The 72089-nt window shown below is 41.4% G+C and overlaps 2 long non-coding RNA genes across 5 annotated transcripts; one reads left to right on the top strand and one right to left on the bottom strand.

The window, feature by feature from the left end:
- Positions 1 to 12430: 12430 nt before the first annotated feature.
- Positions 12431 to 14478, bottom strand: LOC128792410 (uncharacterized). 2 transcript variants are annotated; one of them, XR_008432403.1, is made up of 3 exons: positions 14348 to 14478; positions 13868 to 14085; positions 12431 to 12771 (listed from the first exon to the last, which is right to left on the bottom strand). It is a non-coding gene; the product is annotated as an uncharacterized LOC128792410 (long non-coding RNA). The 2 variants fall into 2 exon arrangements; XR_008432402.1 differs by having other exon boundaries at positions 13868 to 14056.
- A 26484-nt stretch (positions 14479 to 40962) lies between these two features.
- On the top strand, positions 40963 to 63951 carry LOC128796161 (uncharacterized). Of its 3 annotated transcripts, XR_008433738.1 has the most exons (5): positions 40963 to 41112; positions 43627 to 43759; positions 52076 to 52267; positions 57095 to 57274; positions 61992 to 63951. It is a non-coding gene; the product is annotated as an uncharacterized LOC128796161 (long non-coding RNA). The 3 variants fall into 3 exon arrangements; XR_008433739.1 differs by lacking the exon at positions 43627 to 43759 and having other exon boundaries at positions 40966 to 41112; XR_008433740.1 differs by lacking the exons at positions 40963 to 41112; positions 43627 to 43759 and adding an exon at positions 47040 to 47806.
- Positions 63952 to 72089: the final 8138 nt, after the last annotated feature.

Below are 72089 nucleotides of genomic sequence, written 5' to 3'. Positions count from 1 at the left end.
AGTCAGATGGTGAACTCTTATAGTTGGAGTTTGGGCTACTGCTCAGTTTGACTGGATCCATGTACACTGCTCTCTTGGATAAACCATTCTGGGGTACATCTGCAGTAATTTTGTTCTATGAATATTTCGCTATGATACAAAAGGGTCAGAAACCTTGCTATATTTATATGTATGCTTGAGCTCTGAAATAAAGGGAAATGCACCAAACAGGAAGAAAGGTGAACATCAGTTTTCTCTTAAAAAGTAAAAAAGTTTCTTGATGAGGCCACAGGAATGTGTGTTTGTTTTCTAATCATCAAATCAGAGTTTAAAAGTAGAAGGGATGCATAAATTATCTATTCCCAGCCGTCTCCTCAGGCCATTACATTTATACAGCTCCCACTGCCTTTGGTCAAATTTTTCCTAGAGCCGTGATACAGTGACACTCTAAACCCCTGGCACTCAAGTCACACAGTGGATATAATATTTGGAACAGATAATAACAAGAAAGTTTAAAAAAATAAAACTGAATGTGGCTGGTGGAAGAGCAATTTTCTGTCCCTAGATTCAGACTAGGATAAAATCTCTCATCCAAAGAGGATCCTGAGGGTCTCATGAGCACCCAGAACCTGCTACACCTGCCCTTCTACCAGCACCTGTCAGAGCACTGTTCACCAGAAGAGTTCACAGATAAATAGATGCATTATGTGAAATGTGGGGGGAGAGGAGTGGCAGGGACGGGGATGTGTCTTGTCCAGAGACAGGCAGGAAGCCATTAGCAGAGATGGAAAAGGCCACAGATATCCCAGTTCCAAAGACTGTGCTTTAAATATTAAACTGCCCAATGTTTATCCCATTTGTTATCAATAGATCACAGCACATAGCTTAAATAATGCTTTACTCCTTGAAAATATCACTTCATAAATCTCCACGACAGGCACGTGCAGAGGGTGGGTACCAGTGTTATCCCACTTCTCCAAACTGGGACACTCACACATCACAGCAGAGAGATGCAAAACTACCAAAAGATCCTCCTGCAGCCACTGGGTTGGGGAGAGCCTGAAATGCCCACAGAACTCTCTCCAGGAGCCTTGCAAAGAGCAGAGCATTGTGATTTAAATCTAAAGCCTTGGCTGCTTGAGGATGATTTGCAGGAAGTGCAAGAGCGGCTCTGGCTGAGCAGACAATGCACAGGAATGGATGAGCTAAACGATCTCTGTCGGGAAGAGGGATGGGTCGGGAAAAGGAATGCCTGGATGCCGTGCCTGCCCCTGCCGAGCCCCCGACCAGTGCCAGCACTGCAGTTCTCACAAAAATTCAAGTTAGAAGGAGAAAAAGGAAGAGATTGGAAGTAATGGGGGACATATGAATCATATCTGCAAGACTTTCCCGTAATTTCGTTTTGAAATCTAAGATTTAAACTAATGTGTTCCTTGGCCAAAAGTTATTCTAGCTTCTCTGGGCAGGTAGTAATAGAAAGAAATATGATCTTTGTGATTAAGCCAGAACATTTACTGCCACTGGGAAGTGCTGCATGTAATGTACCATCGGGACACAGTGCTTTCTGCAACTCCTACTACAACTGCAATATCTGACAGAAAACCTTCAAAAATACAGTGTATAGGAAGTCTCAAATAATCCTCCTTAGCTGCATTTATACAATAGAACATCTATTAAGGTGTTAGAGGTGCTTCTAATAAAATAAATGAAGACTAAGTCCTGATTCTGCTTCCAAAAACCTGGTACAAATCTAGACAACTTGTCCTACTTCTGTAACATTATACCAGATTTGAATCTATTCAACAAGGCTCTTAAATTTATGCCTTACTTGGGAACTTGAGTATTTCTACCAGTGGCATCGGGGCTGCTCTCATAAGCTTTAAATCTTCAAAAATGTAAGCATGTGCCAGGGACTAAAAACTGACCTCTGAGGCTAAAAACAACAGATTGTCAGAAAACTGAAAGCTCATATAAAACCGTCAAGGAAAATCAAAAGGCACAAGAGCTTGAAGAGAAAAAAAAAAGAACTTACAATGTTGAGAAAAACAGTAAAATCCTAAAAGGAAAAAGGAGAGGTGAAGTCTGAGAACATGTACCTACATTTCAAATACTCCAGTATTTAGTCCTGCTTTAGGATCCCATCACAGATGTTTTCCACAGAAAGGCTGTGCCTCCCCAAAAGCTTACACCTGAGGTTTTCATACTTAATATTTCCATTTGTCTGTAGCTGATTAATCATTGTACAAGTTCCACCATTATCAGCAATTTACCTTCTGGGGAAGTAAGGTGCAGGAAAGAGAAAGGACTTACCTAAGGTGTTCTCACACAGTCACTTAGAAAAGAGACCTGAGCATCCATAAATATGGAAAAAAAATCTATATATGTTTGGCAATAAGTTTTTGGGGCATTTGCTTGCCATTTGGACTCAAGCAGGAAATGGAATTTTCCTGTTCTTGTCAACTTGAAATGCCTCCAAGGTCACAACTGCTCAGCTGGAAGATGGTAAATACCACAGTCTCATTTCCTTAATGCACACAAGAAACACATAAACTCAGCCTAACCTTTTCAGTTTACTTTACTAAGTTTACTCTGGGATCATCTTTTTGGCTCAGGTGACTCCCAGCTGAGCCAATGCAGGATGCTTAAGTGATACTGTAATATGAATAGTAAATCTTAACTTGGGGCCGAACAGGAAGCTCCTGTATGCTGACAAACAGTGCTGTAAAAAGTCACTCCAGAGGTCTGTGCAAGCACAGGGGAAAGCTCTGCCTGGCTGTGGGCATGTCAGGCTACCCAAAGAAGCACATGGATACTTGTCTTGCTGCCTGCAGGTAGGTCTTTGCCCATCTTCTCCCACACCACAGTTTGGACCACATACCCGACTGACACGTTGATTTCTTCCCTGAATAATCAACCCCTCAATTAAGCTGAATGCTGCTTAATTCCACCAGCTTGTAAATGCTGCATTCATTATCCAGAGATCTGAGGGAACTGAAGGGAAACAAAAACTCCTCACAGGATTTCACACCCAGTCCACTGATCTGCAGATATCTGAGGTGCAGAGTGAGCCCTCCTATCATTCTTCAAACAGATGTGGGAAGGGGCAGTGGCAGATCACCCACCAGGAGGATCAGGGGCTCTCCCTTTAGAGTGATTAAAGCCAAAGGACATTGGGACAATATTTGACTGGAACCAAGGAGAGAATAGGTACTGCCCTTCCAGGTGGGTGGTTTTGATCTCCCACCTCCTTCTCTGAAGCACAGCAGGTGCTGCCCGTGGAGCAGCTGCCACACCCAGGTGTGCTGCAGAGCTCCAGTGTGCCCGTAGTGCTTGTTTGTGTGTTGGAGCACAAGGCTCGGGCTCCTGGCTCCCACCTGGCCCACAGCTTGGAGAATTGGAAGGAAATATCCTCTCCCACTTGCTTGAGCAGCATCCAAGCCTTTTGTTCAGATTATCCCAGCCTGTAGGGGAGGATGGTGTCTGTTTGAGGCTCCCAAGTAAGTGGTAACTCGGCCATTTGGCTGGGCTACACACAGGGAATGTGTACCCTGCCTTGGCCATGGATTAGGGTGGGCGTCTCCACAGGGCTCCATCTTTATCTCCTTTGTCTTTTGAGGTTGCTGAAAAAAATACCAATAGGACAGTGACAAAACAGTACACAGAAACAGCCAGACATAACCACAGAATGGAGGGAGAGAGATCAGAAGCAGAAAAGACAAGTTTGAAGGTAGATGTGCATTTTCAGAGACAGTTCCAGTTTAATGCAAAAGCATTTAGAAATTTGAGTTCAATAGAGTGAGTCAAAGCAAGCCAAAACCTGAGCTAGTTTCACCTGGAGCAGTGGTATTTTATTTCAGCTTTCACAAGTATTTTGCCTTTCCCCACAATGGACCATGAAAAATCAGTGGAAGTTGCTGTGGGATCACTGATGCACTCCCCTCTCTCTGGCTGACCTCAGCCAGAACAGAGCTCTGCATCTCCATTTTCCCATTCCCAGAGGACTCCTCACACCTGGCTGCAGGCTCCTCTGGAGTGCAGCTCTCTGCATCTCAGTTCCTGACTTAGTACCACTGGGAGACAGCCAGGAGGAGAGATATTATCCAATGAGGAAACCACTCACCAAAGTGAACTAACTGTCATTATTTCCTCCATAATCCACATTTGGAGCTGGTTTTAAATTTCTCTGATCAAGTAGAGATCTGAAGGCAGCTGTCTCAGATCACCTCAAGTTTGGGCTATTTCTACCTCCTTGCTTTTACAGCTCTAGGTTTCTTTTTTTCTCAAAAAAAAAAAAAAAAAAAAAAAAAAAAAAAAAAGACTTCCAAGCAAAATGATCTCTTTCAGGTTGAACAAAACACCAATTTATATCTAAATTAAAGCTTTTGAAAACACAGAAAAAATATAACAGGTTGACCCAAAAAATATACTGCCTTATCAGATCATTCTTGACAAAGATCCTGTCAGAATTTTTCCCCACAATACCTATGCCCTGGCACCAGACAATATGATTTCTGGTTGTGCAGACATGCCTTCCCCCCATCTTCCTCAATTTTTCTTCAATTTTTTTTTCTCTACATAGACATTCATAAGGTGGGTTTTTTTAGGCTAATTACTCACTGAAAGTGTTTTTATTAAGTTCTTTTAAAAAAACATAATAAGTTAAATGTGCATGCATGAATTGTGAAAGCACATATGTTCAGACATAAAAATTTATGAACATAGTCACACTTATTAAAAACTTTCAGTGAGTAATCCCAAATTCAAGGCTGTTTGGGAACTGCTTATATTTGCTTTATTCATGACAGAGTTATTTTTTGCCGTACTCAGTCTGAGATTGGACTGCTGGAACATCTTTATTTATATGGAAAAAATAATAAATATTAAATGCCCCAAAATATAGGTATCACCATTCAGCCAACTACTCATGGATTATGTAAAGGTTTGGTTTTCATTAATGACTGGCCATAATTTGTATATTTGTAAAAAGATCTCATAAATAATATCAAATAGAATTTAGACTTCAGGGTCTGAAATTCAAAATTAGGCTTTCCAACAGTGTGACTCTCCTCGGCAGTTTGTCTTTGCCTGTTGACTAGCAGTGCTGAATAGGAGATAGGATAGTAGCAATGGGATTATCAGGCATCTTCTTCCTATTACTGACATGTGCAAAAATCCACATTATTTTATATGAGACTTATCAAATATAACATTGTGACTGTCAGCTTTGTTTCTCTTTTTTTTTAAAAAAAAGCCTATTGCAAAATGATGGCAGAGCTAAGCAAACCTCAGTTTACAAATTTGAAGAAATTTTCAGAGAATCTCAGGGATAACAGGAAAGGTCGTAGATTGATACTGCAGATAAAATATGTTGAAAACATAGTATAGAGAGATGAGCAATTTAGAGTAATAAGAGGAAATTAGACTGTAACGAGTGCTTAAATAGAGGGAAATAAACAGATACAATAGAAAATGGAGCTCTCAGCACAAACAGAAAAGCATGGAGAGATACAAAAGGTATCAGAGAGATACAAAAGGCACAGAAAGGCAGGAAAACCAACAGCAAGTGCAAAGAGACAGAGCCCTTCAGGCTACAAGACAAACTGTGAAAAAAAACACTGAGTCCCCATTTCAGAAGTACATAAGCTACTTCATCTGTGTCCTTTGCAACAGTGAAAGAAGCAGCTGTCAAGGTATGTGGAGGTGAAGAGGACAATAGGAAAGGACTGAAATAGTGCATGGAGCAGTGATGGAGGCACCTACATTCCCAAGAAATGATGGACCAACACTAATCATTTGTAATATCTGTGATGAATACCTTTTCTGCCTTCCAGCAGCACTGAAGTCTTATTTGTAGAAATATTAGATTTAGCCTTTTTGTTCTTAATTTCCAGAACTGGAAACATTGGGATTTTCTTGGGGTGAAACACACTCAAATGTCTTAGTGGGTGGAAGAAGATTTAGTGGCAATAACAGATGGGCAGGACTGGTGACAGCTGTCTCCCTCATAAGTGGCACAAGTTAGTTGTGCCCCCTGTCTCAGTCTTTGTGTTTTCACAGGGCTGCTACTTCTCAGTCCTACTGGGAACAGATAAATAGTGCAAGGAGGACACACAGGATGTTTTCCTTATTATGGAGCAGCAGAAGATGCTTTTTGCTCCAGCTACTGGAAGACTTCTGCACAGGCACTGTGCTCTGTGCACAAAGCATCTGGAGTACCTGTGTGATCAGGATCCCCTGGGTTTTCCTACAAATTATCCTCCTGCATTAATATCCAAGGAAGAAAAATGACAGAATGCAAATATTCAACTGCAAACATACAAACAACTGTTTCATTGACTTCTTTTTCAAGCTGGTTATCAAGTGCAGGACTGTGTAGTAAACTGGTTCTCACTTCATCCACAGCCCTCCAGGTCTATTCCACAAGGGCAGAGCCTGCAGGAGGAAGGGTGAGAGAGGCTGTCCCACTGCTGGACTCACCAGCCTTCAGTGCTGTGTCACACGAAGTGAATCAAATTGGTTCCAAGGGAAAGTTATTAAAGATGCCTGAAGTGCAACTTATCTGTTAAATTGTGAATTCTCTAGGGGTAAAAATGAAGAAAAATCATGTTTTTTCAGGGTTTGTTGTGTGGCAGGTGTTTCTGCAGATAAATGAGAGCCCTGTCAGTCTGAGTGACTTGCAGGTTCCTCCTGCCCAGGTGACACTTGAGCTACAGTGTTTAGCTGGAGTCCTGGGTCCCCATTACCCATCCCCAGACCCAGCTGCTCCCAAAGCTGCAAAACTGTGCAGAGAAAGGTTCCCTCACAGATTTTATCTCTGACTCAGATGGGATGGATGACTCCTGATTTGCTGACATAAAGGAACACACCTGACAGGCACTGAGACTCAGAATCAAGCAGGATTTCCAACACTGTGCAGTGGCTTTTTCCCAAAGAAAAGTTAAAGTTTGCACAGTTTGAAACAGCTCCTGGAGAAGATGGCAGCAGCTGAAGAAGTTTGGCTGGAAATCATGCTACCCCTTGATCCATCCGCAGTGCACAGCAGCTCTGTGAGCGACTCCTGGATCGTTTGAAGGCGCTTGGGATGGCTTCAGGCTTTTGGTTTTTTTATGCAAGCAGATTTTCATGCTTTGATATCTTCTCTGACATGACTTTTGATCCAGTGAAGGTGATGCTGACACATTTTTCACAGTGCTGCTGGAGCATTGCAGTTGCCTGAGTTATTTTGGAGGAACTCTTTTAAAAATATGCAGCCTAATAAATATGATGAAAAGTGAGAGCTCTGATAACTGCAGTCAGGGTGTCTGCCCTGGTCCAGACCAAGGCATTGCAGCTTGTCAGCATGCAGGCACCATCAAACACGATCCAGGAGAGTTGTGAGAGAAGGGGGGAGGGGGCACAGCACAGACTGGTCTGGGGCTCTGTGCAGTGAGAACAGCACTTTGGAATATCCAGATTATTTCCCCCCAAAAAAGCAGATGATGTTTCAAGCTGTCAGACTGGCAAGTTTTGGGAAAAGTGAAGAAACCCTGATGGAAAGTCTGCACTTTGCTGTTCCTGCCAGGGTAAAGCAGCACAGGGAATGAGGGTCACCAGCCAAGAAATGCTATGTGCCTCAGGGAACCCCCTGCTGAAGGACTTTCATCTAATTGAGAAAGTCAAACATCCATATTCCTGTTGAAAAGGAGGCTGCACTACCTTCATCGAGCATTTCAGCTACAAAGGGAATTGTTCATAAAGGCAGAAGGAATTAAAGGAGGGAATTAAAGGATGCAGTATTTAATGGGGCAGATTGATGTGCACACTGATGAGATATACTTCAAATTGATTAAATGTCTCTTTTGGCTGAAACTGCTTTTTTTTTTTTCCCCTTGGCCAATGCTATCTGTGATTTTTGTTGCTTGTAAGTCATGCCTCTTGCTGTGACCCAGCCAGAACTAAACCTGGCCAAATAAAAGGTGTGTTTAAAAAAGTAAAAAAAAAAAATTAAAAAAAAAAAAGTAAAAATCACAGCATGCCCTAATTTCTACCATTCCAAGGCCCATGAAAGGAAATGAGTTTTGTGCTAACATAGGTCTCAATGCAACAAAAAGAAATCCCAGCCTGCCTGGCTGCACTGTAAGGACTAGTTGGAGCACAAATCACACCAATGCAGCCAACCCTGTGATAACCCAGGAGGGGACATGGGGCTGTGTCCTGGCATCTTCTCTTTCCTAAACTGCTGAGGCAGCCTCATTTCCCTGTGTGTGTAATGGTATGGAAGCACAGTAGCTTGGACCTTGTAGGCATTAGAAGTAGCTAAGCTACCCTGGAATTATATTCATCCAACTTTTCCAGTTGATAGAGTTACCCAAGTGCAAGCCCCCGTAGTGGGACTTCCACCAGAGTCAGTCTTGCGTGGATTTACTTTCTGAGGGAAAATTACCCAACCAAGCTAAATAATTTCAGGCAGAGCAGTTGTAAGAGCTTGTTTACATGACTCTGCTCAGAAAAGTTGATCTGAATTTTTAAGTGGATTAGTTAAACTGCATTAATTAAAGCCCTTTGTGGGAACTGTCAGAATTAAAGTATCTTTGATTTGATTTGGTTTACTTCTCTTCCAAGGCTAAGTCATATTAAGGCCACTTTACTTGTGAAACGAGAGGTTTAATGCAATTTACTTAATTCACTTTAAACTCCTGCCTTTAGTTAATTTAAATCAACTTTCATGATTTTCCCTGTATAGACATGCCCAAGGAAAATGAAGACCACTGAAACAGAAACACCTAAGAGAAACTTCGAAGAAATCAAAATATTTCACTAGCCCCTCCAGGACGTTACTGTCCTTGTCACCAACAAGATTTGGGAAGTGCAGGTAACACTGTCAGGGTCCAAGGACTGAGGAATAGATCCTTGGTGCTAAGCTCATCAGAGACAGGATGGACAGTCATGCAAAAAAAAAACTTTACTCCAGCCTAAAATAAAAGATGAAAAGTTAAATAAATGCCTCCTAGCCCTCAAAATAAAACAGGGCTCAGGTTATGGTCTGTGGAGAGGGAAGAATAGAGTCTCCTCAATATATGAATGAAGGAAATTTTATTTAAAGCTCTGGTGACAGTATCTGCATCCTTCATCCCTCCTGAGCCAGAAGGCACAAACAATATTGGTAAAATGCTGTTGGAGGAGACCTGGTCTCCTTTTCCCTTGAAGTATCCTGCCTGTTTCAGGCACTGGTACAGGGAATACCATGCAGCAGCCTGAAGCTGGGAGATCTAGGGTGTGGAGGCAGACAGGTGACTTTGCATGGCATCAGCCCTGGCTCTGCAGAACCAGCTCTGAGCCAAGAGCCAATCTGCCTGACAATCCCAAAGTGCCACCTATGAAAACCAGAATTTAAGGCAAATCTTTGAAATCCATCTATTTCTTCATGTGCAATCTGCTTTCACAAGACATTTAAATGCCTGCAAAACCCCACACCCTCTGTGCATTGCATTTTCCCGGCTCTCAGACTGGCCCTGTGCAGCTGCACAGCAGCCAGCCCAGCCACAGCCAGCAGCAGGTGCAGTGACAGGGCCACTCTGCCCCAGATGAACGATCAGAGCAGGGACTGCCATGTTAAATGAGAGGGAGTACGAGACAGACTCCTTGTGCTGCCGAGATGCACTTTGGTATTGAATCATCCTCCACAAGGCAGCCTAAGTGAGAGCAGAGGTGGTGATTAGCAGCACTGTGTCTGTTTGGGGAGGCTTGCATGCATGACTGAGCATGAATGGCCTGATTATGAGTGGGTGGAACTCCACTCAAAGGGACTGAGCGGGCAGAGCTGAGGTAGCAGTGATTAGCTGCCATGCAAGGTGAGTTATTGTCCCCTGGGATGCTAAAGATATACTGTACTTAATAGTTCACTGGCCACATGCATTCCAAAGGTTGATATTGTCACAGCCGGAAACATTCGTTCACATAATTAGTTTACTTTTCCAGTTTAAGCCAAATGGAAAATCCCCCTGTGCAGCACTCTTAAGCTGGCTGTTGGGCAGTGTTGATCAGCAAAGTCCTTTTGACTTTGCAAAGTTGCCTGGGTTTCCCCAGAAGGACGTGAGGTCGTTTAATCACCTCCCTTATCGCAATGCCTTATCACAGCCATTATAGGGATGCTCTGGGATTTTCTCTGGATAATCTGACCCCAAAATTTGTACCAGCAGCCACTGAAATCAATGGAAAATGAGCCTTTGTGTGACAGGGTTGTCACCTGTCTGTGATCTTAATTCCAGGTGTGTGACAGGGATGACAGGAAATGACTCATCCCTTGCCAAAAATCCTCTGTGTCACAGATTTGCAGTTATACCTTCCTCCAGAGGAACTTCAGCTACTTACCCATAATAAATGATCTTCAGGTGACTCCCTCTCCCTTCTGTGGGAGTCATGAATATTTGACTTAACAAATTAATCTTTCCACTTCCTTTCATAGGAAGACAGATACCTTTATATATGGAGTGCCTGAAACAGACAATAAAAAAAGACCACAAAGGAAAGGAATCTGATTTTTGAGTAACTCTGTTCATTGCAAGGATTAGGCCAGACCCTCAACTGAACGAGAGCAGCACCATTTAAATTAAAAAATGCACTTCTCCATCTCTTTCTATCTTGCTGATCTGCCTTTGCAAACACCAACAGTGCCAGGGCTGGGAAGGATCCACCGAGGTCCTCAACACCAGCATAACCACAGCATCAAACTTTACATAATTTATCAATTTGTGAAGACTCAGAAGGGCCTTACTCTTCAGGCCCTCCCTACTCAGCAGGCCCAGCAAGGTCTGCTGTCTTCTAGTGACTCTATTTCACCAGGGCAGCGCTTGGATTTGGATTGGGTGCTCAGGAACGTGGCTTTGCGGGGAGAGGACCCTGATATGCACGCTTGGTGTGAATACTGTGCTCCATCACCTCCATGGCAAGGGATTGTATCAGCAGTCGGGGTGGTGCCAGCATTTTGTGCTGCTTTATTCTGTCTGTTCATTTGTTGGAGTCCTTTTTGTTAAGCCTCCAGCAAAAGGCTGGGCTCTGGAAAGGGCTGCTTGGATGCTCATAGTCCTCCTTGTGTGGCATTTCATCCTGTGAAGAGCCCAGGAAGCACAGGCAGTACTTAAATTTCCACACACCACTTCCAGTCACACCTAGAGGCTGATTCTGCTGTGATCCTCAGCAGGATATCTGTCTCAAGCCTTGCCCTTCTGTTTACTTGTGTTTGCTTCTGCATGCTTTGCTTCTCACCTATTCAATGCGTTATTGAGCCCTGCAATTATTTTTCCATTCATTTTCTCCTTTCCTGACTCATTAAGCAAGAAAATATTTCTTGACTTCTTGTGCATTGAGATGCACCGTCTAGCCCAGTGTGGTGAAAAGTGGGAATCTGCTGCCTTTGGAAACCCTGCAAGCTGGTAGCAGGGAACAGTTGTCCCCTGGATATGTTGCTCCAGTTCTATTCCAGGGCTTGCTCATGCAAGAAAGCAAATTTTGGCCTGCATTTGCACAAGAAGAGCAAAACAGCCGGCTCATTTTCTGTCTCTAGGCAGACTTCCCAAAGATGGGAAGAGGATGGGTCTAGGGGCTTTCTGGCCAGGAATACAACAGACCATGGGACAAACAAGCACGGTGGAACAGCCAGGTAGCTGTTGTGTCCAAAGCAGCCCAAAACTGCTGAGTGCCTCAGCCTACCTGCTCACTGATGGTCCTCCTGCACCAAACTGCCTCATGCCTGGGTCTAACCCCACAGTGCAAACCCAAGGGGCTGCTCTCCCTAGGGGTTTCACTGCTGCATTGCTTTTTCTCTGCATTTTCTATGAATTTTTGAGAAAATTACAGTAGTGAGATAGTTGTGCAAGCAGAAGTGCACTGCATGCCCTGAGTGCCTGGGATGAAACAGCATGCTCAAAGCCTCCATGATGAACTGCCAGTGTCCTCAAAAGCATATCTTATCCCCACTGGCTCTTTGGGATTTTAAGGTGGCTGTTCTCATCACAGGGAAACCAGCCTGTGTTTTTCCTCAGCATTTCTAGTGCAGAACATCATGTTCTCTTGTCCTTCTGCAGCTGAAGGGAAGGGAGTCAGGGGAGATGGAGCGATGTGGCTTCTGTGATGCTCTTTTGCCGTTCACTTTTGTGTCATGCTTTTTTGTTTACTTGGAAGGGCAGGGCAGGGATGCTGGCCTTATGTGATGAAAAGCAGTTTTGCTATGAGGTAACAAAAACTGCTTCCCAAAAGGAAGACTGGAAAAACAGTGAAAGACTGGAGTGTCATTTCCAAAAATTGAAAGGGGACAGTGCCAAGAGCTATCATAAATTGAGTCCTTGCTGTCAGAGAGGTGTTCTGTCTGGTAACACGTCAATCTTTTCCTAAGATATTGAGGTTCACTTGAGCAAAAGGAAGAGTCCTAAAATATTTCCCTAAAATGACAGCACAAACCAGAAGAAACAAGCAATGAATTCATCAGTCTCAACATTTATTTTGAGGTAAGTCTCACACAGAGATGGTGCATGGTGCAGAGCTCCCTTTCTCCATGGCTGTGGGAAGCTTGCATCGGCCTGTAGGATCCTGATGGGGTACAAGGATGGTGGGTAGTGTGGAGATCCCTTCATCCATGGCTGTGAAGAGCTTCCAGCTGCCTGTAGGACCATAACGGGCTACAGACCAGGGATAAGTGTGTTTCTTTACTTTTAGGTCAAGGTTCTTGTAGAAATTTCCCTGTAGAAAGTTTCCTACTCTCTGGGTGGTAAAGGAAGGAGAGGGAGGGTGTGTGCCACATGCCGGTCATGTTCCTGTCTGGGGATTTATCTGTCAAAGACAGTAGCATCAAAGAATGGAGCAGCCCCGCCTCCAGCAGCCCCTGCCTCCACGACTGAGGCTCTCCCAGCCTCAGGTTATGGCTGTCCAACCCACGCCTCCCTGATGGACAGGAAATGTCCAAGCCCAGCCATGTCACCAGCCCCACTGCAATGAAGGCCACCACCAAAGATGGCCACTGCCAGTGTTCTGCCTGCTGTGACACATCACCAGGGCTGGAGAAACAAGGTGTGTTTGCCATGACTGGAGGGGGCTCCCAGCTCCCTGTAAGACTGAAGGCAACTGTAAGACCAAAACAGGGTGTAAGTTGGGGGTCACCACCAACACACCTTGCCACTGCTGATGTTCTGTCTGCTGTGACACATCACCAATGCTGGTGCCTGGAATTAGGAGTGTATCATTGTGACATGGCTATTATCCTCCACCATTCAGCCGAGAAGAAACAATTAAATAATAAAAATACATAAATACATTAATTAAGATAGATAAACAACCTCTGGCAGTATTGTGGTGGAAAATTAGGCAGCTGTAGCAGCTATTTAAAGAACAGCACTTCAGAAAATGTTAAAAAAAATATTTTAAAGCAGCAAATCATACTCACTGCCCAAGTGTAAAGAATTGTGTGGTATTTGCTGCTGAGATTTGTGGGTTTGAAGACTAAATTCTTGAAAAATGCTTGTCAAGTTGACCGGAGGCAACATTTCACACTTTTAGAATTAAAGACATGTCCAGTGCAAAATTATGCATCCACAAGTGGCTGAGGGTGCTGAGCACAGATCAGAATGAACTGCAAGACTCAACTCTTTCTTTCCCTGAAACAAATTAAAGAATTTTTCCAGAGACTGTCCTGTGCTACACACTTCAGCTGGACACTAGAATAAAATTCAGTAATTGCTTCCCTTCTGCTTGGTTCACTACAGGCTGCTAGATACAGTCTTTTTAATTGACAGGACCAGAGGCACTGAGCACAAACTAAAATGCATCACGTTTCCTCTGAATATCAGAAAACAGTTTTTACTGAGACTGAGAACTGGCACTGTGTCCAGTTCTGGGCCCCTCAGTTTAGGAAGGATACTGAGATGCTTGAGCGCGTCCAGAGGAGGGCAACAAGGTTGGTGAGGGGCTTGGAACACAAGCCCTGTGAGGAATGTTTGAAGGAGCTGGGGTTGTTTAGCCTGGAGAAGAGGAGGCTTAGAGGCTCTCTACAACTTCCTGAAAGGTGGTTGTAGTCAGGTGGGGGTCGGTCTCTTCCACCAGGCAGCAACTGACAGAACGAGAGGACACAGTCTCAAGCTACATCAGAGGAGGTACAGGTTGGATATTAGGAATAAATTTTTCACTGAAAGAATAATAAAGTACTGGAATTGCCTTCCCAGGGAGGTGGTAGAATCACCATCTCTGGATGTGTTTAAAAAAAGACTGGACATGGCACTTGGTGCTATAGTCTAGTTGAGGTGTTAGGGCATAAGTTGGACTTGATGATCTTAGAGGTCTCTTCCAACCTCATTATTCTGTGATTCTGTGGGTTACCTAGGGAGGTTGTGGAATATCTAACCTTGGAGGTATTCAAAAGCCACCTGGACAGGGTCCTGGGCAAGTGGCTCTGGGTGGCCCTGCTTGAGCTCAGGAGCTGGACCAATAACCTCCAGAGGTCCTGTCCAGGCTCAGCCCTTCTGTGAGTCTGTGATTCAGGCACCAGCCACCCCGGTAATTGACTGACACAGTTTGTGTGATGCCACAGCTCACGGGCTCACAATGAGCAGTCAGGGATGACATCCTCTGTGTACAAACTGTGACCTTCCTTCAGAGACCGCCAGAAGAGCAGGTAATTTACAACTATCAGATCATCACACTACAGTTTTCCAGGCAGTGGACCTGTTACCTGTGCAGTCTTTGTCTGGGAGAAATTAAGATCCCAAAAGACTTACTAGTCCAATGTACTATGGACTTAACCCAAGGCAGTTGTCTCAGGCAGTTCATCTGCTGCCTTCAGCAGCCATATTGCCCCTGAGGAAAGTAAGTGTTTTCTAGACATCATAAAGCTTCTGGGATGAGAACCAGACTGAGCAGCTCTCAGTCTGCACCCATTCCTGTGTCCGTGTGCAAAAGAAGGTTCTTGATGTGCTGTAATCCTCCAGCATTTTGCAGCTTACTTGCTTTCAGTCCTTGCAGGGGTAAGTGGTTACACAGGGTGCAATGCAGTGATGACTCCAGCCTGCAGTGTTTCCACATGGGAAGAGCAGCACTGGCACTGGAGAGCCCTCCTGAGAGCTCCTGCCTGCTTTGAAGATGCTGTGACTTCATGGATGCCAGCTGAGCTCCAGATAAGCATGGGGACTTTGTGATGCTCTTCTGAACCCAGCACAAGTCCTGAACTATTTAAGGTTTTTGTTCACTTGTCATTTCTCATTTCCTCCTTTTAAAGAAATCTTCACTCATTTGTTAAGATACTGTTTAAATCTCTCAGCGTCTAAACCATGTATGAAAATGAGTGAGTGCACCTTGGCCAGGTTTGCATGCTGCAGGAGGTGTGGCAGTTTAGAGATGACAATTCAATAGTAAATAAATCCTGGCTGCATGTTTTTTCCACCTTTTTTCTCTATAAAGAATCCTTTGGAAATCCAGCACAGCTGGCACTTGAGTATTTGGGCTATTTGGCTCCCAGTTTAGCTGCTCCATCATGAAATGTAGTGACAGTCAGACGAGTAATTGCATAAAAATGGCACCTAGGTGCTAAAAGTAGGAGTTTTCTGTGGGCCTCCTGAGGCATGTGTGCTGAGTTTAAGGATCGATTGGGCTTTTTCTCCCTCTCTCATTCCTGTGGCTGGGATGTGCTAACCATGTTGTGCTCAGATGTCCTGCCTCTCCCACTGCAGTGCCAGCTAATGTCTGATTCCAGAAGCTTTGCAGTTGGCAATGTTTTAATAAGCAGAAAGAGCACAGCTTGATTCTCAGGTAACAGGCTGAGCTAGCTGTGCTGGCAGTCAGAGCAAAAAAAACATGGTATTGACTTGAAGACTGAGTGAATTTGGAATAGAAATTGTGGAGGAGGAATAAATATGGCATACCAGGATGTCACTTTTACACTTTCCAGATGATAACTGCACTCTAAAGTGGAGAATCTCTGACAGTGATGTCCTCTTTCAAGCATCCAACATCTTTGCCTGTATTTGGTCCTCCTGCAAACCCCCTCTTTTCCCTGCTTTGTCTGACTCACTGTGTATTCTTCACAAAACACACTGTCACAGGCTCTGTTTATGGGAGTTACTCAAGCTTGTTTCCAAGTTAGAATTAATGTTTTATGAGGAGGTGGATAGGTGAGGAAGGGAGAAGTTTCCACCTGGGCAAGGGCATTGGAAAGCCCTCACTGGGGATAAAAGTTGCAGGCTAAGTAGCACATCTCTGACTGTGTTGCATAAAAAAAGTGCCTGGAAACTCTTTTCTTGCCTCTCACTACATCTTTCACGCCATCCATGAAAATCAACATCCAAGACTAGTTTATTTCATCACTGTCTGCTACACCATTGACCAGGTTATTAATTCCTAGAGATTAGTACATTACCTGGAATTTCAATTCCCTCAGTTGGGATATTTGGGTGTCACCACATGATATCATAGAGGGAGCAGGTGCCTTCTGGAGGGCAAAGCCACATCTGGGTGTGTGTCCTGGTGCAGAAAGGAAGGGGACAAAGGCTAGAAGTAGATAGTGTCCTTCTGGTGGCAGGATCAGTGCTTGATGTAAGACCCTGTGGCAACTGAAATACCTAATTTATTCCTAGGAAAGGGTGAAAAAAGGATTAAAAGCAAGAAATCAGGCTCTTCATGTTTCTGGGAGAGAGAGGCAGTTTGATAATAAGCTGCTTTCCCAGCAGCAGCTCAGGGTGATGTACTTCCCAGAGCCAGGTCCCTTGGGACAACACCCTTGGCAAGTGTGGCTGACCCTCTAAAAATCCTGTAGAGTGTGTGAAAGCAAATGTCTGTGAGTGAATGATGCTAAAGCCTCCTTCAGAGGGCAGGGAGCTGGCCCTGCAGGGAGGGATGTTTCACAAACTGCCTTGCACCAGGATGCCTCCACCCTCAGGAGAAAGAAGCTCCACTGTGTCCATCTCACCTTCTCCCAGAGGCAGCTTCTCTCTTCCCCAAAGAACCCCAAAAATTGTCAAAACCTGTGTGTCTAGAAAACATCACATCCTAATTTTATAATTTTATCAGGTCACATTTGACACCAAGGATCATTATTGGGCCTATGTAAAAATCTTTAACAATATGAGGGAAAAGTCAAAAACATAGTGAGAGCAGTCATTTGTTTGCCTCTAAAAAGTATGTTTGCAGTCTGAATTTAATATTCCTGGAGAACCCAAATAAGGAAACTATATAGGAAAATTTACAGGAAATTATAAAGAAAGCTCAAAATATCACACTCCACTCTTCAGGCCTTGTGTAATATAAACTAAATAAAAATTCCTAATGGAAGGTAAATGAGTTATTTTTAAGTTTTATTTTAATGGTGACTGTGTTATTAATAATGTATTTAAAGAGTTATTTTCAGCTATGTCCCTAGATCCAGTGAAATAATTACATGCTCCAGGACAGGAGTAAAAGGATGAGGGACTACATATATCTTAGTGACCAGTTCTATAAATAAGCTGCTAAAAATTAGTAACCATTGTCATAGCTGGTTCAAGAGAGACTTGTTAACTAATTATAGATCAAGCTGTGCATTAAAATTAAAGCCATTTGCAAGATATTACAGTAAATGTAATGTTCCCAAGAGATGTTAGATTGAACAATCTTGGAATCTCAAGTGGCTGTGCAACCTCTGCAGCTTGAGCAGTGCAAAAAAACAAGTTTTCAAACATGATTTGAATGTCATGGAGGGACTAGATAGAAATGCTACCTAGGACGGGTCATTCATTGAATTTCTTGACCTGAAGACCCTATAGCAGATGTACTGACAACAACACAAATTGCCTGGGTAGGCTACTTAGATATTGACAGGTTTTTGGCCATTGCTGTCTGGTTCTGTGTTTTACAGTTGTGCATGATGGGATCTCAGTCCATGATTAGCAGCCTTGCCATGATATAAAACATACAGAATAATAGCACAGGCATTCTGGTCCTCAAAGCACTATTTCAGGAATGTGAAATTTGATGCTGCCACAGTCAAGCAGATTTGGTGCATTACATAGGCCTGATAAGAAGATTTCATGAGTATTTTAAAATTGTGGGTAACCTGGGAAAGAGAAGAAAGCATATTGGCAAATAAAACATACTTTAATGTAAATCACAGATAGAATTTCCAGGAATTTATCCTGGGACAGAATCTGAGGGCTGAGTAGCTGACAAAGGTTGCAGTCCAGTGAGTGCACACAGGGAATCTTTATCACTTTGAGCTGCAGCTTGATCACCAAAAATAAAAATAAAAAATAGGAAAAAAAATGCAATACACAGTGCAACCTTGAACATCAAAAGGACCAAGCAGGCTGCCAGAGAGGAGTGGGATACTTCCACCTGCTTGATTCCATTGCTCTGACTGAAATATTATTAATATTTTAGTATATTGACTGCTGCTTACTTTTCTGGAGCAGCACCTTTAAAAATCAAGCTGTGCAATACAGAGATGAACCTGGATGATGGCTAGTTGAGATCAACTGCAGGAGACAGCACTGTAAAAACAAAAGACAAAAATCTGGATTGAAGCTAAGCCTTACATTTTTTTTTTCTTAATTTGGATTAAATTTTCCATTTGCCAATATAGAACAGAGCATCTGGTTGCAAAGAAGATGGTAGCTGGACTGCAGCATTCAATTACAACTAATCTGCATCACTAGATATTTCTAATATGCCTGGAAACTATTTTGATCCAAGGCTAATTGGTTTATTGTACACATTTACAGGTACAAAAGAAAACAAAAATTGTGACTGAGCTAAAATTAAGCTCATTATTTGCTATTGTGGCATTAATTATTGACCAGATTCTTCAGTTACTGAACAATTTAAATCTGCCATGAGCAGTAGTCATTCTTCTGAACAAAGTGTTGGAAGCTAATCTATGAGAGATGAAACCTTAAAATGTAGAGTAATAGCACAGCCCAGTGGCTTGTCAAAGAATAAACCACCACTTAGGGATCCACTGATCTGGGCAATTGAATGTATTCTATCAAAAAGTCTGGGAAAAGTGAAAATGGGAAATTATTCTAGGGTCAAGTAGAAGTGAATTCTTTTTTCTAATCCATTTTCTTTATCCAAAATCATTCTGAAAAACTGCTTTCAGCTTTGCTGGCTACAAAGCACATTGTCACACTCATGTCATTTTATATAGAATTCTTTAAGACTGTTATTTAAAACTATATTTGGAATAATAATGTCATTTGGAATAATTCATGCTCTAAATTATGTTATTGTTATAATTCTATTGTTGCAAAGAATTATTCTTAGTCTCATTATTCCCTTACATACTTGCTTGGATCTGCTTTTATTTGCACGTATGATTTGCATATATCCAAGGAGTCATCTGAAATCTATTGACACTGGCTTATGTGGACCCATTTATTCTAGAAAATAGTTGTTGTCTGACAAAAAATACACCCTCCCCAAATTAATCTTGAACTAGAGGAGAGGGGTGGGATGTTGTGGCTGCATGGGCACCAGCCAGGGTTTGGGCTATGGTAAGGGTTGTGCCAGGGCTGGGGAGGGACCTTGCAGCAGAATATTCAGCTGGGCAAGGCAGGAAGGGTAGTGGGCTGGGAGGATGCTGTGTGCCTGTTTCCCATCCCATTAGGAAGAGGGGATGTGTTTTTAAGGATGCCCTGGGACACAGGCCATGGAAGGGCTGTCTAGTTCTTCATAACCATTGCCTGTCTGGGCTGTGAGAGAAGGGTCCAAACAGGGCTGTTGGACACCTGAGAATGGAGCTCATGCATGTAAATATGTGGATAAGACAAATACCTGTCCAAGTCACCAGGAAATAGAAGGGAAAGTGCTGTGCCTTAGTATGCCTCCTCTAATTAAACAGAAATACCTTAATTTAGGAAGCATTGCTTTTTCTCCTGGGATATGTAATGACTCCATCCCTCCACAGGCAACAGAGTTGGTCACAAAACCTGCACAGAGTCCAGATCTGGGCTATGGATACTCCAGGTGGGAGGGACAGGATGGGAACCCCTCTGGTCAGGGAAAATTTTTGAAAGGAAAGAAGATCATGTAGTGCTCAAAGAAGACAAAAAAACTGACACAGGAGTGACAAATTAAAAACAAAGAACAAAGGCTTTGAGGGGTGCCACTTGAAGCAGAGTCAGGTCAGAGCCTGTGTTAGTAGTGTAGCAAGCATGGGTTCTCAGCAACACAGATTTCTCTCTATTGACTAGAGGAAAAAATCCACCCCTCCTAGATAATTCCCTAAATTAATTCTACCAGAAGATGCTACAGATATGAGGTGACCTTGCACACTGAGTCAGTTTGTTAAACAAGGTATAGCTGACATGGCCAAGTCCTGCACACCACAAGTCCCTGAATCTGAATTTTAGCAGTGTGTGTGGTTTAAATATATCAAATCAAGTTTCCACTGTTGCTAGTCCCATGGGTAGCAACGAATTGGATTAAATAATAATTACTAATGCAGCTATAAAGAACAAAAAAAAAAAAGACTCAAATTCTGAGCTGTATTTAGTACTTTTAAATTTCTGTACAGCCCCAGATGCAAATAAATGTAATATGCCAGCATTTTGACCAGCAAAAAACCAAAGGTGCCCTTCACTAACAAAGTCCCTGAGGATTTAAGGATTCATGGAGACAGACATAGGCAAAGGCAAAGCTCAGCACCACTCTGGGCTCTAGGTGTTGCAAGCAGTGCTGGTTTCACAAGATGTAGCCTGAACTCCACATGGCACAGTAACCCTGGAAGCATCACCTCTAGGCTGCAGTGTGGTGCCAGCACAGAGTCTCAGCTGGCCATTACACATGACAGTGACCCAGAAGCTGGAGAAATGAACAGTATGGTTCCCAGCAGCCCTGCTCAGTTACAACCAGGTGCCAAACATTACTAAATCTGGTGGGTAGGCCTTGTTGTTTGAATTTACCAAACTTCAGGAGGCTGCAGTGACACTACCATGCTGCCAAAAACTTCCCCAGAACCAGTATGGGTTAGCAGAGCATCCTTCCAAAAGGATGCATTCCTCTTTCACCTATTTTCTCTCAGACCGAATCCATTACATGTTGCCAGAAGATCTCTTGCCTTCATGTTCTCTGGGTGGCAAAGAGACCTCAAAAACAGGAGGAAGTCCACCCCTGTGGCACCCAGCTCCATCAAGATGCTCCCTGCAAGCCTGTGCTAAGCATTTGCTTGTTGAGCAGCTGTGAGCAAAAGCTGAGTAGGATAATTTTATGGTTCCCTCAGCAGCAGCAGCTCTCATTTCCTTCCTTCCTTCCTTCCTTCCTTCCTTCCTTCCTTCCTTCCTTCCTTCCTTCCTTCCTTCCTTCCTTCCTTCCTTCCTTCCTTCCTTCCTTCCTTCCTTCCTTCCTTCCTTCCTTCCTTCCTTCCTTCCTTCCTTCCTTCCTTCCTTCCTTCCTTCCTTCCTTCCTTCCTTCCTTCCTTCCTTCCTTCCTTCCTTCCTTCCTTCCTTCCTTCCTTCCTTCCTTCCTTCCTTCCTTCCTTCCTTCCTTCCTTCCTTCCTTCCTTCCTTCCTTCCTTCCTTCCTTCCTTCCTTCCTTCCTTCCTTCCTTCCTTCCTTCCTTCCTTCCTTCCTTCCTTCCTTCCTTCCTTCCTTCCTTCCTTCCTTCCTTCCTTCCTTCCTTCCTTCCTTCCTTCCTTCCTTCCCTTCCCTCCCTCCCTCCCTCCCTCCCTCCCTCTCCCTCCCTCTCCCCGCTTCCCTCTCCCTCACCTCCCCTCCCCTCTCCTCCCCTCCCCTCTTCCCTTCCCTCCCTCCCTCCCTCCCTCCCCTTCCTCCCCTCCCCTCCCCTTCCTCCCCTCCCTCCACTTCCTCCCAATCTAAGTCCCTCCCTCTCAATCTAGGTTTCAGTGTCTGATTAAAAATGATATTAATTTTTTTTTTTTTTTTTTTTTTTTACAGGGCACAGTGTGCTTCTTTGCTATTCAGTTGTCCTTCTTTCCAACATGTCAGGCACCAAACCTGTCTGTCTATCCCTGCTTTCCTGCTTAGGTCTGTCTGACTGTAGTTCAAGCTTGTGTAGTTTGTCCTCCACCAGGAACTCCCTCAAGAATCATGTCCACATCTCAAGCACCCAGACACAAATCACAGCCAAATGACAGGAAAACAAACATTTCCTTCCCCTTTCCAGGAGTTATGGATGTCCTTTCATCAACACCCCAAATCACCCTGATATTTTTTTCTGTTTATTGGCTGTGGGATATTGGCACACAGCTCTGCCATATTTAAACACTGGCTCCACTGGCATTATCTTCTCAATCCCCGTTGAATCTAATGTTTCTCAGAGGGTCTTGTACATGACACTCTCCCAGAAAAGGAAACATGTGAAGATCCTTTCATCCAAAATCTCAAGGGATTCCCCTAAGCATTCACATTCCAGCTCATAACCATTCTTGAGGAAATATAGAATAAAACACCAATTTTTTTTGTGTGTGTAGAAATACTATGGAACTGCTATAACACCGTCCCTTGTCAGAGACTTCATAGAAGAAATATGCAGAATATATTTTCTTATTGCTTATGCACTGTTCTGCTGCTGTAGGCTATTTCTATTCCCTTATTTATGACAAGTTCATTCCAAGTTGTCACTAAAGCATTGCCATATGTTGCCCTTTGTTTTGCAAGGACTGTTACCTGAAGGCCTTATTTTACAAATATTCAGTTACAAATTCAGTTTACAAAAAATATTTTACAAATATTCAGTTTTACAAATATTCAGTTCTGAGCTTTTCCTGCCTGGTATTAGCATTTTCCATAGTTTCTTGAAGAATGTCATGATTTCCAATGGTGAGAATGTGATACTGGAAGTTGCAGATCCCAGAAGTGTTTTCTACTCAGGAAAAAAGGCAGGATGTCCTTCAAAGTACAGTTCAGCTTTTCAGAGACCTAATTCAAATCCTTCCTTTTTTGTTCCTTTTCCCTTTACCCAGTCACTTATCACTGGAAGGAAGACTGTTTCATTCTACTCCTTGTCTCATCCCTCATGAACTTTGTCTTTTCCATGCGTATATTACCTTCGATTTTTGCCTTCCTCTCTCAGTATCTGAATTTATACAATTTAGGGATTGTAATGGTTTCAGGCAGATAAAACATGTCATTCAGGAATGGCTTGGACTGTGCTTGATGTGTTTACCTTCCTCACTCAGAAGGTGAAAAGTTTCAATAAAATGATGTCCTCTTTGTCTAATTTCCTGCTTTGACTTGGTCTTTTCACTCTCCTTGAAAGCAGAGTGAGTAAGTACTCGGGGACTATGTAATTCACTTATAATTGAAACAATAGACCATAAAGGCTCCTTGAGAGCAATTACATCTATCGAGCCAATGAGTCAGTTGTGCATTTGCACCAAGTCCAAGCAGTAAAATATATTTATGATTTTTTTTTAATGAAAGTTACTGCTCACTTAGTCTTTGGAGTCAGCACAATGCATCATGAGATAGGGAGGCTTAAATGTGAATCTTCATGAGCAGTGTGCATGACTTATAATGAAAAAGGATTGCAGTAGGCTTTGTCTGGGCATGCTGCACCCAGCCAAAGAATTAGTATGTATCTGATTAAATGTGGTCTGAAACATAATGGTTAATCTAGGAAAAGTGAAGTAAAAACTAAAGCAAATTTGAGAGCATGGTTCTTGAGACTAGATAGTGAGAAGGGGATAAACTGTATATTACTAAAATTAGAAGTGTCTCAATTCCTTTGTTTGCTTTTATCTTCAACCACAACCTAGGCTGACTCTGCTGACAAGCCTAGTTGAGGTCAGGAAAAAGCAATTACACTGCACTAAGCCACCTGTCCAAGGGGGATTCTGGGCAAATCAAATCCTGTGCAAGACACTGATTATAAATGAAGGAGTCTGGGACCAGCTACTGTGTCAGAAACATTGTTGTGTGTATGATGCTGGGATCCAGCTGTGTCTGTGCCCTGTAATGCTCTGTGATCCTGGGCATGTCACTCAATAGGGGACCAATACCCAAATGATAGTGTCCACAAAATGGAGAGCAAAGTGCTCTTTGCCTTTTCCTTCTGTCTTTTTTGGCTGATCAGTAGGGCACCTGCTCCTTCATTAGGCAGCACAGAGATGATAAAGTCCATGAGGCCTTTGCACAGGTCTAGCAGCCCAATCCAGCCACAATATGTAGGAATTCATAGAATCATTAAGGTTGGAAAAGATCTCTGAGATCATTGAGTCCATCCCTTAACACAGCATGACTGTGCTCACCCCTAAACCCCCAAGTGTCACATCCACATGACTTTCCAACATTTCCAGGGATGGTGATTCCACCACTTCCTTCTGTAGCCTGCTTCAGTGCCTGAACTACCCTTTCAATGAAGAAATGAAGAAATTTTTCCTAATGTCTAATCCAAACCACCTGTTATGATCTGATTATGAGAGATGTCTTTGCCTGAGTTAAGGTGCAAATAAGACCATATGCTGAGTCAATAATATGGATTTTATTTATCAGTAAATTTAAGGTAGAGAGATAGAAATAATAGGAAGGGGAGGTCAAGAGAAGGAGAGGGAGAGACAGAGAGGTTAAGCAAAAGATATGACCACCATGTGGATTCCTGCATTGTCCCACTGGTGCTTCTTCACCCTGGTCCTCGCTGGTGGAGGTCCCAGAGTCCTTCTGGAGGTACCACTTTTATACAGTCCAAGTCCTGGGTATTCAGGGAACACAGATGCCATTCCCATAACTTGAGATGGCATCTGCATAAGCACTTGCTTCCTTTCCCACAGTTTGCCATGCTGGGAATTTTTGTCTGGATGATAACCAAACCTCTACCTCCATTCGGCCTGGAATAAGCTCCTTCCTTCTGTGCCATCTGTGCTTATCTCAGGTTCCATTGTGGTGACTTATCTTATGAGGATGGTATTTTGAGACACGTAACTGCATTCTTTAAGTCCTCACACTACCCTGGCCACTTCCTCTAGTCCTTGTCACTGGGGACAAGAGACCTCCACATCTCCACAGCTTCCCCTCAGGTAGTTGTAGAGAGAGTAGTCCATCCTCTGTGTACGAGACAAAGAAAATAACACATTTAGCTGCCCCTCACTAAGTTGGGACAGCTCTGTGGTCTCACCAGTTTTCAGGTCCAATTAAACAATTAAATTAAACAAGGCGTTACCATGGAATACCTATGGATTAGCATGGAAAGCGCTTTGCCCCAGCATGGCCTCACTAATTCCAGCACCCAAGCCAAGAGCCAGGGTCTTCAGTGCCACATAAGCAGAGCAGCACATTCAGAGGCTGCTGAGATACCTCTGCTGCACCTCTAGAGCGTGGCTTTGCAAGAAATATGTGCTTTATGTGCTTTATGTGATGAGGCTTGTTCCCTGCTCTGCAGATATGCTCTTTTCCGTGGAGAGTGTTTCAGCTCCCTCTTAAAAGGGAGCGTGCATTAAAGTGCTTCTCACCTCAGAGATAATTGAGTGCATGTACAGCATCTATCACAATAAAAGCCAAACCTCAGACAGATACTAGGGCACTATCAAAGACAAAAAAACAATAAATAAGAATTCATAAGGCTTTCAGTCCAATGCTTTCTGCCACCACTCAATCCATTAAAAAAAAAAATCAAATGTACAGCACCTAATTCTTCACAGTATACAGGCACCACTGCAATACAAATACAACTTACACCTATTACTACTAAAAATAATTAATAAACCTATCATTTGTAGATTCTTCTCTCTTTTTTTAAAAACTGCCTCTCTTCTTTGTGTTTTGGAACCTTTCATATTTTTCTACTTGAAAAATTATCAAGTCATTAAAAAGAAAATTGAATTTTTTTATAACAGATATGAAGTAACAGTAAATGTTCACATCCAGGTTATAAAAATGAGGTTTATAATGGCAATACTTATAGATCATTCCAGTTACCACATCAGCAGGGCATCACTACAACATAGTGCTCCACAAAAATGACATATGGAGCAGCACTGAAAATAACAAGAAATTTCTTGGTATGTCTGATTTTTTTTTTATTGTTAATTCAATGAGCCACCAGCCCTGGTTTCCTCAGTTTGTGTTTTTCCTCTGATTAGATTGCTTGGGGATTTTTCAGAGATGCAGAGGTTACGAGAAAATGGGGTTCTTTTATATACACCATTTTAGTTTTGATATTTCCCCTGAATTGTGAGAGAGAAAATACTATTTAAATACCACTTTTATAATACTGATAAAAAAAGAGAAGAGAAACTATACCTTTTCTTTCATGTGGTCAGATAATCTTTAGGGAATACATGGGCTTTTTACAACCTTTTAGAGTTTCTTTTTACTTCTTCACAGAACAGCAGCAAATTCTTGAAAGGACAGACCACCTGCAACTTGGGCTTCATGGAAAAAGGGATGGAGGTTTTTAGCACTTCACTGGAGTCAAGCCAGGTTCTGTACTTACAGTGGCATTTATTTAAAACAGATTAATGGGTTTGTGCTGACAGAGCTAATGCTCAGGAAGAAAACCACCTGTCAGCAAGCTGGGCACCTCATCCAAACCTGCATGCCAGGTGTTCAAACTCATCAGCTTCTGAATCCTCCAGGACTTTGCTTCTATGAGCATTCCTGGCATGAGTATCCCCACTCCTCCAAGCTTCACCACCCCTTTCTGTACTGCCTGATCCTCTGCAGGCATTCCCAGAAAGTTTGTAAACTTTTTGGCTAAGACACAGATACGTTGACTTTTAAAAATAATTTTAAAAAATCATTAGAGTTTAAAATTTCCCAATTTGGAATTTGCAAAAGGGCCCCCTCCCTTAGTTTCTGAATTGAAAAAAGCTTAAGATATCTCATGGAGGTTTTGGATAATTGCCTCAAGGAGTGCAAATTCCTCCCTCTCTGCTCCTGGTGAGCTCCAGTCATTAATAAGATAAAATGTACAAAGCAGCTTGGCTGCAAGAGGAGAGCACAATGCAATACAATACAGCTCGTCCCCATCCACATGGGAAGGAAAACACAGGTGAAATAACAGTCAAAAAGTTTTTAGATGTGACAAACCTTGGGTGCATTGCCATGGGTAAGAGTTTTGTACTGGCTGAGCCGATGTTGACTTGCTTCTCAATCCCTGGCACAATGAAAATATCTCTGAAATCTGCCAGTGTGGTGCATCTGTGGCTGCCCGTGTGTGTCTCAGCACTCCTGGAGCAGCCCTGGCACACACACCCCACCACACACACCCAGAGAGCACAGCATGCTGTGACAGGACAAACTGGGATTGGGACAACCCATGCACAGCTTAAGGCCAACCGCAAGATGCCACAAATGACAAGAAAAGGTCACATTCCCTTCTCTTCAGGGCTAAACAAAGCTCATGTTGGGAAGGTGCCTGCTGAGCACGGCCCCAGGTCTACTCACCTGCGGGGCAAGGAGGAAACAAACATCGGAAGGTGCAAATTGAGGCAGTTCAGAAAATAGCAATGTTTGTTTTGACAACACCTGACTTCCTGGGCATGAGTTGGTAGGATTTTCTTTGGCTTTAAAACCATAGTTTCAACACTTACCATGCCCGAAGTATGACAGCAAATTAATGCAGTTTCAGGGGTGGGGGAGAACAGCTAATCAAAGTAGGAGGGTGGAGGAGCTGAGAGATCTTAAGAATGTTATGAGGGAAGAAATTGCTGCCCTCCCTTCTGTATATTGTTGTGACTGCTTTCTTGTTGTTCTCATGGGGCATTTTACATGGGCAGATAGTGATAGGATGAGGTGGATTTTTAATCTAAAAGAGAAGATATTTAGATTAAATGTCAGAAAGTAATTGTTTCCTGTGATGGTAGTGAGGCACTGGAACAGGTTGCTCTGAGAAACTTTGGATGCCCCATGCCTGCAAGCATTCAAGGCCAGGCTGGGTGAGGCTTTTAGCAATCTGGTCTAGTGGAAGGTGTCCCTGACCATGGTGGGGGGCTTGGAACTAGGTGTTTCTTAAGGTCCTTGCCTCAAGAACACAAGCTTTTCTGTGCTTCTACACTAGCTGTTCTGTGCTTCTACAATTCTCATATGTTTTTCACTTTCATTGATGAAAGATGTTCAAAAATATAACACAGAAATAGGCAAACCCTGAAAATATAATGTATCTACCACAGAAGGTCTATAATTAATGAGAGAGAGGCTGTGCATTTTCTTCTTACTGACTTTTCCTTAGGATGGGGAAATGGTGTGTGCTGCATCTGTCCTTCAGGTCTTCTCCTGCTTCTCCAGCACTGTCCTGACAAGCTGTTTTGGGATTGCGAGCCTTCCTCAGAGAAACTGCTACTGACCTGGCTGCTCCTGCCTGAGAGTGTAGGACTACAGAGAGAACACTGCTTTTCTGTTCTCTCACCCTGTCTGATCCCCTTGGCCAGAGGACGTGGATCTGGCCAGCTTCCAGAGAGTGAACGTGGTGATAAGGAAAAGCAGAGCTTTGGAAGACAAAGATATACTGTTACACTGGGCACCAGCAAGGAAGGCAATGTCATTACTGTGATGCTGGCATGCAATACTCAAGGGCAACATAGTGTAACCTCAACCATGAAGTCACAATTTTTCCCAACTCTTGGAAATTACTGAATATTCACTCAAAAAAAAAAAAAAAAAAAAAAAAAAAAAAAAAAAAAAAAAAAAGAAAAATAAGTCATTTGTAATAGTGTAATACTACCAAGTGAAAAAAAAAAAACATCAATTCTTACTTCAAAAACATTATCGATGTGAAATCGATGGAAAGTTTAAGAATATCTTAAGGGATAGGAACAGAGAACTGAGAACAAAAAAAGCAGTTTGCTGCCTTCTGCCCTGCTCTGGAGGAGAAAGAAAGCAGGGGAATAGGGAGGCTTCTTTCTCAGGAAGAACAGTGCAGGATGGAAACTCACGTCACACCATCTCACAGGTGACTGAAAGGTACTGACACCCTCCAAAGTTGCCTGCTGACCCCATCCTGGGCTGTCACAGCCTTCCCAGCAACATATCCCCACCTCCTCATTGCTAATTGTTTCCTAACATCCAAGCAAGGTTGCTCTTAGCATGCAACAAATGCCTCTTCAGTCTTGGTTTTGGGAACAAACAGTGATTATCCCCTTTGCAGCACTGCTCCCTGTTGGAAGCTTGTTTCCACATCCACATTTTTATGCTGTTTTTATTAAACCAGCAACCCTGCTTTGGTCACCCTTTCTCCATAGGGCCACACTGTACCAGTCTCTGAGTTCTGCTGAGCTCTGCCCTGTGCACTGAGATGTCTGTGTGCACATACACACCCCCTACTTCCTAAAGTATGTGTGCCCAAAATGGGACACACACTCCAGGAAAGGTCTTGCCCCTGCTAAACAGAGTGGAATAATGGCCTTTATCTCTTACATGTGACATACACGAGAACGGCTCAACAGCATCTTATCTGCTGGCTTATATTCAGGCCCTGGTCTAATACAACCCTGTATATTTATTTTTTTTTTAATATACTGGGGCATAGACTAATATTGACCATTTTGGATTTTTATTGATTGTGTTTTTCTTTCGAAGGCAAAACATTTTGCACTTGCTTTTATTGAATTTTTCTTTATCAGTTCTAGGCTATTTCTCAAAGTTATCATGATTATTTGAATTCTAACACTCTTCCAAACACTTGCATCTTTTCCCAGAACATTATCTTACGGAAATTGTATCTGAGTAAGCTCTGTATAACCAGGAAACTTGGCAATAAGAACATCCAACCAGTCTGGTGCTGGGGCAGACCTGTCAGCTCCAAATGACCTTGTTGGTGTAAAGTAAGTAATTTGTAATTTCTCCTTAAGCACGACTTTTTCAGGCAGTTACACTCTCCCCCTTACAGTGATTTCTTCTGGTGAAGGACATTCCTCCTTGCCAGACATTTTAGCTCTGCCTTCCTCCGTCCAGTTCCTCATGTCTCATCACAGAAAGTAGCCTTGGGGATCTGACATGTGCTCATGTGGGGTATCACCTGGGTTAAGCAGAGTCCATCTAGACTAGTTCCCTTTGCCTGTCAGAGAGGACATTTCCACAGGGCTGTGGCAAGGTTTTTTATAACAGCCAAGGCAAAACTGCTTTGCCTTTCCCCACTGGGCTAAAGAACTACACTGGATTAATGGGATATGCTTTATTCTTAACAACTCCATGTTGGCAGCTTCTCATAGGGATGGAGCAAATAATTAATTTCTTTACAAGTATCAGAACTGCAGTGTTTGATTTACAGTTGTGGATACTCCCCTCCCTTTTTTTTTTTTTTTTTGTAATACATAATTTATTTTAATATAAATTACCAGACCTGTCATGCAGGTTACACCCACACAAACAGATGGAAAAATGCAGGGAAAGTTTTTGGGCACTGGGACTGAATTCTCCCTATCTTACACTCTGAGAAGAGATGTTGTTATTTTAGCCAGTTAGTGTCTTCCCAAAGAATTTCTGCACACCATGCAAGAGCTGGTGCAGTCTGCATGAGCCCATCCTGTTTTGAATGGTAGAAATTTAAAAATATAGCTATAGCCAGCTATGCCTGTCAGCCCAGAGCAAGATAATGGCCCTACTGTTGCTTATTTTGTGGATTTTTCCAATTTTGTTTATTTTTGAAATTTTGTCTCTCTGATCAATGCAGAAAAAAAAGAATTTTCAGAATATTTTCAGATATCTGAAATAATTAACCAAGTAAGTAAATTAAGGAATATGATTCATTTTTTACAAAAGAAAAGGACTTTGTATAAACAGCTGATGCTGAAAACTTTTGTCTGTTTAAAATATCCCCATCAGCAGGTGTCTGACACTGTAAAAGAGAGGTCATCACCCTTCAGGACTGCACCTCAGTTGCTGGGCTGAATCACTCTTTCTGCTCTCCATCCAGTTTGTCCTTAGAATCTGAGGTTTTTAAGAAGAAATTTTGGATGGGGTAGAGCTTGCCATAGCCATTAATTCCCAGTCAGTCTCTAGAGCTACATTAAGCATGGTTTCCAATAATATTTCCAATTAATTTTTAGGTAATAGTGGTGCATGGCGTTTTGCAAGGAACGCTGAAGGTTGGTGGAGGTCCATTCATCAAAACCTGATGGGAACCGTGGCCTCCATGGTGTACACAGATGTTGTTTTGGTCTAGGGAAACACTGGAGAGAATAGTTAACACAGTAAGACAAAAGATCTATCACAGTAAAATATTTCTAGCCATATGATTAAAAAGAGAAGAGGGTAAAAGCATATCTATTCAGCAGAGAGAGTGGAGTAATAACTAAAGATAATCTAATTACAGTCTGAAGCAAGAAAGAACTTTTTCCCCACAGTTTTCAGTGAGATGGATTAGCCTCTGTTGTGGAGGGGACTCAGAAGTGAGCAGAGACTATAATGATCTCCAGCAAAGTCCTTCTGGTAGAACAGCCAAGGTGTGACAAGGACAAGATGTGATGACAGGTTTGACATGCTGGGATGGCACCAGAGTAGAGCCAAAGCCATAGAGCTGACCCACTTGTGAATGGTCCTCAGGGTGAGCATACCAGACCACAAAAAAAAAAAGAGCTGATGATGAAGGGTTTGTTTTTATTAGAAGACAAATTAGAACATTCAGTTTCTAAAATAGAGAAAATTGGATGTTCTGGGTGAGAGACTTCAGCATTAAAGTTTTTGTAAGGAAGTTTACCTCCATATGCCCTCCACTTATGAAAGTCCATGAAAACTTCTCAAGATCTTGCTCCAGCAACCTCAGAAACGGGCCAAGGGGCAACTCCAATGGGAGCTGGCCTCGTCAGCCTGGTGCTTTGGCAGGCTTTGGTTTGGTTTGGCCACACCCAGGGGCAGGCCATGGGGGCTGCAGGGTGGAGAGGCCAGGGCTCCCCTTGCTGGACACAGCTGATCCCAGTTGGCTCCAGTGGCCTCACCACAGGGGCATCTGAGTCCCTCGGGCAAGCAGGGGTGTCCAGATGATGCTCTTACTCATCAGATTCTGTGGTAGGATGTCCTGCAAGGAGCCGGGAGTTGGACTCCAAGATCCTTATGGGTCCTGTTCAACTTGAGATATTCTATGATTCTGTGGACATAACCCCCATTTCCACCCTAGGGTGGAAGGGTTCCCAGGGCAACCCAGTCTTTTCTCTGGCAGAGCAAAGTCTGGGACCATCTGACAGCTGTCTTCAGCTACAGCAAGATGAGAGCTGTAAAGACAGTGCAGACAAAGGCTCTCAGCCCTGGCAGACAGGATAAGAAGAGCAATGGCCACAAAAGGCACCATGGAAACTTCAGGCTGGACAAAATGACAATTTTTTTCATTTAGAGGGTGATGAAGTCCAGGCGTGGGTTTCCACAGAGAGGTTGTGGATTTGCTGTTTCTGGGAATTTTTAAAGGTCAAAGCCAAGGCTTATCCCAGCAGGTGCTAGTACAATACCTGCTTTGAGTGAGTGGTTGGACCAGAGACCTTCAGAAGTCTCTTCTGACCAGCACTTCAATGACTGTGATTATAACAGCTGTAAAACAAAAATGTGGTAGACTAGTTTTGAAAAGTAAGAAAAGTAATATAACTCAGGAAGAATATTTGCAGCCACTGCAAAAGAACTCCCATGCTTAGAATAAGGAGTCTGAAGGTTAAATACTCCTGAGGAAAAACAATAAAGATGTGGTATAAAGAAAGTTGGTGAGATCATAAAGATAGATGACCTTGGGGGGTAACACTTCCTTTATTTTCAACATTTACTTTACTTTGTTCTGATTTTTAGGAAAAAAAAAAAATGTGTTCTACTGTCTTTTCAAGGGAAGCATAGCAGGCAATGCTCCTTGCAGGAAAATATAGTTGGGCAACAATTGCTGTGTTCCTGCAATTGCTGGAGGGTTGGTGGGAGTGGGATCCCTGACAGAGCTGCATAAGTGCTGTGTGGCAGAACCTCTCCCCCATGTATTACATTCAGTCTTGGACACAAGTGGATCCAAAATTAAGCAGAAGATGAGAGCTGCCATCTCACATTCAGGTATGAATCAGGTCTCTCCTCTCAGGCAAAGGATTTCCACACTATTGGGAATGAGGAGAAGGGGTAATCACAGCCTTCCTGGAAGCAAGTTAACTCCAGCCAGAAGATCTGTGTGCTCCTGCCCTGCTGAGGGAAATGGCCAAGTCTGGAAGTCCATGGCCCCTCAAGTACTCCACTGGGAGGGGCAGAAATGGCCTGTAAGGGACCCTGACTGAGACATGCTACCGATCCTGTATGTGTGGAATAACTGGCAAAGCTGAAAATAGGACTTTGAAACCTCTGGAGTGCAGCTGTGGTCACAAGCAAACACTTCTGTCTGTCCAGCCTCTCTGAAAAACTGTGCCCACATCTGACTGAATGAGTTCAGAAAAGGCAGGTTCAGTGTGGACTAGGTGAAAGGAAGGGCTTTTTGAAGGACCATAGAAATGGAGGGCCTATTTTATAATGTCCTGTTTCATAAGAAGCCTTGTTTAGTCTGGCAGAAGAGTGGCTGCAAGGGAACTGCTTTCTAGAACTACAACAAGGAGGGAAGCACTGGGGAAAACTATTTAAGTGAAAAGCCAATTCTGATAGAGAAACAGGTGGTATAAATTGTCTCAGAAAAAAATTAGTGCAGATTTGTAACCAACTGAACAGGGAGGTCTAATTGCTGGAGTGTGTTGACAGTGAGGGGCATCCAAACTACTTTTGTGACAGAATTTGACAAGTTGAGCATGCTCATGAGGCTGTTTGTGATAGCAGACAGTGGGACTCACTGACTCAGGAGTTGTTCTGCCTGTGGCCCTGCGGGGCTGGTGTGTCAGAGGGAAGAGATGCTGTGACCCCCATGCTGTTCTGCCATCAGGGCAGAATTACACTGTTCTTTAAACTGCTTTGATAAACACAGCTTAAATGTTTTCCTTTGCTTTCACAGATTTCTTGTTAATCTCAACAGTTTGTCCTGCTGGTGTCCTGGGGTGATACCATAGTCCAGCCAAAGGACCAACGCCTTCTTCTACTCTTTATCTTCTGTTTTTTCCAGCATTGTCTGATACTGCCTCTCAAGTAGCATGCTATTCCCTCTTCTCCTTTATCTCCATGTTCTCCAATCCATCTGATTTGTCCTCCTTATTTATTTTCTTCTGCCCTGTGCTATATCTGCTTGATCTTCTGTATCATCCTGGATGTCTGATTTCAATTCCCTACTCTTCCACCGTTGTCACTGCTTGTCTCACACATCTTCCTGAAGAGGGGCTGATATTTGATACTTGTTACTTCCAACTGATAATACATGGAAATCTACACCCCACAGATTCCATGTGGAGTGTGTGCCTAAGAGGAGTATCATATGATGCAGAACAGAAATTAAACCAGAGCAGATGTACATTGACATAAACTGTGACTTGAAGGACTACAACTGCTCATTTCTATGAATGGACCATCCACTACTCCAGGAGATTGCAAGGCTTGTTTTGGGGAGCAGAGAAGCACCACAGCTGGGTTAGGGAGGATTTTGCTTGGGAATTTGCCTGCCTTTTTTAGGTGTTAGCCCTCTATCTGAAAAGAAAGTCCTGGATCCTCAATCCTTTGCTACTTAGCTCCTCCTACATGGCTCCTCCTCTGCTGTGCAGAGACTCTTTAAATTAGATTTCAGCACGTACACGAAAAGAGCAAAACACACTCTGCTCAAGAAAATGTGTCAACAGAATGTCCATCAGAAAAGCATGATGATCCCATTCCCCAACGTGGACACTTAAGGCCTGGTCAGCTGGATACTCTCTAGGCTCTGCTGGCTGGGTCTCTCTTGGCTCTGCTGGGAATACAGACATCCAGCTCAGAGGGAAATGCCTGCACACAGCCCAGTTACATTTAACCAATTGAAATGCATGTGCCAAGAGTCACTGGAGATGCCCCAGGGCATCTCAAATGCATTTATGGGACTGTCAGAAATTGCACAGGACCTACAGTGGACTTGTGACATTCCGAAGCAGGAGCTGTAGTTGTCTAGGACATCTTTAATGGCACAGAAGTTTTATGTGTGGGCAAGTGAATAAAGCTGTGTATTAATGTGGAGCTGGATTGTGACTGAAAAGCTAAAATAGAAATTTTCATGTGCATTTAAAGAAACCAAAAAACTGGTTTTGCAATCTCCAGAGCTTCAGTGCAGCACTTGCAACTTGACATCAATTATCCACTAAAACCAACACAGACCTAAATCAAAAGGAATCACTCAAATCTCCAAAGAGGAGCAAAAGCAAAGTCTGAGGGAAAGGCAGGTTAATTGAGTTATATCACAGGATACAGTGGCTGAAGACTTTGATACTGTAAATAAGAAAGTAGTGTTAGAAATGGCCTAAACTAAAATAAAACCGGCCTTGAATGAAAGCAGAGTGTTTGCTGGCTCAGAGATTTGAAATTAACTTGGCTGCTGATTCAATGGATCAAAAATTGCATTGATCTAATGCCTCTGACTTTCCACTTATGTCCAAAAAAATGTAACTTAAGTACAGCTCGACTGGAAGATTGCTGTCTGAACAATGCTTTCTTTCTCTTTTAATGGAAAATTTCAGCTCAATTTTTCCAGCAGTCCAAAACATCCTCTGCTTCCCACATTGTGAGATGACAACAATGCTCAGCTGTCTTTGGCCTGAGTTGTGGCGCCAGGCCAGAAAGTATCTCAAGTTGTGAAAAGTCTTAAATCAACACATTTTACCACTAAAGAGTGAGGAAAAAAAGTTTCTAAACTATATGAAATATTCATGTCTAGCATCTTGTGAGATACCATCTGGTTAGATCAAACCAAAGCAGAGCTGATAGTGACAGAGAAACACACTGGGCAGAAAGTGGGGAGTGTGACTTGAAGATTCATTGTTTCATGCCCTATAAAAGAGCACTACAAAAGCAGTGTCACTTCAGGAACAATTAACTTTTCCAACAAAAATAAAAATCTGTAATGAAAGTACTGATCTTTTGGGCCTGTTATTAGGAAAATAATAATGTACTTCAGATAATATCATGCTTCTCATAATGGCATTGATAATTAAATTGCAATTTAATATTTGCCTAAATATTAAAGTGTCTAAGAAAAAAGCCAAATCCCCAAGTTACCAAACAAGCACTTCTACAGCCAGCAAGAAGAATAAACAAAGAACAAATCCTGCTGCAGACATTATGATCTTCCAGCATTTTATATTTATATTCCCAGAAGTAAATATGTCCTTTTATCCCTAAAAGCTCTTGTTCATGGGGCATAGCACTTGGGAGACCTTATCTTTTTCCTGCAAGAGCTACCTTTCTGATATATTACCTTGAGACAAATAGTTTGCTCTGTTTCTTCTTCCTCTCCCACTTCCAGTCTCTTCCAAACAGCAACAGGTTTGCTGTGCCTTATACAATGGGGCCTTCACCTGCTACTGCAATGTAAATAGTGGCAATACAGGTGCAATTGTGAGTAGAATATGACTTTGTTTATTCAGTTACAAGGTCACCTTGGGTGAAAGGATTTCTGCGTAAAACATTGCTGAACCATCAGTCTGTGGCTGCCTCCTGGTTACATAATAACATTATTTCAAATGTACTGAAAGTGTTTAAAGCTTTCCCAAAATTGCTAAGTTTGTGGTGCAGAGGAACATCAGTGGTAAAACACAGGTGAGAATGAACACAGAGATGCTTACAGTGCTGGGGCTTTCCCCACTCTCTCCCTGTTGCTGGCACTTTACCCCTTCCTTTTCTCAAGGTTAATTAAGTTTCATGCCACTTTGGAGAATAAGGAACTATTGTACCCAGCTCCGTGGAGGGGGGAAGACAAAGAAGGTAAAAATTAAATGGCTGCTTTGGAACATAGAGCTGGAATCAGGACCAGGGTGCTCTCCTTTCCCTCTCTGCATACCTTGTGAGAAAACCAAAATGCTACGCCTTTAACAGCAGTGTCACTCACACGGTATGGGCTCTGAACAGCCTTTGAGAAGCAGGGAAGAGAGCATCAAATGTTCCAGCCCACTTAATTTGAAAGCTGCCTATAATAAACCTTTGGGAACATGTAAAACAGACAGGTCAAATTACATAGTTACATAAATATCACTGGATTTCTGGCGTTTAGGAATAAAAGGTTTTCATCTGTTCAGTTTAAAAGTGCCTAAAACATCCATGCACTATGTTAAAATCTAACATTAAGTGCTTTTCTTTTTGTACTTTCCAAATGCTTAGCTAGAGACAATTTGGACACAAACTTCTCCTTAATAACATAAATATCTATGCACAAGTAATTTGAGACTGCGCCATTGCAAAATATTTTATATTCACTAAAATGACAGTTCTTATCTAGTTCTTATCCACAGAAACCCTTGAAGAAATAATCCATTGCTCTTCAAAAGCCCCCTCAATTCCTCACTTCCCCATCCATCTTATTTATAGCTCTGTCTTTGTAAAGCGCTCCAGGATCTACGAATGAGAAGTGCTTAAAAACCTCTGTGAGAGCCTGAGAGCCGAGAGCCAGGATTTGAAATCAGCAGCACTTATGGATGCTATGCATATGAAGGGAAGGCCTGAGTGCAACACGCCTCAGCATTCAAAATCAGCCCCACATCAGTGTCCTCGTCAACAACTGTGCTTCAAACCAGCGCTCACTCTACATCTGTATAAATGCACCAAAATGCCTCTTAGCCCTTCTCCCACTTATTTTCGACAGGCGTTTCACTGTGTCTGTGAGCAGGGATCCTCCCTCCCTGTTTTCCCTCATTGCACAATTGGCTTTCCATGGGCCTCTTTGGCAGCTCCAGCTCCTTTGGAAAGCAGAGTTCATTCCTCCCCTCCTCTTTCAGCCTTGCATTGAGGAGGAGGTCTGTGGCAGGGACTCTTTGGCAGCAGAATGTCAATGCCAGAAGTGGCCTTTCTCATGGAAATCAGGTGCGGGAGCCTGGCATTTTCTGTGCAAGAATGAGAGACGTCGGTGGGTTGTTTTTCTTGCCCCCTCCCTTTCTGGAAGATTATATTTGAACCTATGAGCTCTGGCTCTCTCATGCCTTGTGGGTGCCAGATCTTTCCTCAGGACTGATTTCTCCACCTCCTCCCTCACCTACATTGTTGTGCCATCTCCTTTCGTCACGTCCAATTAGTCATTATGGGATTATCTTGGCTTTTTTTTAAGAATTCATGGATAAAAATGCCAAAGAAGTGTATTTGATTTGAATTTACTCATGCTGAGGACTGTATTTATGTCCCCCGCAAACACTGCTTGACTCCCAGGGAGAAAGGACTTTCCTTCCTGAACTGGGGAGCAACAGGAGATGTGCAGAAAGGAAACATTGAGGTCATACTGATATATCCCTGCTGGCACATTTATTTATGCCCTTCCTAAAAGTTTGCTTTTCAAAGTCTTCCTCCTGATTTGGGGGTTGGTAACATGGACACTGCACTTTTTCAACATTAAAAATATGAAGGTCCAAGTCCTGGTGTCTTGATACACAGTTTATCCTGGCTGACAGGCACATCCAGCCCAGATGGTTGTCTGGTACCTTAGAACAAGGTCACTCCTGGGTGCTCCTGACTGGCCAAACTCATCCCCTTCACAGCCCTGCAAGCTGGCCACAGTCAGGATCATGGCTTGGAGACTGGAATTAAAGGAACCCATGAAAAATCAAATCCCAGCAGAGCTGGCACCTACCAGAACCGCTGTGCAAATCCAGCAGATCCACCTATGGCCTCCCAGGACAGGCTGGTGTCACCCTCACTGCCCACCACGCAAGAGTCGCCTTCCACCCAAAGAGCCCTGCTCTGAATGGCAGCCAGTTGCAGTGTTTTCACAGAATGTTCTGAGTTGGAAAGGACCCACAAGGATCACTAAGCCCAGCTCTTAAGTGAATGGCCTGTACAGGTATCAAACTCACCATCACAACATTACCAGTCAGTTAATACAACACTAAATCTACTTGTGTTGATAAGAAATAAGCCATGTCACAAATTCAGTGATAGCTAAAAATGTCTCTTTAAAATTACTTCCTTCTTAAAACTCTGCCTTTAAATGAGCAAGACCCAGATCATGCATGAATTCACACCGCAGATCCTGGTCATGCCGTGATAGGATTTAAACTGGTTTTTTAATACTCTGGAAGAAAGACACTGCGCATTTCAAAGGCAGGAAAACTGCATCCATGCCTTTTTATCCACCTTCAGGAAAGGTTTGATGAATACCTCTCAGCTTGTATTTTTGATAAATATAGGACTGTATTTCTGAATGAATATTCTCATTAAAATCATTTGAAATTTGTCACAGCTCCAAAAATGACAGCAAGTGGCACACATAAAGTATACAGCATACTCTGCATGTCGGGCAGATGAAAGGCAGTGTAATTGCTAATTGATAGTGTATTTAAATATCATGCCTGCGTGCTTATCTTGACTTAAAGCCTGAAATATGTAACATGATGATAATGCACACACCTTTCATGAAACAAAGTACAAACCCAGAGTCAAATACTGACCTTACACACGTTGCAAGCTGCATGTGCTCACAGCTGACAAGTGTTTGAAGCAAAGCATTTACATATAAAACATTTATGCACACATTGTGCACTGAGGCATTGAAATATGCAGCCTTCCATATGTTACACATATTACATATATGATTTCCATGCCAAGTATTTTGGGAAAAGAAAAAGCAATTACCCATATGTTCTCTAAACAATGGGAACGTGCTGTAAGTTGTGGCACTGGAGAAGCAGCTTGATCCCCAGGGAATACTTAAGTGCCATGGGATGTGGAAGAACACTGGAGATGGAAAGGAGCAGGCAAACTTTGATGGCACAAGCTGGGTTCATGTAAATGTGTGCATAGAAAATGCAGCATTTAAATTCACAGAACAGAACCAGATAGAATCAAAGAGAACATCCTGAGTTGGAAGGGAACACCAAGGACCACTGAGCCCAACTTCTGGCCCTGCACACACAATCCCCAAGAGTCACACCATGTGCCTGAGAGCACGGCCCAAACTCTTCTTGAACTCTGTCAGGCTTGATCCTGTGACGACTTTCCTGGAGAGCCTGTTCCAGTGCCCAACCACCCTCTGGGTGAAGAACCTCTTCCTCATATCCAACCTAAACCTGCACTGACACGACTTCAGGCCATTTCCTTGGGTTCTGTCAGGGGTCACCTGAGAGAAGAGATTGATGCTGCTCCTTGTGAGGAAGCTGCACAATGCGGTCTCCTCTCAGTATCCTCCAGGCTGAACAGAGAAAATAACCTTGGCCACATCTCATATGGCTTCTCCTCCAGACCCTTCACCACCCTCATGGCTCTTCATTGGATACTTTCTAATGGCTTCATGTCTTTATATTGTGGCACCCAAGACTGCCTCCAGCAGCTGAGGTGAGGCCGCCCCAGTGCAGAGCAGGCACAATCCCCTTGCCTGGCTGGCCATGCTGTCCCTGGTACCCCAGGACATGGGTGTCCCTCCTGGCTGCCAGGACACTCATGCTCAACTTGCCATCGACCAGGACCCCGCATTCCCTCTCTCCCTGCAGAGAGGAGGGAAGCACTGACTCCATGAAGGACTGAGTGCTCACGCTCCCACATCTTGCACTCCCCGGGCACACCTGTGCACAGGGACACCAGACTGTCCCCGACATTCAAACCCTGCAGCCAACAGCAGCTCTGCTCCAGGGTTTGCTTAGAAAAAAAAAAAAAAAAAAAAAAAAATTACCACCAAGGGCCTTGTTCTGTAACTGTCTCAGAATCCTCCTTGTGCACTAGGCTGCTGTAGGGGGAAAAAATACACATATACATACACATACACATGTATATATACATACACACAGATATATGCACACACACACATATATACACCGATATTACATATAAATGTATATAATAACAATGTTATATATTTATTATCGGTTCTGTGCCCTGTGGGTGACTCCGGGGGGCGGGGCTAGGCCGCCCCCGGCGCGCGCTCATTGGCCGCGAGGGGCGCGCGGCCCCGCCCCTCCCGCCGGTGGCGCGTGCGCGCGCGCGCGCCCGCGGTTGGAGGGCGGGGCCAGAGGAGGGCGGGGATTGGTTGCCATGGCGGTGACGTCAGAGGGTGCCGGGGACGGGCGGCGGAGACACGGAAAGGTCAAACGGGAGGCGAGGGCAGCGAGCGCGGCGGGGCCGCGGCGGCGGCAGCGGGAGCGGGGCACGGCCGGGCACGGCCGCTCCGCGAAGCTCCGCGGGACCCGCCGGCCGGGCGGCGCAGCCCCTCGGTCCCCGCCGCCTCCCCGCACAGGTACGGCAGGAGCGGCGCTCCGGGGCCGAGCTTGGGGCAGGGGGCAGGCAGCGAGGAGGGTGTCGGGGCTGGGTCGGTGACCGCCTGTTGGAGGACGCCGGGGTGTGGGGTGCCGGCCGGCCGTCCCCGGTGGTGGGGGAGTTGGGAGAGGGCTCCCTGCGCTGTGCGGGGTCGGGCGGGAGCCCCGCGCCCTCCCGGTGTTCCTCCCGTGCCGGGGTTCTTCCCCCGCGGAGCCCCGGGGCTGTGACCCCGGCACTGTGGCCCCCGTGACCTGCCAACAGAAGTTGGGTTTTTTGGTTTTTGTTCGTTTTTTTTTTTTTTTTCCTCTCTGTGGGCCTTAGGGAGAGCTGCTCCCCGCCCCGGCCCCCAGCTTTGCATAACTTGTCTCCCAGTTGACTGTCCCTCCCTCCCTGCACTTTGCCCTTGCCCGGTGGTCTGTGGCGTGAGGGAGTAAAACTATTCAAGGACTGCGTTTTGTTTCTCTGGGGAAAGAGCTGGCTCACAAACGAGGCAAGCTATCTAATAATATATATATATAATATATATATATATATATATATATTCCTTTTTTCCTCCACAGCAGCCCAGTGTACAAGCAGGATTCTGTGACAGTACAGAACAAGGCCCTTGGGTGTGATTTTTTTTTTTTTTTAGCAAACCCTGGAGCAGAGCTGCTGTTAGCATGTAGAGTTTGAATGCCACAGGCAGTCTGTTGTTTTTTCCTGCTGAAAGAATAATTTAGAGGAGCAGCAATGACTCATTAATAGAAAGTATTAGTTGCAGGAAGGCAAAACCAGGTGAAGTTTCTTACTTTACCACAGACTTACTCTGTGACCTTGGTTCAGTCTTTCTGCACCAGTCAGTCCTCTCATTGCCTGTGAATTGGGAATAGCGGTGCCTTCCAAACACGTTCTGTGGATAAACATACTAATGACTGTGAAATGCTTATCTGCTGTAGTAATAAAGGGTAGATGGTGATGCCATTTCTATCACAGAAGCAGAAAGGCTCTAGGCAGGATGTGAACTGTAGTTGCCACACTTGGATGGAAATAAGAGCTTGCTTAAAAGACATTTAATAACCTGTGATATTGCATGACTTGCATGGTGGTCATCTTATGTTTCATATTTTGATGTAGTGTGTGCTTTCGAAGAGGTGCTATTTCACACTGCAAATACTTTAAGGATGGCTTTTTTTTCCACTTCTGTTTGGAACAAAGCTGTGTGGTGTCCTCTTCCACTGCTAAGGAAACCCTGTGAATTTCTAATGTAGCAGATTATCCCTGATAGTTGACATCTCTGAACTACATGGTGGTTTTGAAAGGAAATACTGAAGGGAGTGACAATAAGTTGATTATACCTGTAATAAAAGGCAATGTTACTTTAAGGAACAGTATTTTTCCCCTCACCTTATAGGATGCTCTCTGTGGAAAATCAGAATGCTTCCTGTATTTCATAGGTAAAAACCTAAATGCAGGACTTCTGAAGCTGAAGGACTTGACTGTCATGGTTCACACACTGCCTGAAGTGCAGCCACTGCAATAACAAATGGAAGCAGCCAAGCACAGAGCTGGGAGTTGCTGCTGCAAATCCTGACCTGAGTGAAATAAGTTTTCTCTCTTTGCAGTTTTGCTTAATACTGACTTGTGCAGCTAGATTACTCACCTTTTTTTTTTTTTTTTTATATATTGTATAAGGATACATCAGGAAGAAGCAATGCTTGCCTCATACATTGGGGATTTTTTGAAAGTAATTCAATATATAGTGTCTCACTTACCTACTCGATTTAAGATCAAACTTCCATAATCAGATTAACATTAAATAGGAAAGCTTTTGTGTTGAAGAGGAGGTAAGCACAACCCAGTTGGGTTTGGTTTGGATTTTGTGTTTTTTCTCTTTTTTTAATGAACCTGAAAGCTGCTCTGGTAGAATGGCAATTCATTGTTAATTCTTAATATGTAGGTGCCCTGGAAAAATCAAATACCTGGTTTCATAGCTACCCTTAGGCATCTTTAATTTATGCAAGCAGGGCTAACTGAGTAACTACTGTAAGTCTCATTGACCTTAGTAGGTTTGCAGAGGTCATGTTTTAAAACGGGTAAGTTGTGCTTGAATTATTTTCTCAGTAAGTATTAGGAGCAAGTGTTTGTTTACACGATTACATGCTTTTTCCAGTTCTCCATTACATTTTCTGTTTTTCTTTAGATTCTTGCTCATCTTAAAGAAAACTCTAATTAGGAAGAAGCACAGGTTTTTGAAAACAAATTCCTTTTCAAGATCTGGCTATAGCAGAGCAGACGGCAAGGTCTTACAAACAGTCAGAAAGGCCAGTGTTGGGTTCAGAGAAACTTGGCCAGCACAAGCTGAATGTACATGAGTGACATCAGCATTTTCTGAGCCATTTATGCTGTTCACTTGTGCTGGTTCCCAGCAGTACCTTGTGTCTTATGTAAGCTCACACTGTACATCCTGTCCTGCTGTTCTCATGCATGATAATTCACTGGCGTTATCTTACAGGAGGGGTTGAGAGCTGCTGCTTGTCTCAAATGTCTGCATGCAAGTTTCCTATGAGCCAGGAGCATAACAGTGTCCTAGGAGACATCTGAGGAATAACTTGGAGTGAGACACAGCTTGTCCCCTGCTCCTTTTGGTAATAGAGCTGTAACCACTGTGAAGTCATGTGACAGAGGTTTTACTGGACTGAAGCCTTGATCTGTATCATATGTAGATGGACCACTAATGCAGTTTTGATGGCTGGTAATAAAACAGCCATAAAACCCAAAGGACTTCAGTGTCAACAGAAGCCTCAACAATACTAAGCCTGGAAAATAAAGGCTTTTATTACACTCCACACTTCTTATTACAAGGTCTTTGGGAAGAATTGTGTCTTCAGGTACTGATCGTTCAAACTCGTCCTTGCAGTTAGCATTTAATTGTGTCATGAAAGTATTGCCACTTGATGGGTGAAATGGAAACAAACCCTCCATTATAAGCACAAAACCCAAATATTTCTTCTGTTTTTCTTGCTTGCTAAATCTAGCTGAAACTTGCTGGCATAAAATCCTGCAGTAAAGCAATGTGCATCATCTATTTCTAAGTAAACGGAGCACCTTCTTTGAACAGTGTCTAATGTTTCATACTTCAGCTTCTTTTGTTAGTGCTGTAGCAGTGTGAGGGAGCCAAATTCCTGATTACCTGTCTTGGTGAATGTGGTTGTCCTTTTCTGACTCCATGGCTTGTTTGGAGCAGCTGGAAAGTTTCCTTATGAGCACTGATCTGGCACAGCCGTGTACAAGACTCTGAGATTCATAGCTCTGTAGGGGAACCACCTACAGAGGGAAGAAGGGTTGACCTGGAGAAGTGTACCTGGAAAGGAATGCTGATGTTCCCTGTGGAAGTTAACAGAAATCTTTCCTGTGACTTTCCAGAGTGACTTGCCCCATACTGCACAAAACAGTTTCTCGTTGTAGGGGAGAAACAAGAGGAATGCAAGACTTGACAAGGGGACTGGTTATCTAAAAAGGAACAGGTGCAGTCCTCAGACACTGAAAAGCTGAAGAGATTCCTTTAAGTAAGCTGTTCTTGCAAGTTTAAGAACATTTATTGGCAAAACATCTAAGAGAAATTTGAAATTATATTTTGAGAAGGAAATTGAGTTATCAGTATTACTTTTATTGACCAAAGATAGGGATGCATGGACTTTTCCTAGTGCTTTTTTTAATTATGGAGGATATGCAAATCTGTTTTAAAACCATATACAGGAGAATAGGCAGCGATGAAGTTGTATTTTAGAAACTTGTAGCAGCTGTAAGAATAAATATTGTAAAAAAAAAAAAAAAAAAAAAAAAAAAAGCCAAACAAACTCCCCCTAAAAAACCCAAGCTTCAAAAGTACTTTCACGTGGCACATTCAGGATTCTGTTAATTATATTTTATTGTGTGACAGATACTTATGTAAATATGGAAGTCCACATACATGTTGTCATGAATGGGTAGCTTTTTTAGTAGATGTGGGCAAATAAAATGTGGTCTGGATACTTAAATCTGCTAAAATATTTACAAGAAGGCTGGCTCTTGGAAAAAATTTCCCACCGGATGCAGTGGGTGTCAGGTCTAAAGGTCAGCAACAGAGAGAGTAAAGAGAAGGATCTTTTTGCATTTATTTTTCTCCACATTTTTCAAACAAGCCTTGTGTAAAGAAGCAGAGAATCTTTCTTTGTTTCTTCCTAAATTTTTGAGTGCTAACAGGCATTTGCAGGTTTGTTCATACTTCAGCTATTTGTTGTGAACTTTTTTTTTTTAAGAGAGGGGAAAAAAATCCCAAAACCCTCAGTGCAGTTAATACATTCATGAACTCTTAGCACGGAAGTTCCTGGTGTAAATCATAAAAGCCAGATGGAGTTTTAAGTGACTGTCATGTACTACTTGGGGAATGAACATTCCTGATACTAATAACAGAGCCAGATTGGAGCTACGTAATTAATCCCAGTGTCCTTTTCAGTGCATGATAAGATTTGGCTACAGTAGCCATGGAGTTAATAGAGACAACTGTCAAGTCCTATGAAGCAGTGCATTGTCTGCCTAAAATAAAAATACCTGTGTGCTTACTCTGATATGTATTTTCTGGTGATTAGTGCTCAAATTGCCATTCAAATGGGGAAAAAAATGAGTGTGAGTAGTGGCTGACTTTGGCTTGAATCTGTCTCCTGTCTTAAATATGTATGTAAATATATTTATACATATATTTAATATGTATAATTTGTTTGCATTCATGTTATATATATATAAATGCTTTTAAAGCAAAAAATAAGTATATAGGGCTTTTTTGAATGTCACATGGCAAAACCTTTTCTAAATTTGAGTTGAAGTGTAATGCCTGGGGAGCTCCAGGAAACAATCTTACAATGAAGTTTATTCTCTCTATGTAGCAGTGTCCTGAAGGAAATGTGCAGAGAAGTGCCAAAAAAAAAAAAAAAAAGGCTTATGAGATGGCACAAAGTCTGTGTCAGATACAGACAGGAGGAGGAGTGGGCAGATGGCAGTCAGTACAGAACACGTGAATAATCAGATTGAGAACAAGCTGAATAGACTGTCAGTATGCTGGCTGCATGCTGCTGCATTTTGGGTTTGGTGAATGTGCTGGGGATTTTTTCATTGTGATCAGTGTTCATACTCCAGAGAGGTAAAAATCTTCAAGCTAGAAGTATATATGAGGGTGAAGGCATGCCCACCAGAGTCAGGGGAACTTCTGGGATGAGGGAGAAGTTAGTCCTTTCAGAACCATCAGAACTGGAAAACATTAAAAAAATCTGTTCAGTTTGTTATAGACTTCATCTGCAAGTTTATTCAAATCTACCTTTGGCATGCATGACATGGAATAATATTAAAATGATTGAAAATCATAGTGCCTGAATCTGTGGGATGATAGATTTGTTTGTTTTTCTGAAAAGGTCTGGAAGGTAGTAAGACTTACTTGTGATAAATTGTTTACGTAACTTACTTTATCTAATTTATTGGAAAACTCTTTGGGTAGCTGTCTGGCCTGAGTGTTCATTGCCTGGCTCAGTAGTCTTTTCCAGATTATTGGTTGGATGCCCTGTTGGAGCGTGGAATGGAAAGAAGAGCAGGAGGGATGGCTGCACTGATGAATGATTGATCCTGTAACCTCTCGTGCAATGCTAAGGATTATAGAAAAAAATAAATCCAGAAATAGAACAAGAAAAGCCCTCCTTCCCTTCTGATTTTTACTTGAAAAAGGTTATAATATCAATTTCTTATAATAATAATAAGGTATACATATGGAAGAGAGTGTATTGAGATTCATTTGATCAGTAGTAACTTGGTTCTGTTTGTATTTGTTTCAAAATGTTCCTGCTTTTTTTCTCAGAAAGTTCCATAGGCTAGAAGAGTAGGGAACTGGTCTAACTGGAGAATGCCCTACTTCCCAAAAAAGAGACATTCTCTGAGCTGGCATTTCAATGGAAGGATCCCAACACACCTTTCAGTTTAAAATTTATTTTGTACAAATAATTTTGCATGCCTGCAGTTATCCTTTAGTAGTACCAGTTTGCTCCTTGTACACTGTCTTAGCATGCCTCAGTCTGAACAACAGCGGTAAAGAGTCTTAACAGCACAAGAAGGTAGAGCAAATGTGGTCTGTGTTTCTGCAGAAGTGAAGGTTAGAAAGATAAAGGGAAAATGATTAAAATATTCACAAGTGCCCTAGATAAGATTGTTTCGTGTCTGAGGGCATGGTGAATCCTGTGGGAATGAGGAAGCTAAAAGGCTATTTAATTCTGATGTTTCACACTGAATCAACATGTTAGATATCAAAGTGGTATTAGTGAAATTTGTAAGAACACGGGCATTTTATGTAAAGAATACAGAAATAAAGTAAGTTAGTCCAAACCAAATCCTTTGCTGTATCCGAGCTATGCAGAGAATGAACATTGGAGGCTTAACGTGAGTATAATAAATCAAACTGCCAGCTGAGCCTCAGAGGGCTTTATTCATGCACTTCATTGTTCTCTCTGCAGATACAGCAGGGTTCAGCCAAATGCAGGGCTGCAGATGTTCAGTGTTTCCCAGTGTTCTGAAGGCTGAGCTGGTGTCTGTGCGTTGTCCAAACTGCTCTGTTCACCGCTCCGAGTGGCCGTGCTCTGCCTTTCATGGGGACTTTCACATGCAGAAATCACAGCGTGAGTTTGCACTTTTGGGTGAGTGGGGAGCTGTGTTGTGTACTGTTGATAACTCCCAGGAAAAGCTCAGATTTGTAGCTTCTGGAAAGTGCTTTTTGGCAACAGAAGATGCCCTGCTGACCCTCTGCAGCTTGGCAGAAAATCTTCCTCAGCACATGAGCTTCCAAAGCACCTCTCTCAGGGTACTTCTTGGGGCTGCTGGCACAGAGCAGATTTCTTAGCCTTCACCAAACTTCTCCTTTACCTATATCCTCAGTACCAGGCAAACAAAATAGGCAGACTTAAGGCATACTTATTAAATAAGATTGAAATGGGCAACAAAAGGGTAGAAGCAGAACAGAAGGAAAATTGTGTTCTAGTTTAACACATGGTGACACATCTGGTTGTTCTTAACTAGAGTTCTAAAGCAGGTCTCTGCTGTTGGGCCTGACAAGACAGTAATAGTCTCTCATTAGTGTTAGCTTTAAGTATTCAAAGTTGAAATTACTCAGTTTTCCATCACATCTTCCTTTCTTTTACCTCATCCTCACTAGGGCTCTGGCTGGAGGTGGGCAGCTTTGTGTTGAAAGAGTTGCTTTTCCGTTCTGTGTGTATTCATTTTGCTGGCAGACTGGTCCATGTTTGATATGCATCAGTACTTTAATGAACATGCTTGCAACACGCTCATATGATTAGTGTAGTGTGTTTTGTTAACTCCATGTTTTCTGAGAGTATCTTGAGCATTTTATTAGAGACCTCATGTGATGTATTTTTAGCACTGCTGATGAACTTTAACTAAATCATCTGATTATATACAGATCATGCTTGTAAATAAATATTCTCTCATCTTCTCTCTAGTCTGCTTCTTTTGGTGTTTTGCTTATCTTTAATTATTGTTCAGTAAACTTACCCTGTAAAACTTTAACTTGAGAACAATCAATATTTCGCTCACTTGTAGAAGGATAAGTAAACACATTTTTTCCTATCAAATTAGGTTAAGATAAGAAATACTACAGCTAACTAATTTTTAATATTAGTTTGACAGGTGTATACTTTATCCCAGTACAACAAAGGCAGTGTTCAGGAATGTTTTTCTTGGTGGTGGTTCTGTGAGCATAACCCTTGGATCTCTCTGTAGGTCAAGGACAAATTTCACACAGCCTTTTGCAGTGGGATAACTAAGCTGTCTGCTGACAGGATCAGGTACTTTCAGGTCACTGGAACATTGGGAATGTTCTGGTATCAGGGCAGCCAATTTTTCTGCAACCTGCCTCTCATCTGTTCTGAATATATCAAGGGAGTATTTCAAGGAAATGCTAAGGAAGGTGAAGGTGACTTCTTGGGCTTTATGAAGATTGGTGTGCATATCTCTAGCTGAACAGGACTTGAAGTGTTCAGACTTGAGTCAGCTGTGATACAAGACAGATTCTTTAACAAGGAAATCTGTGATATTTTCTTAAACTACTCATCTGTCCATTTTGACTCCCTTTCTTTTTTTTGATTACTCTAACTTGAAAAAGGAGTTGTCATATCTGATCCAATGCTTTTAATATTATTAATTACAAAGTAAATGTAGTAGTTGTTATCCTCAGATATAATGTGATTAGGCATGATTGTTTGGTCTTGCATTCTTCATTTGATTTCAGCTTGCATGACTGCTTTGAGTTCAGAAACCTAATTAAAATTTTATGATGAGTTTTTTGCTTTGAATATGGTGACTGAATGACTTGTCTTGATAAACACACTAGTTAGATCAGGGTCTGCTAAGCTGATGTTTCAGTTAAGAGCCAGGTTATGCCAAATATTAACTAGAAGCAGTAAAATCTCATCTAAGTATAATGAATCTGTGTACTTAAACATTCCTTGGTTGTAACAAACTGATGGAAGCTGTGATTCTGTATGTTAATGTGAAGTTGCATATTGCAAGATCAGGGAGAAATCTGTTTGTTGCTCTTTCTTGCACAACACAAACTTCAGTATGATGTTCTTTCTTGTTGTAATTAATTATACCTGACTTCTTGCTTATATAGAAATTAAGAAACAAGACCTTTATTTGCACAGCTTGAATTGCTGTAATGTGTAATACTACTTTTAAATTTCTCCTGAGAGTATCAGACATCCCAGTAAAACAAAACCTCTGCTGCAATTTTCAAAGCCTGTTAATATTTTTTTTTGGGGGGGGGGGAGAAGGGGTAACTTTTTCTTAAGTTGCCTGCTTTAAATGAAGTGACTACTAGTTTTTTGTCAGTTTACTGGTGCACTACAAATATGTTTCTTAATAGTTTAGACAGTTTATAATCTGCTGGTAGCTTGAACTATGTGGCTGTTCGCTTCAGTCATTTATTCCCCCTCTGTAGAATCAAGTTATTTTAGCTGTCTGGTTAATCTTTGCACAGATGGGACTTGCACATCATTGGAGGCTGAAGCACTGTGGTGTGGTACAGGCTATTGATAACTCTGTGGTGTTTCCTGTCTTTCAAGCTACTGGTTTAAATTGTAAAATATAATTAGTTTGAGGTGTTGTACTTTTAAGTAATATTTTACTAAGTTGGTGTTTGCAAGATTAAATACTAGCTTTTACTTGCGTACAGAGCTTGACAGATTTTGCCAACTGTGATTCTCTGTTTCTTGCGTTTAAGTGGAGCCTAAGGCAGCTGACTATGGCTTTGTGCAAGAGTAGTGAGTTTTGGTGCTTGAGGTTATTGTACACAAATGACTGGAAGCCTGTGTTTGCAGCATTTCTTTAAGTGCGCATTTGTAGGTCCCATTGTACAGGTTAACTTTTAGCAATTTTCAAAAAACCTACTTGTTCTAGAAATGCTGCTGCTGATGCTTTTTGCTCTAGCACCAGCTTTATTTGAATGCTTCACATTGAAAGTTACAAACTGCACATGAAATTGATTTTTTTTAATGGAATTAATTGCTCAGAGGAATTTTTTTGATATTTTTACAGCATTTCTGTCGAGCTAATATGGTCTTAGCTCTTTCAACAGGTGAAATAAGTCTTAAGGACTGTTGCATCCTTGCACTTCAAACCTCTTCCAGGGGACATTGTCTGGTTCATGAACTGATTATGGCAGGATTCCTATGAAGAGCCATATGTTTGTTTATTTTTCTATTTTTGTAAATATTTTTCATATGCAGGGGGCAGTTTTAATTTTTTTTTGGCTGATTTGTTATGGTTGATGCCTAGCTTTAATGAGCATTATTTCAGACTCTTATATATAAAATAAAATCTTTATTGCAGAAAGTCCAGATTTAAGGACATTTTTGTGTGGGAGCTCTACTCTGGGGCTTGGCTTGCATCACTAATGTTAATTCTGCAGAGCTGTACCCTTGACCTAATGAAATAACTGATGCTCATGTGTAAGCAGCATGTGTGTCATTTCCAGTCAGTGAAGGAGGTTAGAAGCACATCCTTGGGTGGAGGTTTTCACAGATGTTTTTTGGGAATATTTGTATTCAGCAACGTGTGTAATACCAGCAAAGTCTTCAAGGGAATTTTTGCCTAAGGTGCTTTAAGATACTTCTGACTACTCAGAAAGGCTTTTGTTTATTCTTGTGTTCTTTTGGTTTGCCTTGGCCTCCCCAGGGGCTGGGTGCTTTCAGGACTAACCTGCACTGTATCAAGTACTGGCAAGTGGGGCATTGGGAACAGAAAACCGACTTGGGATTCCATCCAGCATTTAGGAAAAGTGATTGCTGTGGAATTGCTCAGCTGATTTCCATGAAGGTGGAGTCTGCTGACTGTGTTTGGCACAGAAGCCTGTGGGAAGAGCTCCATGTTAATGTGCAGTGTTAACAAAAGAGGCTGAAGGACAGTGTTCAGACTTGCAGTGGGGGTGTACTTTGATGCAGAGAGTGAAAAGCAACCTGATGTTCCTTTGGTGATTTTTTTGTTTTTCAGATGTCAGGTTCCACTTGCAAGTCAGGGAAGTATTAAAGCTGCATCTAAATGGTTGCAAAGTTAATACTACCTTTAAGGAAGTGTGGTTTTGCCAAATTAATTTTTTGTTGTTTACTCTTTTCTGAGATCTGCATCTTGATCACATTACTGTTCCCCACTCAAAATGTTGATACCAAATGTCTTGAGTATTATTGTCTTTGTAGGGAGCCAGGGAAAGGGAAGGTTCTGTTATGGTTAAACAATTCACCTATCTTGGTTTAGCACTGCAATGCCACCAAAACAAGCAGTCCTGGCCCATGCAGTACCTTCCTGTCTGCTCTCCAGTGATTGAAATCATCTGCCTGCTGCAGAAAACTCACCGTTTTTCCTCTATTTTTTTCCAGGATTATTTTGTAGCTAATATAGTGGTTGTCCAAGAAAATTGCATCATGAAATCCAAAAAGTCCTGCAGCGGTAGAGGAAGTAGGAATCCGTCAGCTGGAAGACAGAGAACATGACTGCCCTTCTGTCACAGTGCTTTTGCCATGTTCAATTTAAACCATCCTGAAAGTGTACCAGTAGTCAGGCTCCGTGGTGTGAGTATTCTTTTCATGGTTTTGGAACAGTCATTGTGCAACAGCCTCCCTCATTAAGATATTTATAAAGCAATACTAAGTTGCATTAAATGATGTCCTTGTTGCGCAGTTGTTTTCTGTTTGAGGTACGACACAAAATTCAGCTGCACGTAGTTGTTATATTCTTGAATTACTCTGTATTTTGCAGAGCTAATAAAAATCGCTTCAAGATTAACTTGAGAACAACTGTGTGTTGTTGTCCCCAGAATGCCTGTCACTGTAGGCTGGGTACTGGCATTCTTTGCTGCTGATCCTGCTGAACACGCAAGTCATGTTTTGGAAGAATCAGAATTGAAGCATGTGCTTCTAGACTTCACCGATGGGTTTGGTTTATGGATATTTAGACCTTAGGCAGGATTAGAGCCTGTTCTGAAGTGAGATACCCTGGGGTACATGTAGTTTAAATATTGTCTTCAGCACAACCTGTGGTTTCGCAGATCTCCTCCCGTTGCAGTACACTACCCACTAATGTGGGCAGAGGGTTGGGGTTTGTGTTTTTTTTAGAGGACTGCTTTAGTTAGTTAACCAAAAGGTATGAAAAGCATCAGTCAATGAAAGGAAGAGAGTTCATTTTAGCTACTAATCTTGATAAAATTGAGTAGCTCTCATTGTTAGTTTGAAACTTGATGACAGTGTGGGAATTTCAGATTTGCTGCACCAGAAGTACCCAAACCCCTGGATTTTAATATCAGGTAATGATGTAGGTTTCCCCTTCACCAAACTATTTAGTTGGTTGCATTGAATTGTTGCTTAAACTGCACTGTTGTGGGAATGAGTTGTAGGAACCAGTCCTTCTACTCCTGAGTTACTTCTAAACTGTTTGTTTACTGTAAATGGCTTAATTTTGATTATTACAGAGGCCCTGCATTTGTAGGGCTGAAAAATAGTTTGGGTCATACTGTCCATCTTCAGTATTTAGTTTATGATGGTTTGAGAAGCTGTATTCAGTACTGGGAGGAAACAAAAATGAGATCTGGGGAAAAAAAATTGGAGTCTGAAAATCAGTAGTCAGTCCTTAAATGTAAGGCATCCCTGTGTACTGGTTCAGAGTAACATTTAAAAAGTTTTCATGTTCAAAATAGTGTATTGTAGGAAACAGTCTGCTGCCTTTTTCAATTTTGAGGGAGTCCTTGCATGCAAGCTAAGTAAAAATATCTTTCATATTGCTTGTTATTTAATACACTGACATAAAATCATAATCTTGAAGGGTTCTTTTTCTGGAAGAACATTAAGTCATCTACAGAAGTGACCATGGGATAGTATTTGGCAGCATATTTAAATACAGTAGGCTTAGCAACTTCTATATTCTCTGTAATCTATTTTTTAAAATATTTGGCTTCACCTAATAAAAATGGTGTTAACATCAACTATTTGTGATTTCAGAACTGTTGGACATGCTGGCAGTGGAATCTATTGATAACACCTGGTTATTTATAGGAAAGACTGCACTGATGTAATCTATGGATTGTTAGTTCTATATCCAATATTGACTTCATTATGTCTGAGAACAATTATATAAACAAGGCTATAATTGCTGGAAGCATATCACAGGAATTAATGAGATTGTGGAGTTGCAGGTGTAATGGTCAGAAAAAGCTTCTGGGGGTCTGTGGTCCAATCAATCATTCAAAGCAGAGATAGAAGTAGCACTGGGTGAGATAAGTCATGGCTTTGACCTCTGAAGCTGTGAAAACCCTCAAGAGCAGCAAACCCATGGCCTCCATGTGAAACCTGTGCCTGCTTTTCACCACCCTCCTAGTGAAAAAGATTGTCATTGTGTCCAACCTGAGTATTCCATGGTGCCTTTTGTGGCCATTGCTCTTCCTTATCCTGTCTGCCAGGGCTGAGGGTGTTTGTCTGCACTATCTTTACTGCTCCCATCTTGGTGTAGCTGTAGACAGCTCTCAGAAGGTCCCATTGTTCTGTGTGCCAGAGAAAACAGTCCCATCTCCCTCTGCCTCTCCCTGTGGACAATGCCCCTGAGGCCCTTGACTACCTGGGTACCCATGTTTGGACCCTCCTTGGTTCCTCAGGCTCCTGCTAGAGTGGGGTCCCCACCTGGGCACCAGATGTGTGCACAGTGGCCTTGCCAGTGTCTGGCCAGGCAGGGATCACGCCCTTCCCGCTGGCTCTTGTTCCCTCTGGTGTCTGCCCCAGCACCTGGGCCCTTTCCTACAGGGCTGGTGCTGTGCCAGCCTTCCTCAGCCTGTGCTGGGGGGTATGGGGTTTGTCTGCCCTGGGGCACAGCTTTGCTTTCCTGCCCTGGGCCTGATGAGGTTTGGTTTGGCCCCATTCTTGGGCTTATCTGTGTATGTTTGTTTGTGGAAGTACTGCCATTCCCTGTGTGATCCCTCTCTTCCCTCCACTTTCTGATCCCCTGCCAATTTGCTGAGGGTGTGCTCTGCCCGGCTTCCTGGGTGCTGGTGAGTGTTTGCAGCTCTGGGATGGCCCCTGGAGTCCTACCTGGCCAAGTTGCAGCTGGGTGTTCAGCTGCTGGTTGCAGCTGTGTGATCCAGAGATCTGGCCAGTTTTCCAAGCCTGCTTCCCTTCTGTTCATCGAGCTCTAGGCACCTCAGACTCCAGGTGAGTCTGCGGTGGGAGACCTGTCCTGAAAGTTGTCCTGAAGTCAAAGAATGTTCTCTGGGCCATTCAACTTTCATTGGAGCCCCCCCAGGAGTTGGCTCTGCCTTTGATAAATATTTTTTAACTCCTTAAGATTATCAAAATTAATTTCATCCACGCTTTTTCCACGTTCCTTCCAGAAGGTGATGGGACTCTATTGTTTTGAATTGTCAGGCACAAGGATGGTGGGACCCTCCTGTGAATGCCATAATGCTTTAGTAGGTGACAACACTCACAGACACATGGTTTGGTTCATCGGGTGTCCTGTGCAGGGCCAGATGTTGGACTCCATGATCCTGATGGGTCCCTTCCAAATCAGGATATTCTATGATTCAATGAATCTTGGTGTAATGCTGCATAGAATATTGAAAAAAACCCAACTAATTTAGTAGTTGCTAAGCAAAATTTTTAACAGTCAGTATGAAAATCAAAAATTATTTCATTATTTAGGAAAAAAAATTCCTACTAGAAATTACTTCTGTCTTCTTCAAAAAGTTGTATGCCTCGTATTATATTAGTCCAGTAACTAAATTTCAACTCTTATGTTGTTCCAAGTAGGGAAACGTAACTCAAATTTAACTGGAAAATTTACAAACTAGGAAAGTCTATTTTAATTCTTGTTTGTTTTAAATTATTGAAGGAGGTAGCTTGATTCTGGAGGAGATGGTGTTTGAGAGGCTCTGAAAGCAGTAATTTTCCAAGCCTATTTGTCAGATCTGATGTAAGATTGATTCTATAATATGGAGTTAATGTTTTCAAAATGAGCTGCTTGGCCAGAGCACTGTGTCTGGTTCCAATTACCGTCAGTAAATCCTGAAAATTATTTTCTGAGAAGGACTTGGTGAAATCTGCATTTTAAATAGAGATAATCAGTATGAAAGTAGTTGAAAGGAGATTTGTAATATTTCATGCTGCATGGTTTTGGTTTTATTTTTGAGATTGTTGATTCTGAAGTGGATGCCATGTCTGTGCTGTTCTGGCGTGCACTGTTTCCTGTGTGGAAGCAGGATTACGAGTATGCTTAAAAGAATGGATCTCCTGAGTATTATTGCAAAACAAATAATTGACTTTCTTAAAAAAACCCCAAAAACTTCTGCATAAGAACAAAGATGTTTTGTAAATTCAAGTGCTGTGCACTTATCTGATGTTTGTAACTTGCATGCTTGCTGGGTTGAGCTTATTTTCTTTGAAGTAATTTTAAAAAGTGTATATGCTCTGGGAGCAAGGTTAGGATTGATACCAGTGTATAGATTGCTTCTCAGTCTGATATCCTTCAGGATAACTGCAGTGGAGCATTTGAGCCCTCTTTATGCAGCAGGGAAAATAAGTGGTTGTGACACTGTACTTTCAGCAGGATCTACAGGCTGCAGCACCAGCCTCCAGACTCTGCTTTCAAAATTCAGTGTGATGATGCCAGGACTTGTCATATTTGCAACTATACTCATTTGGAAGGATTGGAATACATTCAGAGAGGATTATCCTTAAAATGGGAACATTCCGTGTGGATCTCTTGGTGGCCTGGCCCTTACCAGCTTCTGCAGCAATTTAGTAATTGCTGCAGACTTAGTTGTTGCACCCTACTGTTAGCAGTCTGTCCAAATGTGCCCTTGTTCAGCAAGGTAAGCAAAGGGACTTTGAATGTCTGCTTGCAGTTCTCTGCTTGTTCCCTCACAGTGTTACAGAGAACTATTGTTGGCAGCTGATACACCAGAGAATTATAATTGCCAATGTGAGTGAAAAGCCATTAAGTGAAGGAGTGTGCTAAATGTGTCATTAATTGGAGTCTGTCACACCAGACTCAATTGATATCCACTCAGAAGAACCCCCAAACAACCAACAACCTACTTAACAAATGACATACTTATATAGATTTTTTTGTTTCTGTCTTTTTAGGGAGGTTTTTCCATCCATGCTCGGCCATGTTTGAGTCAGCAGGTGCAGAGGACTTCAGTAGTGAAGATTATTACAAATAATTCAATCTTTACCATTCCTGATATTTAGGTTTTTTTTTTTTTTCTTAGAGGGCACTGCAATGAACATCTATTAGGTGTATTCTTAATTTCTGTTTCTTGTCAAGTTTAAGGATTCTTTTTGTCCTTGTGCTTCTGTCTTCCACTCTCTTAGAGCAATCAGATCACTGGTATGAACTTTTTTGTGTTTTTTCAGATTTGAGGATATTCTGAATGTTATGCTCTAAAGATGCCTTTAAAATGAAAGAGCCCCATTTTACAGGCAGTTTTATCATCTTGGATCAGTGAGATTGCTTACCTTGGAAGAAGAAAAGACACATTATGGACCCATATCAGCAGTTGGAAGACTCTTGAGTATAACATGGAGATATATCAGGTAGAGGGAGCTGTGATTTGTTTTAACAGTTTATTATTAAATATCTACAATAATCTGTTCCACATTGAGCCAATCTAGTTTCCCTGTAGATCTTTACCAGGAATGAGGCAAAAGTTCCTTTCCTTTAAGAGGGACCAAAGGAGGTAAATAGCTGAAACTATGAAATTAGAACTATGGCATGGGTAGCAGTATAATGTCAAACCTACTCAGGTTGTATAATAAAAATTCCTTGCTGACACTGAGAAAGGAATACTTCAATGAAAACTTGAGGGAAAGGATGGAATCTTAATGTGAAATCTGGCCTAATACATTCAGAGTATTCCTATTTCTCCTCTAATTTTGTAGTTCTGGTTGTTAGGTTTCTCTTGTGCATTGGGGTGAGGCTGTCCTGCTGGAAAATGCTAAAATCTAGAAAGTGAAAATAACAGTGCATGTTGCTGTACGTCGCATAGCAATATAAACAGCTGGATGACTGTGTACTGAGGAAGAGAAATACAAGTGAGGGGGGTAATACTGTTTCTTCTGTTTTCTGTTCTTGATTGCAGGTTAACCTTCTGGTTGGGACTTTATGAGGATAATTCATTATGATAACTTTTTAGTGTGGTAGATGAGTGTTAATTTTTTTTAGCTAATTTTTAAAGGAAAATGACCTTAAATTAGCCACTTCCTACCTCTGGTGGTGTCTGTGGAGATTACCAGTTACTGCAGAACTTCCCTGAAATAAAGACTTAATTGGCCTGACTGACATCTTGGGTATGGTACTCCACCCCATGGAGACCCAAGATGCTGTTCCATAAATAAACATATGGTTTCTTTAGGCTGAGCTGTGTTGGTCAGCCAGAGGAATATGAGACTCTGGTGGAGAAGAAGGGAGTATGTAACTGCTGCCATCATTCTTAGGCAGTGCACACTAAATTTATGACTTTCGAACTTTGTTCAAACTTAAGATGTGGGGTAATCTTGAATCAGGATCTGAACTTTGTGTCTCACACCATTATCCTTTTTCAGTAGTCTGTCCTCCTTAGAACTCCTTTTGTCAGATAAAAATAATTAATTTACCACACAGACTTCTCGTTGTTTGTTTTACTGAAATAATTACATATGATGTACGCATCCAGCCCTCACTGAAATTCCATCTGATGTGTGCTAGTAACATTCTACTTTCATGCTTTCCCAGACATTTTTAACATACAAAGATACTTTTTTCCTCTTTCTTTACAATTGATAATGTTGGATTCAGTCTTTCATTGTGTTAGAATTCATGTCCCAGTTTAAAAGGTCTTTCTCCCTCTTGTGCTGAATTTATTAGTTGCACTGTGTAAGTATTAGTGATCAAAAGAAGCTGAAAAGGTTTTTCTGAAAATGCACAGGAAATGCAGTGTTAAAACTACTACAGTGTTCACTTCCTACTTCACCATAATTCCTCATGATGTGTATTGTTAACTTGTAGTGCTACAGTGAACTCTGTGTGGGTGTTAGAAGTTCACTGCAGTTCACAGTGGAAGCTCTTGATTTCCACTGTGAAGTTCTTCCTACTGTATTTCAATTTGTGTGCAGTTCAACGATCCCTTTAATAGTTAGGTTTTAATGTTTAATTCTCAGTTCTCTTCAGGTTAATATGCATCACTTCAAAAAAAAAAAAAACCTTCATGGCAACAGTGAACATCTGTCTGCCTCTGTCATTTCTCATCACTCTGTGCTTGCATCAGGCATCTGAGGCTAAATTGCTTTGACTGACAGATGTACTGACTGACAAGATCTTGGCTCCAAACACAGAAGCATGCACACACAGACAGGCTCCTTGGGCTCCATTCACATTTCAATATTTTTATGTGGCGACTGAGGTCCCAAATACAATGAGTTTCACTGGTGATTGTGGTTGTTGAGTGAGGAAGTTTAAGATGTGGGGGAAGAGAAGGAGGAAGCTCTTTGGCTGTTTGCTTCCTCACCCTCTTCCTTTCTTCTTTCTCCTCCTTCCTGTCTTGCCAGACTTTTTGCTCAAGGTGTTCATGTAAGGTGGAATAGAAGTTCAGTGTGACTGGTAAGTTAATGATGGAGGCTTGGGAAAATTGCAGTAAGTCTTGGTGATCTGCATGGCTTTGATTTGGAATGGGTGAATGAACACAAACAGTACTGTAATGGTGTCTCTTCTAAATCCTGACTTTTCCATGAGGGAAATCCCATGAGGGTTTTTTTCAAGTCATGCATATTGACCAGAAGAGAATTGAGAATAAAACATTAAATCCTAACTCTTAAAGGGATTCTTGAACTGCAGACAAATCTAAATACAGTAGGAAGAACTTCACAATGGAAGTCAACAGCCAGCATTCACAAATTTTCTGGTAGTTAAATAAGGATTTTAATTTTTTTTGTTGTTTTTATTCTGGGGTATTGACAGCTGAAGAACAGTTCCTAGGGGGGTGATCTTATGTTGCTGTTAATAACAAAGAGGTAAATTTCAGGTGTCAGAAGGACTTAATGTATAATTGAAGATCTGCATCATTCCTTGTGTTCTCAGCATGTGGAGTTAGGAGGGGACTGCACACTTCAAATGGCGTCTTTTATTAGTGTTCTCAAGAGAAACCGTTAAAGGCATTAACAGAAGCCAGCAGCCAATGTTCTTCAGCTTGTGATATTAGCAAAAATCCTGGTTATTTTCAGAGCTTTTAGTCTTTACAAAAACAAGAGGGCTATGCCGTTAAGGAAAATCGGAGTATGCTCTCTACTTTTTTGTTTTAAAAGAAGAAAGTGGTTGGGAAAATAGCTGACGAGGCTTCTTAATGAATGTATGGTTTCAGTTTTGACTGAACTTTTCTAGAAATTGGTGTCTTTCAAGCATGTAGTTGTACTGTCAACTGTAATGCCTCTGCCTTTTTCAACACTATGTTTGGAAATGAAAATTTTAATTCCTTTTATACAAATATAATTACTTTGTAAGATGTTATGCAGGTATTTATAGTTGATAGTGAATCCAATAAAGCAGCAAGCAATGTCATTGTCATGTAGATGGCAGTTTTGTGATGATGTATATGGTAAAACAAAACAAGGTTGTGGAGAGTTTGTTCTCTTTGGGCAGGTAACATTGTAGTAACCTTCATTATTCCTTAAGTATTGTTCAAGAAAGCAGCCAAAGAAATGGCTCATTGCAACTTAATGCTCAGCAGCCTAATTAGTCAAATACCATGTGCCTACCTCTGCATGAAATAGCCTATTGCTTTCCAATGTAAAATAGGAATTTTCATCTTTGGAACAGCCTGAAGAGGCCTTTGTTGCAAATGACCACTGGCTTTTTAGTTATTTATTCTCAAAAATAATGAAGGTCAGCATGGTATCCATAGTGACTGCATGCCGCTTCCTCGTTAATCTTGGCATGCTGCTGTAATAACAAAATTTGCTTACTAGTAACAATTTCTTGTGTTGCAGAGGGAAACCTTTCTTTGAAAACTGGATATGACTGGGTTTCTGTAACTTGAGAAATCTTGAATATAGTAGTTTTTCTTCAGTTTAAAACTCCTTGTCATAATTTCTGGTTGTATGAGTTGCTGTGGAGAACAAGTAGAGAACAAGCAACCTTGAATTGATGAAGTTTATGTATAAATCTGGCACTGGAAAACTTGTGACTTGAAAAATTATTTTCATTTGAAAGTGATAAGGACTGCTAAATGGGGAATATATCATTCTGCTTGCAGCTCTGTTAGTGGGAGGAAGGCATTCTGCTATAAACTTACAAAATTAAGGCTTCTGAGTAGTATGTGAATATGATCAAGCCAGAATGCTTGCATGCTCCCAATTCCATGGAGTGAAATCAGAGTATTAGGAGAAGGTACAACAACAACCAGCTGAGTGAAATGCTTTTAGTAAAATACTTTGGTGTAATGTACACTATTTCCTCTATGAGTATTATACAATGTAAATACTAAATTTTAATATTATAAAGGTTCTTTTAACTCAGAGAAAAAAATTGTTGCAGAATCGAATGCAAGTGTTGTGGGAGTTTTGATAGGAACTTGAAGATGGGGAGTGAAATGGTTCCATCCTGAGGTTGCTTTCCCTCTCACCCTGTCCCCCTCCTTTAATGCTTACCCAAAGAGAGTAGGTTTGGTTTGGGTTTATTTTAATCATTTGGTTGTAATAGAGCTTTAAACTGATAAGGCAGAATTCTGATCTTGAGAGTAAATATTTTCAGAATTCTGTCTAGTTTCTGTTTCTGGTATTTCTTCATTAAGAACATGGCTTGGTTTTGCTTCTGTCTTTAATTTTGCATAGAGCTGTATTTAAAACCATAAATATTAATGAGAAAATAGCCATTTTCAAATTAATGGGAAAGTTCAAAGTGGAAGTCTGTTTTTGAGAGCTCCTGGAATAAGCCTATAGGGAAGTAAAGTCAATGTATCTTTAAAATAATAATTATTTTATGTATATTTTAAATGTATAAATGAAATACATATTTATAAATAAATATAAAGTAATATATAAATAAGAATGAACATATTTAAATCTAGAGAAATCCCAAAATGTATATTGAAATTAAGAATTTTTCATCTAGTTGCTACATTTAGAAATGTTAATTTAATGTAAGTTGTGTGTGAATCTAAAACTATTTTTGCTACAGAATATAAAAACATGTTTTCTTCAATTTTAGCTGCACAGTAATTGGCTGGAATGCTACAGAAGCTAGTCTTAAATCCTTTCTTTTTTTTTTTTTTCCCTCTCCTAGAGGTGACCAGCTGCTCTGCACCAAGGCCTAGCAGTGATGTATCATAGTCTGTTGCTGTAAACATCCCCGACTGGAAGCTGTACCAGCTCCAGCTTTCAGTCAGATGTTTGCTGCACCTGGCTATGCTTGGACAACAGCAGAAGGAGAAGCTGTCATGAATACATTTGTGCATTTATATTTGTCGAGCAGTGTTTCTACAGACAGAGATGAATTGCCTCCCTGTGAATTACTTGGGCTGGTAGGTGTGATCTGAAATCTGATCTGAAATGGAGATCCAAAGCTGGTGCACGCGTTGCTCAAAGCCGAGCTCTTTGCTGCTTTGTGTTATAACTACAGGATTAGGCTTCCTTGGAATGACAAGTGCTGGTGAACTTCTACAGTTACCATGAACTCTTCATTGCTTTATCAGTGGTCTGTTTTACAGCTTATGTTACTCAGGGCTGTGAGGAAAAATTATTATCAATGCTAGCCAATAACTAGCAGGCCTCATATCTGCTGTGCCTTGCTTTTTGTTGTTTTCTCTGGAACTCTGTATTCTGAGTCTCCTTGTGAGAAGGTTGTGCTCCTAATTGTTAGCTGGGGATAACCCAAGACCAAAATGAAGGTTAAAAACATATCACCCAGTCTGTTTTTGCTGTTATCCCAATCCACAGTGTATGGCCTTGTCTGTGGTGTGGTTTGTGCTGCCCCCACCATGGTTTGCTTTTCATGGAAATAATAGCTTTTGAAAATATTCCTTCAGAAGTCTTCACTGGTTCAATTCCCGAACAACTTAAAAAACAGTCGTGTCATCAGGAACAGTATCTGCAGAAAAGCTTCAGCTTTCCACTTCTTTCCAGTGGGATCTGCACGTGTTGTTGCCTGGATCTTGCCTGGGATTTCTTTCCTTCTTTGTTTCACTCTAGTCTTCTATTTTTAAAGGGATGGCCAATGAGAGTAACTGCTGACAATAGAAAAAATATTCTTGCAATAATCTAGCTCTCTGTTCTCTCCCCCAGTGTTATTTTTTTTAATTCCCTAATACTTAAATGAAATACTTTGTTGAATTTAAATGTTAGTATACCAAATCTAGGTATTCATTTGTTTAGCTTCACTATAGTAGTTCTGTAAAAGATGATTGTGACCAAAAATACAGATGCTTTTAAAAAGTAAAATATTTTCTCCTTAACTTATCAGAATTAAAACTAGGAGGCTTTCTTAGTCCTGGGAAAGCTGGACTAATAAGCATTGGAAGGATGATGATTTTGAAGCTGTCAGTGGATTACCAAAGGTGAACCAAGGACAGCCATTATTCTGTGATAGTCCCATTGCTGTAACCATTTTGTTCCTTACCCTGTGTCCTGTCTGGTGACATAGGAACATGTGTGGTGATAGAAAGCTGTGAACTTATTTATTGATCTAATTCATTGCTAGCACCTCTACAAAGATTTTCAAAGCAATTTGCACACCTAATACAACCTCAGTTAAAATAGCTTTTTAAAAAATAACGGTCTTATTTGGTTTGATAAATACTGGCTGTATATTTATAAAAAGGACTTTGATGCAGAATCTACAGAGCTTGATGCCTTAAAAAAATGCTGGTAGTTGTTTTCCAAGCTTTCTTTGCTGTAAACATTTAGCATTTCCTAGTTCCAGACAGTATTTGGACTTAGAAGAAAGGAAATTGTTTTTGTTAACAAACTTCTTAGTTCAAAGTAAACGTATTATAATTAATCTGTGTTCATTTTGGTTAGTGCTGTCTTAGCCATTCCACGTGCCACATAAGAGCTGCTTTTTTTTTTTTAATAAGCCTTGTTCACGTGCAGTTTGTCAGTCCAGTCTTGTGGAATTGAACTTGTGCAAACCTTCATATTATACTGGTGTCTAATCCATGTACTCAAACACAGCTGTCACATGTCAGCACATGAAAATAATTTGAAGTGGCTTATAACTGCAATAAATAAATAAGTTTTTAAATCCACACTGTATTTTTGTTTGAGGTTTTTTGGGGTTTCTTTGGGGTTTTGGTTTTTTTTTTTGGCTTTTTGGGGGTTTTTTGGTGGTTTTTTTTTTTTTTTTTTTGGTGTGTTTTTGGGTTTTTTTTGCCTAGTGTTTGAATGAAATGAAAGGATCTGTTTTCTCTGGTCATGAAATACCAAGTCCTAACATCTTAAAGTGTGTCAAACATGGCTGTTGTTTGCAGCTGAAGAAGGTGGGTGTTGTAGTGTTGTCCAAATGCATATTTATGCCATGATCCCAGGTGAACTTTGCAGTACTGGGATATCTGGGAAGGGCTGATGGGGATTTGGCCTGGCAGCTGTGTAGTTCTGGTAGGGATGAGGAGTTGAAGCAACTGTTGCAGAATGAGGCAAGACAGGCTCACAAACACAGCAAGTGAAGTTTGGGAACAGAAGAGGCAGATTTGATTTGACACTGATGCTCAGCAAGCAAATGACCTCATCTTGTTCATGTGAAGCCAGTGATGTGTGACATGGATCAGTTTCTGGTGTTTTGCAGCAGAAGGAAGTACCTGAATGAAAATCAGGCTGGGGATCCAGAGTGACACAGTGGCTACACTGCTTTTGGTGGCTGGCATTAGCTGTACGTGCAGGTGCAAATTACAACTGCCTTTAGTAATAAAAGCTTGTGATGAATACCAAGGTTGACCCTTGCTGAGTAGGTGGAGTGTCTGTGAAGTCCAGTGTTTGGCTTGCCTGTGTTATTCTGAGCACATTTTGTGACCACTTGTGAGCAATACTCCAAAGTCCTTGGTGACTTTGCACTGGCCTGCTCGAACGCCGTCTTTCCTTGCTTGGAACTCACAGCTGCATTAAGCAGAATTGCTTGAGCTCATGTTTTCCTTCATACAAAGAACAACTGTTAAAATATTTGGAGGGTTTCCCCCCTCCTCTATGCATGAAATAATCTGCATCTGTGATTCCTTTTACCCAGTAAAGCTGCAAACACCTGTTCAGAGAAGAACTTGGAGAAGGCTGAGGCTTGGCCTCTTGACTGATTGGGTTCATCAAAATTTTATCTTCCTGCACTGCTAAGGTCTTGTTTGTTCAAGACTGGACATCGAATTAAACACACCTGCAAAATACAAGTTAAGATACTGAGGCTGAGAAGTGTTTTGCTCTTTGCTATTAAAATTACTTGTATTTCTGAGTAGCTGAAACTGGAGGTGAAAATAAGAATGAAAATAATTGATATAGTAGAAGTGCCTTAAAATGTTCTAGAGGAGAATTGGGAATAATTTTAAGAACATAAAAATAAGATGTACAAATGTTGCAACAAATGCTGTAAAATTTAGCATACTGAGGAAACTGTGGAAATACAAACAAAGGGTTGTTTTTGCATAGAATTTGAGATGGACATTTTTGGGGACTCACAGTTTGTACCACCCCATTTATCTCCCATGCATATTTTAGAGTTGAGTTTCAGTTTTAAAAATTGGAATTTCTAGAAAGTGCCTGTACTGAACATCAAGGGCCTTGGCATGGAAGTACAATAGCATGCTCTTCTGCAGGGGCTGTGAGAGAGAAACATTTTTGCTTTTGGATCTCCACAACATCAGGGACTGTACATGGACGTTACTGTGTTCTGATACTCAGAAGATTAAACATTAAAATGCATGGATTGACTTAATAATGTTAGTGAAGGTTAATAAGAGTTGCATGTGCTGTATGAGTGGTGCAAATACACCAAAGTATGTCTGTGCAGATTTATTTTTTGATATCCTGAAAGGCACTCCTGTATTTATATAGTTTAGCTAATTTTTAGTTCCTGTAAACATCCTACACTCAGCTATAAGAAGTGGTGGGGCTGGGGGTTGGGTGTTTACTTCAACTGACTTGGAAAGGCAGCTTTCCTCAATGACCAAATGACATTGGCAAGGAGGGAATCCAATTTTTCAGTACCATTTAGTATTGTAGGCACTAATTTCTATGGAAGCAGTATGTATTTCTAGAAATCTCTTCATGCTGAAATTATGATTCTGGCTGTATAAAGGCCTACATGTTTGTTGGGAAACAGTCTTTAACTGATGGGATCCATATCTTTCTAATTGCAAATAAACTGTGTCAATATATCTTTGCTTGAAAAGCAACATCTCATACCCGGATGACAGAAATAATCTAAAACCTTATCTTGAATGTTCAGTTCTCAGTTGCAGCAGTGATTTATTGCTTATTATCTACTTGATCATTGTCAAAGGAGGAATAGATTTACAGGGTACTGTAAAATCAATTCCCAAACCAAGAGATCATTAATGTAGTAAAACTACTAAGCTTTAACAATTTCTATTGCCCTTTTATCTTAAAAAATGATAAATATCTTTGATAGGGGAAATCTGCATAGGAGAAAAAAGAAGACAAGCATCTCTTGTTTTCCTAGTAACTCTTCATCTATCATGTCTCAGAATCACTGATGATTCTACTGATGGGTGTATTGTTAAATGAAGTATGGCTTCAGCATTTGGGCTTTCTTAGGTACCAAAAAATTTAAAGAAAGAACTTAAATATTTTTATTCAAATGGAAGAATGGGGTACATGGAATTCCTCATCTTCATAAAGGATGAACAGGCTTCCTGAGGATCACTTTTACAATCTGGTATCCTTGTTAATATTTGAAAGGCTCAGACTCTAAAATCTAATATTTTTTACTTATGAGGCCAAATATATTATAAAAATCAGTAAGAGGATTTGTCCTCATTTAAATTCACACACATGAGCCCCATTTTGCTATAATTGAACTTTCTGTTGTGCTTCTATTTTTGCTTACAAACTGAAGAGGTCTTTTTAATACATAGAAGTTCTTGTGAGCAGGTGTTATGCAATATATGGCACTGGAGGATACTGCATGGAAGAGATAACATCAAATCCTTTATCTGAAGATCACCCATGTCTGTGTGAACACTGCAGTGCAGTGCACACACTGTGTTTGCTGTGTGTGCACTTCTGCATGTACAAAGATGTTCTTCTAGATTTTTATTCAGTGCATCTGTTTAACTGGTACAAAACACATATCTCCAGCTGGGATGAACTAGGGAAGAATGAGGGAGGCAAGCTCTCTTCCTCAGGAGAGATGATGTAATTAAAAACATGGAAAGCTTATCTCCAGAAAGAATCTGCATGTCTGTCTATTCTATTCCATTTCCCAGAATCAGGTGCCTTGTGGTGTCCCTGACTCTGCCTGAGAGAACTTTCCTCAAGTTCTGGTGTCTTTGCTTCACCCATCCTGCTGTGGGTTGCCCTGCTTAGGGAATGTCAGGTTTTGACAGTTGTGCTGAAGCCGGAGGAACGTGCCAAGACTGAAGGATTTCCCTGTGAGGCTGTAACATCTTGCAGCTTTGCTGTCACTTGTTATGTGGTGGTGAATGCTGACACACACTCTTGCCCCATCCCGCTGCAAACTCTGCCCTTGCTCACAGGAAGGAGCACTCTCTGTAACTAGCACAGCTCTCTGGTGTCACAGGGAGCAGTGAAATGCTCTCGCTGTCCTTCCTCAGACTGGATCCATGTCCTCGCTTGGTGTACTGTGTGCAGCATAAGCTCATGGAGCCACGCAATAGTACAGTAACAAAAAAAGAAAAAAAATATTTTGATGGCAAGAAGGAATCCTCAAATCAACAGTTACTGCCAACCAAAACGTCTGAGATTCATCTTTTCAGCCAGTGCCTCTAGGTGGAGTTAATGTCCTCGGTAGCATGGACAATGAATAAACAATCTGAGCAGATCAATTGTGGAGGCATATTTGGTATTTCAGCAGGTTTTTTTTTTTTTTTTTTTTTTTTTTAAATGCATTTGAAATGTAGAATTCATATTGCAAAAACTCAAGTATCCAACTAGACACTTACTGTTGTTTAATTAAAGAACAGTTCTGGCTGCTTTTGACACAGCGCTTGAAAACTCAGTAGGAGTAAAATGTAAATGTAGTAAACCAATGAGCCTGTTGAAGCTTTAATTAATGAAAGTATTTGAATAGTTGGGTTTTTCAAGAGTTAAAGAGTTCTTTGTAGTTCCAGGTTTCTGGATTTTATTTAGCTACTCCTTGGTTACATAAGCAGTAGAGTAGGTTATAATGATACTCTATCAAATGATTCAAATAGTTTGGCTTCTCCTAAGGGAGAAAACACACTCACTGAAGAGTGTCAGGACAAGTATTTGGCGGAGGGAAGAAGGGGTTGTTTGTTTTTTGTTTTTTTAAGTGAGGATTTGATAGGGGAATGAGTACTGTGCCTCTGAGCACCCTTCCATGGGCTTGGCTGCACTTGTGAGTGTTGTGAGTGCTGACTTGTTTTCCGTTTTGTGAAAATCTTCATTTGAGAATCAGACACTGATTTTGGTACTGTTCCTCCTTGTTGAGGTAATGTTTGGCAATTCTGGTTTGTGCTAAAATAAAACTAAACTTCTAGAATATGTGTTTGAGGATTCCAAACATAAAATAACCCTGCAGAATTTGAAACTGTTTTAAATAGTGTAGTTCACTTTTTTCTACCATTCTGTTGATGTTTTTAGGTAAACAGTGATAATTCCATGGTGCCAGTGATGGCCTAAACCAAAATGGGATAAATATCTTGGGCAAAGATAGAGTGTGAGTGATTTATAAGATTGTCTGGAAGTTTTTTATAGATATGACATCAATGGTAAGTCACTTAAAAATTAAATTTTTCTTGAAAAACACAGAGGCATAGCCAATGTAGATTTTTTCACAGCAATTTGGAAAATACATTTATTCATATGTTTTATTCTTCCTGGATATGTCTTCTGCTAAAAATACAAGTATTTCAATATATGTTTATCGATATTTACTTTACTTGTCTGTTGTGTTTACTAAGACTCTTCCAAAATTCAGCTCACTTCCTTTTAACCAGCTATGCCAGTTCTGACCAGCTTAATTCATGTTTTATAGAGGCTTTGCGTCTGGGGAGAGTACAGACAAAGTTAAAACTGCTTAACACTTGAACTTAAAACATGAGGGTCTTCTCTGGCATTGGGTTTTCTCTTTCTGTTAAGGAGCAGCAGACCCCTCCCTTGTCCACCTTTGCAGCCAAGGAAAGCCTGATCCATGGGAACAGTACATGGGCCCTGGAAGCAGAATGAAGGAAATGCAGTTTATGTCAGTCAGAATTGTTTGTTGTCTGATAACATCACTGTCTCAGCAGGGAAATCATTTCCTGTAAACAATATGGTTTATCTGAAAAATCTGCTATTTTAATAAAGTGAAAAATTATTTTTCCAAGCTTCACAGAAGCCTTATCTTTGTCTTACAGGAAAAAGGGAAGTGACAGGGATGAAAGATGCTTTGTGAACTAAGCTCTGTTTACTTAAGGCTATGGAAAACATGCTGAAAGCATATACATTAAGTGCATAGCTTAATGTATTTTTTCAATAAACACATTCCCCCACATATTATTAAATTAGTTGAATTTACTAACTACCATCTAGTGGAAAATGAGATCTATTAACCATCTCTTCTTCTGGAGATATTTCACACGTTCTAAGGAATTTATAAGATAACAAATCTCTAACCTGGATCACGGTCCAGTGTTGCCAGTTCACAGAAGCTTTTTAACTCTGTGTGATGTCCCACTAGACATGAAGTCTTGTTCATCCTATGAACTGCCTGCCATAGCTACTGTGGGCTGCTTCCTGCCTGTAATGGAGACATAACACACCCAGGATTTCAACTGTCACTACTCTGGTTCTCCAGGCAGAGGCACTTCTTGGATGCATCCCACACCAAGGGGTTGACATTGGTCTGTCTCTGTCAGCTGGAGACACAAACTTTGTACCTTCAGAGATGTGTTAATGAAATCTGGTTTCTGCTATGAAACGAAGAAATACCCGCAACCCCTTCCTGCTTAAATTGGTCTTAGAAAAAAGCTGGTGTTATAGGATAGAGGCAGGAAAGCAAGAAGAAAACTCTGTCTTATCGAAAGATGGAATCTTTGAGGGGCAAAGGAGAGGGAAGATAATTTCGTAGAGTTCTCAGGTCAGAAGCATTAGTGTGTATGTTAGTTCTTTCTGTTCTGCAGGGATTTCAACAGTGATGTTACATCTCCCACTAGTAAATGTATTTATATCTGCGTTTAGCTCAGGCATCCTCACATTAGAAAACATAGTGAAAACTAAGTTAAGAAGTTGTGAGGAATCTCTTCTATCTATGTTATTTATGCTATGATGCTTCTTGGTCAACTAAATAGATCGGTGTTTCGTAGGTTTTTGAAGCACAAATTTCCCAGGTTTCTCCTTTCTGAACTTCTTTGATTTGTTGCTATATAAAGTTTTCTCCTATTTGGAATCAGTGAATTCAGGAAATGGAAAATTTAGCCACTTCACATGCTTAGTAGAGAAAATAAATATTTAAATAATCTTGGATGTAAATAATCTTTAATGGTAAGAGTAAAGGCTTTGATATAGTTTTTCTTTTTTATTTTTAATACTAGAAAAACCAATTCCATGTTGAACAATCAGAAATAATTTCCATATAGTTGCTCATCTTAAAACTGTTTTTTCTATTTATTTAGACTGCTTAAAGTGCAGATTTAAGGTATTGTACCATTAAAATTGTGTGCATATATATATATATATATACATATATATACACATATATATACTATATATATATAGAGTAAGAACAATCAAGATCTAGTGAAGTTTTTCACAGGTCAATGCTAATAAGAATGATTGCTTATTAATGCTTCAATGGATAAGGCAGTAGTTAATATTGTGGGATGCAGAATGAAGGCTGCAATTCCTTCCATCAAAAACATCCTTTTTGATGTAGATGCCATTTTAATTAAACATCCATGTGTGCTGCTGTGTGACAGTGACCATGTGGAGGATTGCAGTGTGCCAGGCTCTGACCATTCACTGGTAGCTCTGGTTCTGGAGCTCTTGCAGACATGGCCTGCATGCATGGGAACCACAAGGGATGTCAAGGTTCTGCTGGTCCTTGGCTGGATGTCCTCCAGTGTGTCCAGATGGGATATTAGGAAATCCTACAATACCAAACTTCCCTGAATTTTTGTTTGAGCTGCAGCATTTCTGCTAGAAAAATAGGTAAGTAAGATCACACTAAAGTAACAACTTCCAAAGGCTTGATCTTAATGACAGGTCACATCTGTTAATTACGTGTGATGGTTGTTTATATGGCAGAGTAGCGCTGCTGATGTGGGACCATGTAATCTATCTAAAATTGTTGTGACTGAAAGCCAGATTCTGACTCCATAAAATTCCATAACATCTGAGTGACTTCACTGATTTCTAAGGTGGTTTATTTTCTGACTCTCATTAATATGAATGAGATTATAATCAGGCTTCAGTTATGGTTCAGAATATATCAGAAGATAATAAATATGAGCAAATGTAAACTGTCATAAAGCATGTGAAGTGTCCACAATACATGCATGGGTTTAATCATAAATAAATTTTGCAAAATTGACAGCTGAGTTATAACAGGGATGAGTAATTTCTTAGCAGAGTTTCCTTGTACAAACATAAAACCAGAACTCATATCATTTTATTGGATGTTTAAGAAGTAGTGTCTGTGTTACAAAAATAACCAAACCCAAACCCTTGTCATGGTGCACTAATGAAAGAAGACTGAGCAGATGGTTTTTAGGGACTGCACTTCACACGTTATGCAACTGTGCTGTTCTTCCAGGGAAAGAGAAGTGAAGCAGAAAGAAGTCTAGCTAAACCTTTAATGCTTAAGCTTCCACTCATTGTTAACACAGAACATGACTGAAGAAAGCTCCAAAAATAGAGTATTCAGGTGTGCAAGCTACAAAATTTATTTGCTTTTACCCTCCAGTTTGAACAATTATCTCATTAGAGCAGCAGAGTTACAAATTAAGCACCCTCAACGTGGTTTTATGAAGGAGGAAGGGAAAAGGAATAATAAATCGTTCTTGAATGAGGAAAAACCTTGTCGCGTGGCCAAGAGAACAATGCCAGACAGAATACAGAGTTGCTTGGGTTTGAGATACTGCCCAATGAAACCTGAAGATGAGAGCTTATACTGGAGGAGTAATAAAAAAAGAAATTCAAACAGTTTATTCCAATTAAGGAGTATAACTGGAGCCTCTGTCAGCCCTAGTAAATGGTATTTAGA

The sequence above is a fragment of the Vidua chalybeata genome, chromosome 1 (genome assembly GCF_026979565.1).
Source record: "Vidua chalybeata isolate OUT-0048 chromosome 1, bVidCha1 merged haplotype, whole genome shotgun sequence".
In the NCBI taxonomy this organism is placed as follows: Eukaryota; Metazoa; Chordata; class Aves; order Passeriformes; family Viduidae; genus Vidua; species Vidua chalybeata.
Note: the sequence above shows the minus strand (reverse complement) of the source record. Positions and strands in the feature narration are given on the sequence as shown.